This window comes from Haemorhous mexicanus, chromosome 22, assembly GCF_027477595.1.
Source record: "Haemorhous mexicanus isolate bHaeMex1 chromosome 22, bHaeMex1.pri, whole genome shotgun sequence".
NCBI lineage: Eukaryota > Metazoa > Chordata > Aves > Passeriformes > Fringillidae > Haemorhous > Haemorhous mexicanus.
In genome coordinates this window covers 6,886,234-6,950,799 of record NC_082362.1, presented here as the reverse complement: position 1 = coordinate 6,950,799, position 64,566 = coordinate 6,886,234, and the positions used below count along the sequence as shown (strand labels likewise).

General features: G+C 57.6%; 3 protein-coding genes across 3 annotated transcripts; 1 reads left to right on the top strand and 2 right to left on the bottom strand.

Moving 5' to 3' along the window:
- Positions 1–6,201: 6,201 nt before the first annotated feature.
- On the bottom strand, positions 6,202–7,103 carry OVCA2 (OVCA2 serine hydrolase domain containing). Its single transcript, XM_059865896.1, has one exon. The coding sequence runs from the start codon at positions 7,098–7,100 to the stop codon at positions 6,399–6,401; it is 702 nt and encodes a 233-aa protein (XP_059721879.1). The 5' UTR covers positions 7,101–7,103; the 3' UTR covers positions 6,202–6,398.
- A 314-nt stretch (positions 7,104–7,417) lies between these two features.
- DPH1 (diphthamide biosynthesis 1) lies at positions 7,418–25,117 on the bottom strand. The gene is made up of 12 exons (XM_059865895.1): positions 25,030–25,117; positions 24,170–24,316; positions 21,885–21,948; positions 14,332–14,453; positions 12,465–12,619; positions 11,720–11,841; positions 10,473–10,541; positions 9,609–9,765; positions 8,649–8,749; positions 8,342–8,420; positions 7,905–8,036; positions 7,418–7,557 (listed from the first exon to the last, which is right to left on the bottom strand). The coding sequence occupies exons 1-12, from the start codon at positions 25,076–25,078 to the stop codon at positions 7,483–7,485; spliced, it is 1,272 nt and encodes a 423-aa protein (XP_059721878.1). The 5' UTR covers positions 25,079–25,117; the 3' UTR covers positions 7,418–7,482.
- Positions 25,118–26,818: 1,701 nt separating this feature from the next.
- Positions 26,819–56,377, top strand: RTN4RL1 (reticulon 4 receptor like 1). Its single transcript, XM_059866091.1, has 2 exons — positions 26,819–26,907; positions 53,217–56,377. Exons 1-2 carry the CDS (start codon positions 26,895–26,897, stop codon positions 54,572–54,574), a joined length of 1,371 nt encoding a protein of 456 aa, XP_059722074.1. The 5' UTR covers positions 26,819–26,894; the 3' UTR covers positions 54,575–56,377.
- The last annotated feature ends 8,189 nt before the right edge of the window (positions 56,378–64,566 follow it).

Genomic DNA, 64,566 nt, shown 5'->3' with positions numbered 1-64,566 from the left:
GGGGGGGGAGCTCTGCGGCGGCGGGGGCGGCGCGGTGCCGCCTGGCGCAGCCCCACGTGCGGGCCGGGCGGCGGGGGCGGCGGGGCCGGGCGGCGGCGCCGGCGGGGGCGGTGCGCGGGGGCGGGCGCTGAGCGCGGGGCCGCCCCGGGGGGGAGCACGGCGGGGACCGGCCGCCCGCACCTTGCAGGGGTTGGGGGGGGGCGAGGAGAGGTGCGGAAGCGCATTCGTGTGTGGGGCCGTGCGTGTGTGTCCCGCTCCGCGGTGACACCGGCGCCCGCTGTCCCCCCTCTCCGAGCCTCCCCGCGGCCACCCCCGACGGGACCCCCCCAGCCCCATCCCGCGGTGCCGCCGTGCCAGGCAATCTCCACCGCCACCTCCCTCGGGTTCCCCCGCAGCCCCGTGTCCCCAGCCCGGGTGCTGCCGGCTCCGCAGCCCGGCGAGGGGGGGTCGATCGCCTTCACCCCGCTGCGTCTAAAGACCCCGTCGAGGAGAGCCCGAGTCAGAGCGTCGGCACCTTGGCTCTAGACTGCTTACTGCTGCGTAGGGACAGGACAGTAACAGTCTACAGTCATGGCTACTGAAGCATGACCCACCGCCGGCACCGGCCCCGGCCCGCACCGGCCCCGGCCCCGCCGCAGCGCCGGGGGGGCGGGCGCTGTCCGTGGTGCTGAGCCGTCGGGGAGCGCGCCCCGACGGGGGCGGGGGGAAGGCGGGAAGGGGCGGGGATGGGGGGGGTGTCCCGGTGCCCGCCTGACCCCGCTCTCTTTTTCCCCCCCCGCAGACACCGACCCCCCCACGGCGGACGCCCCCCCCCCGCCTTCCCGCTGCAGCCCAGGTACGGGGGGACTCCCGGCGGGGCGGACACGCGTGGGAGGGCAGGGGGCGGGGAGGGGGGTGGGCGGATGCTACCGATGCTGCCCATGCTACCGACACTCCCCCCCTCCCAAGCACCGGGAGTCCCCCCCCGCGCCGCCGGTGGGGGTCGGGCGCACTCGCTGCGGTGGCGGGGACGCCTCCTCGCCGTCGCCAAGGCACCGGCTGCCCCCTCCCAACCCGCCCTCCCGGCCCCCCCCACTCCGACGCCGCCCGGGCGACCGTGGCTTTAGATTGTTACTGTGCCGCTGGGGGGGTAACAGTCTACAGCCATGGTCGCCGGGACAGGCGGACTCGCACCGCGGGCAGCACCGGCTCCCCACACTCGCCCATCCCCGGGGGTCCCCGAGGCAGCGGAGGCGGGGCGGCGGGGGTCCCGTCGGGGGCGGCCCGCCTCCCGGGGCAGTAGGAGCTCACATGCAGGATGCAGCTCACCGCACATCAACTCTTACTGTTCGGGGGGGCGGGTGCCGAGCGGCTCCTCCTCGGGCAGCGGGAACGATGGAGACCCCCTCCTCGGATCCCCCATCCTGTCCCCGCCCCGCAGCCCCTCACCTGCCCTCCCGGCGGGGACCCGGAGCCCCTCGGGGACCGTCCCCGCCGGGCTCGTCCCGCCGCATCTGTCCGCTCGGCAGCCGGGGTCCCGTCCCCCCGTCCCGTGTCCCCCCGCCTCGCCGCCGGTGCGCGGGGGGACCGCGGGCCGTTCGCGGAGCGGGGCTGGCGGCGGGGCCGGCGCGGCGGGGACTGAGCGCGGCCGGCGGGGCCGGGGCGGGGGCGGCCGGGGGCGGTCGCAGGTTGCACAACCCGCCCGGCGCGGCCAGGAGATTCCTGAGCGGCGAAGTCAGAGCGGCCCGGCCTGCCCCGGCACCGGGCACCGGGCCTTCAGCAGCCGGCGGCGACCGGTGCTGGCCGGGCAGGGCTCCTCGTGGGGGGCACCGGGGACTCACAGCCCTGGAGACAGAGAGAGGGGGCTGGAAGGGCTGTAGAGACCACACAGACCCGGAGGGGAGGGAGGTCACTGCCATGGGGACACCGGGGATGTAGGGTCAGGCCCAAGTAGGTGAGGGTGGCAGCGGCAAGAGGAACAGGAAGAGTCCCTGAACCAGAACCTTCAGTCCTGGGATCCTGCAGCACAGGGCTCCCTTGGGTGTCCCATCTAGACTTAGTAGGGGTCACACAGGGTCTCCTGCCCACACTCTCCCTCTCCAAAGCAGCTCCATTAGGATCCCTCACCCATCCATGGGGTCATGCACCTGGCAGCTCTGTCCTCACCCAGACAGGCATGGTCACCACCAGGTCCCCAAGGGCCAGCAGGGCCACACTGGGACATGGGAGGATCAGAGGTAAAAGGTCCTTGCTGTGCCCTGCTGTGTCTCTTGCTTGTTCCCTTTGACTCCTGCTTTTCCCATCACTGCTGTTGGTGACGGGACAAGCACCTCACAACCCCAGGACAGGGATTTTTGGGCAGTCCCACCAGCGCTCAGGTAAAACCACAGCTACATCCAGCACATCCATGCTGCAAAGTTGCCACTGCCACAAAACCCACCCTCCATCCCCTGGGAAACACCTCCTTGTTTACACCCCATCAACAGCATCACAGTGAGGTCCAGGCCATGGTGACACCAGTGTCCCTTCCAGGGTACCCCTGGGTGAGGGGACATGATCTGTGGGCAGCACTGTGGCCCCTTGTACCCCACGCTCCAGCCCGGGAACGTTCCAGCTGCACTGTTGTTTTGAAGGCCAAGTCTCTCCTGCTGACACCCTGGAATCAGTTTTTCTTCCAGAGTCCTTAAAAATATCCTGGATTCCTGACACCAGGACTTGTCTTCCAACGGCGCTTCCAAGCCGCTGGGCCTGGGGCCAGCCGCCGGCGCCAGGGGACAGAGGCTGTCCAGCTCCCGTGCTCCTCCTCAGCACAGAGACCGCAGCGGTGCCGGGAAGGAATGTGGTGCCAAGGAGGATCACAGCCCCTGCCACGGCCTCCTCCATGGTGGATTGGTGCTCAGCAGGGCACAGGCATGGCACAAACCGTGCCTGACCTCGGCAATGCACCCAGCGGCTTCAGAGCGTGTCCCTGTGCACGGCCAGGAGGGTGGGAAAAGTCTTCCTGGCACCTCCAAGCCATGACCCTACAGAGCCTGGCAGCTGAGGACAGGGGTGGACACTGCCTCAGCGAAGGTCCCAAGGGACTCTCCTGGATGGGATTTCCCTGAGCATCCCTGGGAAAGCACGTGGCCCCAGAAAACTTCTAGACAAAACCTGTCACCCGCTCCTGGCTTTTCCAAGTGGCATCTCGGCACCGTAGGAATTTAGGGTGGGCCTGGAGGGGCTGAGCCAGCAAAGTTGGTAGGGGCTGCAGGAAGAGGTGCTGCTGCTGCTCCCCCAAAGGCCAGGCAGGTGCCCACTGGCCCCACACGCTGTTGCTGCCATCTGACAGCTCTTGGCGAAACGGCCTTTTGTGATTCAGCCGTGTTTATCCCAGCCTGCAGCCCGGCCCAGCGTGGGTTTCCATGGAAAACTTCCATCCAAAACAAGGAGAGAGAAGGAGCTACAGCAGGAGTGACTCAGCCACAACTGGAAGCTTCTGCGAGTGAAGCAGAGAAGGGGGGGCTGTTCCCTACGGCTTGGTCCTGCTCCAGCAGCGGGGCCCAGGCACGGTCCCGGCTGTCCCCTGCCCGTGCCACCACCACTTCGCAGGCAGGACCTTGGCAGGTTTGGGAAAAGCCTCGCTATAAAACCATCTGGGAAACACATCACCCTCCTGGAGCGCCCCCTCCCCACGCCTCTGGCAGGTCCTGCCGGCGAGGACAGAGGAGGAAGAGCGTGAGATGAGTAAGGCTCAAACCCTGGCATGAGCCGCACCCAATGCCAGGCTCGGCGGGACGTCGCTTTTTCCAGTGCTGCCCACAGGAACCCCTACCCGTGCCTGGTGTGCCCCAAGTGGGTGGCTGGCAGGGTGGGCAGCGGCAGTGACCTCGAGGTGGCAGTGGCACAGGGGGAAGGGGTGCGGGGAGCTGGGGAGAGGTGGGAAAACAGCTGGGAGTTTGCAGGGAAGCGGCAGCATTGGCAGCACTGGCAGCACCGGGAGCACTGGTGGCATCTCTGCTCATGCCAGGCTCCTCCTGCCCTCCCCGGGACACTGGGACAGGGCTGGGGGCTCTGCTCACCCAGGGAAGGGGCAGCAAAGCTCTCCCTGGACTCCATGCCCACAGCAGGCTCCTCACAAGCAGGGCCACAGCCAGGGTCCTTCCTGTCCTTGAGGCCACACAGGTGGCTCCAATGACTGCACTGGGGTATGGAAAGGCACATCTGGGGACAGGGGTGACATCCCCCTGCCAAAACACCCAGGCTCCCGCTGCTGCTGCTAACACTGGTGATTGTCCCCAGGGCCCTCTTGTGCCAGGCAAGTGGCACAGCTGCCACCCAGATCCCGGACTCACACCATCACCCCTCTGTTCAGCAACTGGGCCACGGTGTTTTGGGGGAAAAACCAACTCCCCTGGGCCACACTGGGTGATGGAAAAGAGAACTCCCCAGCATGAAGCTGTGTGAGGGGTGGGAGGACATCAGCCAGTCTTGTCTCCAGGCTCACCTCTGAGAGCAGCCAAGTTCTGTGGCTGCATCCCAAGAACAGACCTGGATCTGCGAGAGAGGCAGGGGCCAGCCCGAGGGCATCTGGCCAGGAAAGGAGGGAGAGGGCAGGATTCCCACGGCAAACCCCTCCGAGCCGCTTCCCTCCTCCCACCACACCGGGACCAAGCAGGACCTCCCTGCGCAGCTCACACAGGCACGTCCTGCGGACAAAGGTCGCGTTTATCTGTTTTAATAATTTATTTAAACCGCTACAGCAGACACCCGGCAGGAGCCATCTTTATGCAAACCCCGGGAAAGGGGCAGGAACCGCAGCACCCTAGTTCGGTTCACCCATCCCTCCCCGACCCACCCGAGGGAGCCGCCTGCAGAGCTGGGGCCGTGCTGCTCACTCACCGCACCCTGAGCTTCTTCCCCTTCCTTCCTTCCCTCTTGCCAGGAGCTGCCGGGGCTGCGGGGCCGCAGTGCGGGCGGGCGGCCATGGCTGCGGTGCCTCCCCCGCGCCGGGAAAGCACCGAGAGCGAGCTCGGCGACAACCAAACACCTCCCGGGGCTGCGAGCGCGGCCGCTGCCGTCCCTGCCCGGCGGCGGGGGGAGAGCGGGGACAAAGGCTCCGGAGCGTTGTCACAGCTGGTCGCTGTGCTCGGCCACAGCTGCAGCCGGGCGTGCAGCCCCAAAAACCCTGCCCGTGGTGTCACCAAGGGGTGCAGACACCCGACGCCGTCACAGCAGATGTGACACAGCCCACGTGAAGTGGCACAGACGAGTTCCCCCAGCCCCACAGGGCAACAGCAGAGCGGGGTTGGGCTGCGGGGAAACAGCCACATGCTCCTGCCAGCATCACCACTGTGCTGCAAACCGGGGCAAAACGCGATGGGGCTGAGAGCTGCTCACTCCTGCAGCGCTGCTCTGGGGCTGAGAGATGCTCACTCCTGCAGCGCTGCTCTGAGGCTGAGAGCTGCTCACTCCTGCAGCGCTGCTCTGGGGCTGAGAGCTGCTCACCCCTCCTGTGCTGCTTTAACCCTCGGCACTGCCAGGCCCGTTCCCAGCTCAGTGAGCACAGGAAGGGTTTCAGCAGCACAGTGTCCTGTGGCTTCACAGAGCTGACACTGAGCTGACAGGGGGAAAATTCACTTTTGTCACCTAATTTCCTTCTTTTACCAGCTCTACACCCCCAAGGAAAGCCATGGTTAGAGAAGCTCTGCTAGCTCTCCTTTCCTGAGACTGGTGCCCAGTGCTGAGCTGGGCAGAAGCTGAGCAGGACACCTGCAACTGTTACAGCAATAAAGATTTTCCTGTGCTTCTGGATCATACAGAGCCACAAACAGCAACAAGCTTTTTTCTTGTTCATGGAGGCACTTTGTGCAAGGAAGATTCAACACATGCACACCGAGCCAGGAGGCATTTCATTCCTATAACAACACCAGCCCTGGCACTGCCAAGGATGAGAGGGTTTTCCAGGCCCAGACCAGCTGGAAGCTTGGCTTAACAGATATTAAAAACCACGAGGTTTTGGGATGTAAAACTATAAGAGCTCTGTGCTCTGCAGATACTTCCTGTGGCTGAGCGGAGGAACTCTCCTTTTGAGCAGGTGTTGGGAGTCTCTGAAAGCACCTTGCCCACAGAGCAGTGTCACCCTCCTGCCCTCAACCCCCTCACTGTCACACGTGTTACATGTCATACATGTTATACACGTTAATATATAACTTTATATACATATATATATATAGCCATATATATACACATATATGTTTTATATTGATGTATACAACAAAGCTGGAAAAAAGGGAGATAAAGAACCATTTAGCCTGGCCTGGGTGAACACTGAAGAGCAGAATGTGCAGTGAGCTGTTCTCTCGTCCCTCTGGAGGCATGGAAACAGCGATGTTTCACAGGATGGGTGGCTGCACATGGCTCACCAGAGCCCTTCTTTATTACAGAGCCCGTTCTCGAGCCTCCCCAGCCTTTGGGCACTCGGCCTGGCCCTGCCCGGGGCAGAAGCGTTCCAAGAACTCCAGGTAGGCTTTCTTCTGCGCCGCAGCCGCAGGGATGAAGTGCCCGCCGGGGTGCGAGAGCACGACAGGCTCCACGAAGCACTGGGCCAGCTCCCTGCTCAGGGGCGCTGCGATCACGGCGTCCGTGTCGCCCACGACGTGCAGCGTGGGCAGGGCGATGGGCTCCCGGTAGAAGTGTCCGTGTGCCGGGGCGCGACTGGCGAACGCGGCCACCAGCACGGCGAAGGCCACCGGGAAGCGCGGGTCGCCGCGGGCCCGCAGGGCGCACACCATGGCGGCCAGCGCCGCGCCCTGGCTGAAGCCCAGCAGCCCGTCGAAAGGCCCGTGCTCCGCCAGTGCCGCCGCCACGGCCGACAGAGACTCCTCCAGCCCCGCCGGAGCCGCGGCCGCTTCGCCCGCCTCGAACGTGCCGGGCCCGGAGAACCACCAGCCGCGGGGGGGGTCATCCCCGTCGGGGTCGTCCTCAGCGCCGGCGGGCAAGCGGTGCGGCGCGTCGATGGCCACCAGCTCGGCGCGGCCGCGCAGGGCCTTGCGGAGCGCGCCGGTGCGCTGGCGGAGGCGGCGGGCGCTCTGCCGGTACCCGTGCAGCGCCAGCAGCCGCAGCGGCCGCATCTCCGCCATGGCCGCGCCCCGGCAGCGCCACTTCCGCCTTCCCGCCGAAACGCGGCGCGCTGATTGGGCGAACAGAGGAGAGCGAGCGGAGCGCCTCCGCCGAGGTGACGCGCGCCCCCTAGGGGCGGGAGGTCGCCGAGGGGGTGAGGACGGGGCAGCCCCGGCAGGGCGGGCGGGACGCGACCCCCGGTGCCACCTCGGGCAGGGCCGCAGCACGGCCCGGTCCTGCAAGGGGCAATTCCCCGCGTACAGCCGGGGTCCGTCCTTGCGGGCAGTGGTGGTATCGAGTTACGGGGTGCGACCCCATCCATTGCAGTAGGGGGGGTCCCGGTGGTGCTCACATCAGCGGTGCCCCTGCCAGGTCCCGGAGCGCGGCAGCTGCGGGCGACACTTACGAAGCTGCGAGGTCCCCGGTGCTTGGCTGCTCCCCACCCTCGGGCGGGGCGGGAGGCGCGGGTGGCTTCCCCTGCAAGGAGAGGGAGGGTCAGGGATGTCCCAGCCCCAGCCGGAGCTGCGATGAGCCGGTCCCTGCCCAGCCCGCAGCACCCCCGGGGGGAACCCCTCCATTCCCGGGGAGCCGCGGGGCTCGGCTGGCGCTCACCCCGACAGGGCTGGGGAGAGCCGCGTGTTCCTCCCCCGGGCCGGGCTGGCATTGTCCCCGTTACTGTTCGGTGGCAACGACACCACGGGGTGGCGCTTTCGGTACGCGGCACCGGGCACCGAACACGGAGCGGCACCGCGTGCTCAGCCCGTCCCGGTGCTCTCACCGGCCCGAGGGACCGAGCGGGGACCCGGTGTCCCCCCGCTGCCCACCTGTGCCGACCGCCCGCGGCGCGGGGGCTGTGTGCCACCGTGGTTCACCGTCCACGGCCCCAGGGACTGGCTGGCATAGAAGTCCATGGGATAAGGCTGCTGCCACTCGATGTCCTGGAGAGCCACTGCTGCCTGCAGAGAGGACCAGGGATGAGTCCCCGAGCAGTGCCCTCACAGGGGGAGCTGGTGGTGCTGGGAGAGGTCCCAGCATCCAGCTTGGTGTGCCGAGGAGGGCACTCCTGGGGCAAAGCTGGAGGCACTGGGAATCCCAACAGTTTCACAAAAGATTGGCTATCCCAGCAGCATGCCTGGACTGTGCACAGAGCACAGATGCAGAGAGGAGGGGACACTGTCTGGGTGCAGGGACATCCCCAGGTCTGCTCTGATGCACCACCCCAAGCCAGGACTGTCCCCCCAAAAGAGAGAGGGGTGCTCACCTCATAGGGTGTCAGCAGTGGCTTGCTGAAGGCTTCTCCCCAGTCAATGGAGAGCCGGGGACAGGCTACCTGCACCCACCTGGAAGGGAAATGTCAGTGGGGATGAGCATTTTGGGAAGAACAAGGCACAGCGAAGCCCCTCAGCAGAACCCCAGAAGGTCCTTACTGTGCCAGCACCACGCTGCTAAGGACAGCACTGCCCCTTCCCTGCACAGTGACAGCAGGACAGAAGTGTCAGGGACAGCTTCAAGCTAGAACTGCACAGGGATGGGGCACCCTGGGGCTGGAGGGGGTCAGCAGCACTCACACATCCACCTCTGGGAAGAGCTTTAACTTGCTGGGGAAGATCTCAGACAGCAGCACCCGCACGTAGGGCCGGCCCAGGGCACGGAGACGTGACTCCAGATGCTGCAGGGGAAAAAGCCACCTGGCAGGGTTAGGGTCTCCCAGCAAAGCCCTCCAAGCCCTGCTCACAGCCCCTTCCTGGCCACCAGACCCTCTGTGGGTCCCAGCTCTGCCCCACGTGTCCCCTTGGCAGTCATAGGCCAGACTGTGGCCATGGCTCCGGCTTGTGCCCAGCTCTCCCCAGCACGTGCCTCAGCCTAATGAAGTAATTACTGCTCAATGACAACAATCTGTTCTCGTTAGCGGCTGCCTGCCCTGGGACACCCGCCTGTCACGGGCTGGCTGCAGCCAGGGCTTAAAGGAGGAGGAGAGGGGCCAGAGATGTCCTTGTCCTCCAGAGCCGGCACTAATCGCCCCCTGCCCAGCCAGCCCTGGCCATGCCCGTGCCCTGCCCACTGTGGAAGAGCAGCTGCTGGGACCTTGCTGCCCTGCCTCAAATCTCACCCCAGCATTTCTGGGTGTGAGCAGGGCCACCATGCTCAGAGGGCAGAACTCTGCTGTCCTGCTCCCCTCTCCCAGCCGGGGTGCAGAAAGCACCAGCACGGCAGCTGAGCAGGGATGCTGAACCTGATCGGAAGTTCATCCAATTAAAACAAACCCAGCCAATTAATTGCCGAGCTGTCTGGGCGAGGGGGGGTTCTCCGAGACTGGCCGGCTCTCCCCAGGAATGGGTTTAATGAGCCCTTGTCCAGCCTCCCTCATCTGCTGCTAATTGCCCACGCAGACTGGGGCCAGTGGCCACTGAGTTGCCAGTGGTGCCACATCCACCCTGGCAGCAATGGTGCTGTCGCTCGCCACTCCTTCCCCCCACCCAACAGTAATGCCTGGTGCTCGGTGGGGACATTGGGGAGTGGGCTGGTACCTGTAGGATCCTGGGGGAGCCCTGACGTCCCAGGGTGCCCAGGATGAGGCCCCAGCAGCGGGCAGTGCTGGCAGTGCTGATGGCGTCCTGCCGGGCGCGGTGCATGCGCTCGTGGCTGTAGTGCTCCTGTGAGAACACTTTGCTGTAGGGATCGTACCTGCAAAGCACAGCCAGGCTCACACGGGCTCCATCACCTGCCCTCCTCCCAGTGATGCCCGTCCCTCATTAGCACTAATTGCCTCCCACAGCATCTGTCCTCCTGGCTGATGTAGGACCCAGCCAGCTCATTAGGGGACAAGGACAGGGATAGGGACAAGTGTCCCACCACAGCACCCCAACACTCAGTAGAGCCTCAGCTCCGTGCTCAGCTTCACACTCAGCTCCCCCCATCCTGGCTCATCAATTATGAAGAATTCTTTGATTTGTTGCTTTGTTTGACGAGGAGAATTTTAATCAAATCCCACTCGGGTTTCGGCAGCTTCACCAGCGCCATAAACCTGACGTGCGCCTCCCGTTTGTAACAAACGACCTACTAGGAAATTCAGATTCCTCCAAATGGGCCCAGCCTTTCACTCCTGATATTTCATCTGCTTTCAGCAGCCTCATCATCGCGCTTTATGGCCTCTGCCTGCAGCAGCCGGGCTTTAATGGCTGCACCTCCACGCGCTTTCACAGGTACTTGTCAAAATGTTTTTATTCAGCCGGAGTAAATGGCTGGTGTTCATCTCCCCCAAGCACCTCCTCACCCACCCCGTGGCCTCTCACCTGCCCATGCCTGCTGCTGGCAGCTGCCTGCCCAGCCCTGGGGGGCACATGGGGACAGATGGGGTGGTCCCCACCATGGGATTGGAGCGGGTGCTGTACCTGTATGCAGGTATCCCTGGGTTGGCAATCATGATGGACTCCAGGTGGAAGCGCCCGTCGCCCAAATACCTGCCGAGAGGGGAGGGAGAGCTATGGCACTGGGAAACAGCAGCAGCCCATCCACGTGTTCACTGGTTTTCCAAACTGCAGCACAGCGGAGATGCCAGGAATCCAAGCTCCTGTGCTGGGACCCAGGGGCAGCAGGCACAGCCAGGGTTCCCTGGCATGGCAGGGCTGGAGAGGCAGCCATGCTCGGAGCAAGGAGGGGTGCTCACACCAGCACGGGGTGGCTGGGAGCTGCTCCATCTCAATGGCAGGTTCTAGACATTGCTGCTTCCATTTCTAATCGGATTTCCAGTCAGCAATTACATTTCAAAGCCTTTCATTCAGCTGCCCTAATGGAGTGAGGGCCTGGAAAATGAATTCAGACGTAAAACTTGACTAGATTTTGCCCTTAATTGGAGAATGACATTTTGGGAGATCAAAGCTAATTTGTCTGCAAAAGTTAGCCCCAGAGACGGTGCAAAGAAGAAAATAATAATGCAGGGAGGACGCAGGTAAGGCCGAGTGCACCTGCGCAGGTTGGTACCGCACCGCCGCTCCTCTGCCAGCTGCAAGGACCCGCTCTCACCAATGCAGCGCCAGCCTGGCTGCCCCTGCCGTCCTTGGAGAGACAGAAAGTGGCTCAAGATGAATCCAGAGCTCTCACCACCCCTGTGTCCAGCAATCTCCCTGTATGGCCGTGCTTGGAAAGGCACTGGTGATGTTGGCTCCCAGCAGCGTGGGCAAGAAGGAGCTCAGCAGGGCCCAAACCCACACCTGGGCTCCCCGGCTCCCCCCAAGGGTGGGGTCCTTGTATTTATTTATTCTGCAGCACACTGTATTCACAGTACATTAAGCATTTCTATTACCTAAAATAATTAGGTGATAGGAAGCGAAGTGCTCCCTCTAATTTGCTGTCCTTAAATAAAATTAATGTTGCTGTGATGTTGGGCCCCGGCCATTTGTCTTTTCCAATTATCCACCCGCCCTTCCATCTATTATCTATTCTGATATACGACTCAATTATTTCTTCCGTGCTACAAGCACACGCCACTTAAAGCAGCGTGAGGAGCTGAAGGGGGCCCATCCCAGCCTGTGGATAGCCCTAACCATCCCCTAAAATTGCACAAAACCAGGCAGGGGGTGCAGGAAGGATGGCAAGTCTGGGCCAGGCAGGAGGGTGCTGAAGGACCCTGGGTACTTACACAATGGCATCTGTGTCCTGAGCGAGCCGGGGTGACGTACAGCCCAGGATCTCTCCCGGGGACAGTGGCTTACACTGGGGCACACACACCTTGTACTGGGAGCGCAGCTCCTGGGACACTGCCTGTGGGAGACTGGGGATCAGCAGGGACAGGCATTGCACAGAGTGGCTGAGGACCCTTGGGGACACCCCAACCCTGGCAGTCCCAGCTGCTGTGACCTGGTGGAGGGGAACCAGCCTGCTTGGGGTAGCACCAGGAACAGCCCCGCGCAGCCGGGGATGCTCAGCGAGGCTCAACCAAGGTATCAATTAAAAGACAAGGGAAAAGGCTTAACGCTTGGATAGCCCCGTGTTTTGATAGACACGGCTCAAGAGGCTCATTCATCTCCTCCCCTCCTGCCCAGCCGGCCGTTCAGGGGCAGACAGACAGAGCCGCCGGAGCTTCCCCGGCCGCTGCCGGCACTGCATCAAAATGCCAAGTGCTCCACCGCCTGCCCTGACATTTCCAGAGCAGCTCCCGGGGGAGCTGGGGAGGGGTGCTGCCATGAAACATTGATCAGAGTTATTATAAAGTACTTGATCAACGTTATGGCAGCACCACATTATTGCAGCGACTCGTCAGAGGGGAACCAGCTCCACCAGCACCCCGGGGCAGCCGCTCCCGCCGCGGGCTGGGACAGGGAAGGGCTGAGTTTTCCCCAGAGGAAAACTCAGGGGGAGACAAAAGCCAGGGATTTCCATCTCACCTGCACCGTGGAGACAAACTGGATGGTGCTGACCAGGGCCAGGGAGGTGCCTGCTGCAAAGTTGAAGCGAATGGTCTCAAGGAAATGGGATGCATCGATCTTTATGTCCACGAACACATAGAGCATCTTCAGCCCCTGGGTGGAGTCGATGGGAACTGATGACAGGAAGAGACAGGGTGTGAGTGTGGGGTACATCCAGGGCTCCAGCAAGCCCCAGGCTGTTGCTGCCTGCAGCTGGGGGATAAAGCATGTTGGTGGGGCTCCCTGTGCCCCAAACTGCCCTGCCACAGGCAGGCTGTGCTGTGCCACCCCCTCTGCCCGTGCTGGCACCCAGGCCAGGGGGTGCAGATGGGAGCCACAGAGAGCACCCGCTCGTTTCTCTCCAGATAATGGCAGCCTGGGGAATCAATGAACACAAATCTAATTACCCCTGGTGCTAAGAAGCCTTTGTCACCACGATTAAGTGAATAATTAAAGTACACAGAGTCCACATCGATCCACAGCTCCACGTTCACTTCCCATTTTGGTGCTCTTTGCCTGATCACAATTAAGTGCAAATTACTCCCTCCTGCGGGGCACGTGGGGCTGGGAGAGAGCAGGAAGCATCGTGTGCCTCACCACCAGCTACCCTGGTGACAGGACCACCGTGGGCAGCTTAAAAGAAGCCCAGCATCCTCACAACAGCCTATGGGTAACCCAGGGTGCCCTGTGACCCACCCAACTCTGCCCTGTGACCCACCCAACCCAGAGCAGGCAAGGGCGACAAGGCCACGGGGAGCAGATGGCAACTGGTCTGGTGACAGTCAGCCTGGCAGTGCCTGCCTGTCCCTGCAGGGAGCAGCTCCAGCTGATGTGAGTCCTATTCCCTGGAGCAGCCTGATGGATATGGCCCCTTCTTCCCCTTTCTGCTGTTCATTCATGAGCAGCAGGCTACAAACCAGGAGTTTTATACTCCCTGTTCCAGTGGTGCCCATAACCCTCCTCCCATAACAAAGCACCTAGCACACATATTTATCACCAGGAACGCTCACACCGACATGGCTTTCAGGACAGAGTTCTCAACTGGGGAGTCAGTATTTCATACAGAGCCTGATGCAATTCTTCAAACCCATTTATAGGGCCCCATAAACGTCCAGGAGGGCTGCCAGGTGCTGGGAGCGTGGCAGCAGCAGGGATGCACACACCTCCTACTCATTATGGCAATTCTGCAGATCCACCTTAAAACCCAGAGCGTCTTATTGTTATTTTTGGGCTGATTCCATCCTGGGTGGACTTCAAAGTTAGCAGCATCTGGGACAGCAGCGCAGTTTCCATGGCAACTGGATCCAGAGTACTGTCCGCCTGGGGAGCACACAGCCTCCTCCTCCTCCTCCCTTCCCCGCCCAGCCTGCACTGTACCCGCAAAGCCGCCTTTCCTGGCCCTGGGGCAAGCCGGACCCCCAGGCCCTTGCTCTCCTCTGCCATCATTCCCTTTGTCATCACTCCACAGAGGCCAGGTGGGGAGCAGGAGCAGCCTCATCCCCTGGGCCAGCAGGGTCCTGCCAAGCCATGGCCTGGCTGCTCTGCTCTCGGGGACACGGCTGGATCTGTGTGCTGCTGCAGCAGCCGAGCAGGATGAGCACGCCCTGCTGCGCCCCAGATCCTGCCCGTGAGCAGCCACCCAACCAGCCTGGCCCCATCCAAAGCCAGCAGCTGAAGCTGGAGAACAGAAAGCCCTCTGGGAAGGGATTAGCCTTTGGCACTAAGTCTCCGAGCCGGCATCCAGAGGGGTGTGGAGTTGCTCGGTGTGGCACGGTGGCAGCAGCACAGCCTCCACAGTGCCACACATGGCCACCCCAGCAGCACCCCGGGACTCAGTGTCACCTACTTAGACAACTGTGTCCATAGTGCACCAGGAAGTCAGCGCCCAGGGCCCGGGCCGTGTAGTCATCCACGCAGCAGGCGCCGTAGGTCACGTCACCCATCACCACTGCCTCTGCATCCGTGAACCTGTGGGAAGGCACAGCACTGAGGGTCACAGCCGTGTCACCACAGCCCAGGTTCTGTCCCCCAGCCCCAGTGGCATGTCACTACGGGGAGACCCCGCGCTGCCGCCGAGCCACGCGCCGAAGAGGACAAGCACTGGCTACTCTCTGAGATGTCAACATGATTAAGCTGGAGAGCGGTAATCCGCCTCTTCAATTGGGTAAAGCTGTTTGCAATTCAGCGGATTATCCACTCATCAAACAATACGCTGCCAGATTCCTAATGCTCCAGCAGGGAGAGCAGCAGAGGGAGACCCGGCACAGCGTGGTGCCACCGCTTCCACCAGCCAGCTCTAGGGACTGGAGCCACCAGGATGGGCAGAACAGCTGTCCTGGCATCGCTTGTGGTGCCAGCCAAGCCACCGCCACCCCATGGCTGTGGGCACCGTGTGAGCTGGTGAATCCAATCTGCACCTGGCCGTGTCAGCCCTGGATGCCAGTTTGGCCAAGCTGTGTGACCTCCAGAAGAGCTGGTGCTAAAGTGGCACTTGGCAAGGGAAAGCACCAAACCACCACTGGTGCTGTCCCCTACCCCCACCGCTCCAGTCCACACCCACCTTGCACCTGCCAGCCTGCAGGTGAAGGGGCACACACCAGCACCGAGCAGCAAAGCCAGGGCTCTGGCATGATTCAGAGACACCACCTTTGTGGGTATTTATTGCACCATTTTGGGGGATTATTAGCTTGGCTACCTTCCCAGGGAGCTGCCGCAGCAGGATGAGAGCAGGTATCGCGATGACAAAGCCCCGTGCCTGGAGGGGCTGCTTAAACCAGATGCTAATTCCTTATTTAATTGAGGCCTGCTGTAGCTCGGTGCCAGCGGGGTCCCCCCTGCTGCTGGCACCGGGGACGAGGGAAGGAGGGGGCCCTGGCACAGAGTCACCCCCTGCAGCACCCATCTCTGGCTGGGGGCCAGGGTCCCGCACTCCCCCCGAGCGCCAGGCAGGGAGCGTTACGTCGGCGGCAAGAATAGAAATGGTGGGCAGAGCTGGGCAGATGGCAGAAGGTGGAGAAATGGCGGAGCGTGCTGAATATTAACAGCTCCGGCCCATCCGTCAGCGCCCGGGGAGGGGGACAGGGGAGCAGCAATGCTGGAGCATCCCCAAGGAGGGGGCACAGCCATCCTCACCTCTGAGTCTGGCCTGGGCAGCACCCACTCCACAAGGGTTGGGGAACGTCACAGGATGGGCAGGATCCTGCCAGCAGCCAAATCCCGCGATTCCTCACGGCCAGTGTGGCCTGGATGGGAGGATGGCTCCTCCACTGCCCACGTGGTCACACCGTGGGGCTGGGGGCTGCCAGTGTAGGTTCGAGAAGGCTCTTCCCACCCTTTCGAGCCCCCAGCCCCCTCCTCTAATGAGAGGTGATGAGATGAACGTGAATCAGACTCCACACATCCCAGCAAAAGTGGAAAATTATTCAGCTCCTTAAGATTCAGGATGGGGAGGTCTGACTCAGAGCGGCAGCCAGCGCCGCTTAATTTTTTATAGATTAAAATGTATGCAAATTGGCCCAAACCCCAGAGAAAGTCCCTGGGGGTGAAGAGCAAGAAAGTGAAATAGCAACAGTGGAAGGAGGAGGGCAGAGGTGCCCGTGGCCCTGCCTGATGTGTGGGGCTGCAGCTGGGCAAGGAGAGACGAGGCTGAGCCCTGCGCTGGCCATGGGCAAGATTCCTCCTCTGGCTGCAGGGAGTGGAGTCACAGGCGAGCAAAGAGGTCATGGGATGGTGCCTGGTGAGGAGGGAACCCAATGGTGCTGGCAAGGCCAGGAGCCTGGTGGTGCTGCAGGAAGGGCTCCAGGATGGCACACACTGGGATCACCCGCTCCGGCTGGGCTGGACAATCGAGCGGAGCCGTAATCATCTCCAGAGACAAATCAAAGGCAGGCGCCAGGGCCTCCCCTTGATGTTTTAATCAGTTCAGTGTCGCCAGAGTCTTTCATCAAACTACAGAGGAAGGAAATGTCAATTAGCAGCCACCTGCCTCCAACACAGGCTGGGGAGCTGCTTCCCAACCAGCCTGGACCAGGACGTGGGCAAGGGGCAGCCACGGCAGCATCTTTGTCAGTGTTTTGTGTCCCTGGAAGTTGTCAGAGCCACGGATGGGTCCCAGCAGCGTGCTGGTAGTGGTGACAGGGATGTCCCCACCCAGCGCTGAGATGCTCATTACAGCTGGGAGCTCATGAATATTGAACACGTGGGGAGGTTATTCATCTTTTACGTCCCGCAAACCCCGGCTCATTCTGAAAAACCGCCTGGCCTTAGCATTTTTCTCATCTCCCCCTAATTCATTATCTGCTCCTTTAAACAGATGGCTCCCAAAATCCCATTTATAAAGAGCCATGCTCAGCACTGGCAGGATGTGCCCCAGGGCAGGCCAGGTCCCAGCCCCATCCCAGCTGGGACCCCCAGGCCCTCCCAGCCCTGTTCCCCAGTGCAGGATGGAGGCAGCAGCAATCCAGGGACAAGTTTTGGGCTGAAAACGCTGGGTCAGAGACGTGCACACATGGGGCCTGCATGTCTCCAAGCACAGGGTAGCCAACCCCTGTCACCTGAGCACAGGAACTTGGCTGGAGCAGCTCTGATTTATCCCAGCCCCTCGAAAAATGAATGAGAGCATTTGCTGCTGGCAGGAGCGCAAGGTCCCTTGGCAGTGTGTGAATGATACAGTGCTGGTCCTCAAGCCATGAGGCAGAGCTGCTCTCCCCAGCAGGGACAAGTCCTCAGCCTCTATGTGTCCACTAGCCCTTGGTGGGGAGGGGATTGAGGGGACTGGGCTGAGAGTGGCCAGTCCTGGCACCCCTGTGCTATGGGAGGATGGAGGCAGCACTGGGATGCCAGGGTGTCTGCATGTTATGCTAGGAACAGGAACACAGTGCAGACTGCCCCTTGCCTCACAGCCACCTGCCTCTCCTGCATGTGGCCCTTCAAATACCCCACAATCACCCCATAATCACCCCACAAACTCCACCCTTAGTGCCTGCCCTGTGCCCAAGCCCAGTGTGTCCCAGGACACCCGTGGGTGCTGCTGTCCTGGGCTCTGGGGGCTGAGCCCAGCCCTGGCTGAGAACAGTGCACTTAATTAGCAGAGAAGCCCATCACCAAGCCCCATTACCAGACTCCCAACTTCATTAGCACAGGAAGGCTGCACATAATTAAAATAATGAGTTTGCGATTTTATTGCAATTGGTGCTGGAAGAGCCCGGCTGCAGCTGGGCAATGATGGAGCCCCACAGAGCTTCTGCAAGTGGGGCATGATGGAGAGAGGTGGGTGTCCCCACAGCCCCCCAGGAGGAACCATCTCCACCTGGGTCCCCTCCCCTGAAGGGACTTCCCACTCTGTCCTCACTATAGGTGGCAGGGCAAACACCACCTCACAAGGGGCAAGTCCCAGGGCACCCCAGCTTTGCTGGTCCTGTAGTAGCAAAAAAACCTCAAAATAAGGCAAACCAAGGGTCAGTGCACGTTGGCTGTAAAGACACCATGACCATCCTGTGTCTGGATGGTGCCTGTCCTCTCTCCATAACACAAAGCTCTGTGGGGTACAAGGAGGTGGCATGCGGCACTGGTGGTGGGCACCACACCTGTGCTGGCACATCCCAGCCCTGGGAGGTGACAGCCCTATAGACCCCACACATTCCCCCTGCCCAATCCCCCTGCCACAGGCACCACCCGGGTAGAAGGTTCTGAACATCTCCAATGAAGTGAGAACTTCATTCCTCCTAATGATGCTGTTGTGTGGTTAATGACAGTGATTAAATTCCCCTGCACAGTGTGCACCCGCTGCCAGAGCCTCCAGGTTGTGCTGAAAAGGACGAGGGAAGAAGGGAAGGCAGAGCTGGCCAGCAGAGCCACAGCACTGTGCAGCTGAGGCCAGATCCTGATCTCTGTTAGTGTCCCAGGGTGGCCTTTTGGGACCTCCTGGTGATGCTGCCAGCTTCATCACAGCATTCAGTCCCACACTGCTCAGTGCCACATGGCAGACCTGCCTGGCCAAGGGACCTGGCACTGGGAACCTGCTGGGCACACCAGCCATGGCACTGGGAACTGTGGGGCACACTATCCATCAGGGCCTCTTTGGTCCTGGCCATAGGGGGGCATTTCAAGCTCTGCCACAGCTGTTGGGCTGTGCACACAGATGTTTAACTCTTTATTGCTCAACCAGGAGCAATAAAGAGATAAACACTCCAAAAAGTCTGTGTCTGCTCCTGAGTCACCAGGATGAGACTAGGACGGTCTGTGCACCTCCAGCACCGCCTCACATGGATCTTCGAAAGCCACTGGGAGTTGGGAGGTGTTTAAAAAGGTGTTTAAAAGCCACTGGGAGTTGGGAGGTGTTTAAAGCTATGGCAGGGCAGCCTCCACAGGCATCAGGACACCCTTGGGCCCCCCTGCCATTGCCCATACCTGCCACCAAGCCTCAGCTGATTAGCAGGAGCCTCTCACCCCGGCGTGGCACAGGAAGACAGAGGAATTAGCAGCTGCGAAGCCTGACAGCCAACTTTATTAACACGGAATCAAAAGCCCAGCTGAGAGCCCAGCTGATCCGTCTGCTCCAGCCCCGGCAGGGAGGGAAGCAGGGGTTCGCTCCTGGCTGCACAGCCCCCAGCCGCAAGCTGGTGGCGCAGGGGGACACGACTGTCACCTCCCCGGCATGACAGCAGGTGGGCTTGGGGGGCTGCCCCTCCCCGAGCTGTGGTCCGAGCTCCCCCCACGCTGCCGCCCCCCAGCACGAGTTCCACTCTGCTGAATTACATCAGCCGTGACAAATGGAGCCAATTTGGAAGGTGCCGCGGGAGTGTCGTGATGTGGCGCCGGCAGCGCGAAGACCCCGGCCCCGACGCCCCCCCCCGCAGCCCGGCCGCTCGCCCCGGCACTGCTTTGACAATGACAAACCTATTAACGGTAATTAACTGGCCTCACACCGGTCAATGCTCCGAGTGTGCTCTCGATTTCAAAGGCTCCAGGCTGAGAACCCCACCGGCCTTTCCGGCTGCGATGCTTCCGCTACATCTTCATCCCCGCAGCCCCTCGGGGCTCGGCCAGCGCCGGTGCAATGCTGGGAAGCTCAGACAGGCCCCACCTGGCCGCCCCCCTCCCCTCCTTACTCCACGGAGCTCCCCGGGGGCCTGCTCACTCCCACACGGCAGTGAGGGACGTGGTGACACTGCCATCCCACTGCACCACGGGGACAGACAGACGCACAGCGAGCAGCGTGTCCCCCTCGAGCCGCCTGTGATGCGGGGGAGTGAGCCACATCCCCGCTCTCGGCTCTCCCAGCACCACCAGGCCACGGCACAAATATTCTATTAGAAGGCAGTTCCAGCAGAAGGGATAAATATTCTGAGTGGCAGCTGACATGGCTCCAGTTCAACCGAAACACACAGGGGTGGGCACTGTCACCCCAGGGGCAGCAGCCCCGGGCATGGCTCTGCAGCCAGCAGCAGAGAATGCAGGGGAGGGGGAACTCACTCCCCAAACTCCTACCAGCAAGGACAGGGCAGGAGGCTCTGGGGATGGGCTGGGGAAAGGGGCTGCTCGCTGAGCAATGCCCCCAGTGGGCACACAGGTATTCCTGTCACGCTCAGCCCTCACATCCTCTCTGTCACCAGGAGGAAGGGGACACCAGCCCAGGGCTGATAGTACCCCAAGCCCCTGTCCCCAGCCTGGTGACAGCAGCCAGAGCACACAGCAATTCCTGTCACGTTGGAGGCTCATCCGGCTCCAGCACTGGGTGAGGAGGGCCAGTAGGAGCGGGTGCCTGAGCTTCCATTCCACATTAATGCTGGCGATGAATATTAATAGCAGAAGAGGCAGGAGCTAACGAGGCCACCTGCCGATTCACACCTCACCTCCAGCAGTGTAACTGGGTCCCCAGTGTGTCCTCGAGAGAGAGTGGACACAGGGCTGGGCTCACTCCTGCCCACAGCCACTATCCTCTGGCTGGCAGTGCTGGTACCCAGCACAGCCACATGCCCAGCCAGGGTCAGAGATGGCATCCAGTGCTCCCAGTAAGGGAGGGGCAGTGGAGTGTCTCTGGATACTGCATGGTGGCAGTGAGGGAAGGATACAGCCCTCCTGCTCAGCCTTGAAGCCATCCCACATCCAAACACCATCCCATCAGTGCCCCCACATCCCCTCCCTTGGCTGGGCACCTCCACCCATGCAGCACCCATCTCCCACCAGCACCCTTCAACAGCCCAGCAAGAATGCCAGCACCCCAGAATCCAGAGGCACCCTGGCATTCAGCACCCTGGAATCCACCATCCACCGGGAAGTGGGGCTTAAGGTTTCATTCAGATAAAAGAGCCCCTTAATCCGCTGCCTTTGAAGTCGGAGACATGAAAGCGGCTGGGTGCCAAAGCCGGAGAGGAGGCAGCTCCACTTAAAGGGACAAACCCACGCGGAGCTGCCCACACTCACACCCCTCCCCTGCCCCCCCGCCCGCCCCCCGCCCGCGCCCACCTTCCCACCCAGTGCGGGGCTGCCGCGGGGGAGGCGATGGCAGAGCGGGGACAAAGCCCGCGGGCACTGCTGCCTTCCCACCCAGCACGGCAGGCACCCAGCGAGGCTGCCGGCCTCGGCAAGGCAGCTGCTAATGAGTGCCACGACCCCGATGGCAGACAAGGCACAAAGTGCTATTAGCACTAATTCATTGTGCTAAAACAGAGAGGGGCTGCGGAGGGGGCTGTGGTGGGTGGGGAGGAAGGCAGCGGCGCTCAGCAGGAGAGAGATCACGGCCAATTTCTGCAAGGTGCCTGCATCCACTATCACTGCACAGACCAGCTCCTCTCCAGTGCCTCAGCCTCGCCTCTCAAGCGGCACGGAAAAATCAAGAGAGGAGCCGTGGTGAAGGGGTCACCCAGCAGGAGTGACCCTTTCCGTGCCATCACCGTGGCCTCAAGCCTCCCCAGCCGCAGCAGGGCTGCCCCTGCACATCTCTGTGCCGGGCAGCGTGGCTGCAGAGGCAGGATGAGGCCAGGGGGAGGAGGCTGGGTCCCTGCCGCAGCGGTGGCCCCGCTGCTGGCCCTCCCCGGCTGCGCTGCCGTGGCACCGGGCTGGCGTCAGCCGGTTGTTAACACGGCTGCTCCCGGCTCCAGCACCCCTGCGGGGCCCGGCATGCTGAGCCTGTCAGCAGCTCCCAGCACAGTGGAGAGGGGAGGAGAAGCCAAGCAGAGAGGGCTGGGCTGGCACTGAGCCGGTCCCTGTCTCCAGGGATGGCAGCAGGTCCTTGTCACCTGCCACAGGGCTGCCCAGCTGTGCCCAGCTAGGCAGAGCACCTCCTCATCCATACCCCTGGGCCTCTTCCTGCCCAGTGGCCAACCCATCCTCAGCAATAGCCCCCATCCCGTCCCCAGGCCAGCCCCAGAGCCCTGCAGGGAAAAGCCATGCTCTTACCGCTCAATGATGTCAGCGATGGTGCAGGCGAACATGAGGAGCCCTTCTGGCATCTGCAGGGCCACTGGGAAGAAACAGCCACGGGGTTAGGAGGCTGGAAGGGACATCTTGAAGCAGGGACCAGTCACAAACCACCCTCCCCAAACCAGCCAGGTGTTGGCCAAAAATCCAGGTGGCTCTGGCAGCTGGGGTGCAGACTGTCCTGCCTTGGGCTGCATCCACCCTCCCTGTGCACACACCTCATCCCTCTCTGAACCTGCTGACACTGCTGGTCTCTCCCACTTCCCACAGTAATGACTTCCAGATTATAATTATGTGCTGCACAGCAAAAGGTACTTTCTTGTGTTTATTTTAAACCTGCTCCTAATAATGTAAACGTGTGCCCCTGGTTCTCCTGGTACAAGAAAGAGTGAATAATCATCCCCTGTTCAGCCTCTCCACATCATTCACAATTCTACATCCCTATCATATCCCCTTTCGTTCACCTCTTTTCCAGCTAAAGGATCTAAACCTATTTAATCTCTCCTTATACAGAAGCTGCTCCAAACCTTTGATCATCCTCACTGCCCTTCTCCACACCTCCCTCGCAGCTTCTCTCTCCATTTCAGGAGGGTGGCCAGCAACAGCCGCAGCATTGTGCCTTGCAGGAATTTATTCAACAACAAATTATGTTTCCTCATTTGCTCCCTCCTCACAGAACAATCAGAACAATCCCTCTTCTTCCAAAGGCCAGCAAACTGCCCAGTGCCTATGGTCCAGCCAGGAGCCCCCCATGGGGTGGTGGGGAGGAGCAGGGACCATGATGAAGGAGGTAAATGGAGGAAGCCCCATTAATCCTGTTGTTGTTTCACCTCCCAATCCCACTAAGATATCCCAGCTTCCATGCTATCTATCCAAACACTCTCTCCAGATTCCCCTCCAACAAAATCCCCATGCTTCCAGGCCCAACCTGCTGGCCAGCGTGAAGCTGTGTAAAGGCCTGGCTCAAATCAGGCTGATCCCACCCTGTTCCAACCTGCAGGGCCCAAGGAAAGCTGCATGTGCTCTGCCAGCCCCTGCATGACCTGGCAGGGATGAGGTTCCACATCCCAGCATCCCCCATTGAGCCCATTTGAGACATTTTGCCCCAACCCCAGATCAGCAAACAGCAAGTTGGCAGGAGGTCGCTCTCCTGTGTCACAGCACAATGGGGAAAGGGGGTGCTCCCCAGCCCCCCCAAACCCCACAGCAGGCAGGGCACCGGCAGGGCTGGCTGCAGCTCTGTGGGAGGCTGCGTTCCCCCAGCAACGAGCCCCTGGCTGGTCTCTGCACACGCGGATTTTTAAATCCCAGCACGGCTGGCTGGCTGATGGGCTCGGCTCCCAGCTCGGAAGCCTAAATCCCAGCCGCATATTTACATTTAATTAGGAGGTGCCAAGCAGCAAAACACAGCGAGGAAAGCCAGAGCAGCCCGGCTGGGCGGCCCCGCCGGGTCCTGCTGGGACACGCCCAGCCCAGACTCCCACCCCAGAGCCGGAATGGGCCGGGCAGCCCCACACCCTCCGGCCCTTGGGCATGGCAGCCGCGAGCGGCTCAGCCTCCAGAACATCCTCGTGACGCCTGCCAGCCCTGCCAGCTCGGTGGCAGCAGGCAGAGACATTCCCATGTGGATAGAAAGCATTGCAAATCCGGCTCTGCCCCACGAGCAGCCCCTACCTGCAGGTGAAGGCAGGGTGGGGACGCTGGTGACACCCGGGGATGGGGGTGGAGGGGAGCTCCGAGCCCTGCTCCCCCTAGCTGAGCACACGCTGCTCAGTGGGATGCACAGGCTGTGCAGGGAAAGGCCTGGCACCCCTCCTGAAGCCTCCACAATCATTCCCTGCTCCTCTGGGGGTACACAACCCTCTGAGGAAGGTTCAGACCAGAGAGCAGCACAGCCCAGCTCCCTGCCAGCCCCACCTGGTGCCCGGTGTTGTGGGGCTCTCCCTTGTCAACTCCAGCAGTGTGTTAGGAAAGTGCAGGGAGAGAGGAGAGAGGCAAGAGCAGCACAGCAGGGACCTGGCCAGCATCCCAGACACATCTCCAGGCTGACAGGTCCACGCAGCTCAACCTGTCCTGTCCAATGTGATTATAATCCAGAGATACAGATCTATTAACCCCCCTTGAGAGGAGCAGAGCTCGCCAACACAGAGCCTAAACACACCGAGGGCACAGCAGCAGCTCAGCCCCAGCCTCACCTGCCCCACGGGGGGGCTCAGCAGCACAAACCAGCCCCAAAACCGCTCATCCCCCAGGGCAGCGCTCACCCTTCCTGGCCCGAGCCTGCCGGATGCGCCAGATGGTCTTGGGGATCTCGAAGTTGTAGTTGGGGGGCAGGGCCTCCGCCGCCTCCCGCAGCTCCGCGTTCCCGAGGATGTCCTCGGGGATCTGCTGGGCCACCTGCCGGGCTCGGGCTGCGGGACAAACGGGGAGGGGACCGTAAGGAGCCGTCAGAGGACAGCGCAGCCCGCAGGCCACGGGGCACTGCAGCCGCGCTGTCCTTGGGTCACTGTGCTCACATCCCTATGGGCAGTGGGGCAAAGGGCTGGGGTCCTGCCCTGCACGCTGGGGGCAGATTGCTGACGCTTTTTGGGGGAACAAGGCGGCTTTTTTTAGCCCACAAAGCACCGCAGTAACGATGCGAAACCCTGTGAGTACAGCTGGCTGTCCCCACAGCGAAGGGACAGCACGCACAGCCCCCTCAGGGCCAGCATCCCGATGACACCCTAATGCACCCCCGTTTCCCCAGCAAGGGGATCCCGTTACCCCACCAGGAAAAAGCCGCCCAGGGCCGGGTGAGCCATCCCCGGGAGCCTCATCCTGAAGCCGCCCCCCGACAGCAGCCGCCCCCCTACATCTCGGCGATGCCAGAGTGCAGCGGGGGAGTGACAGCAGGGGGATTATTCACTATTTCCAGCCCAACACCGGCACTCACGAGCCACCAAACCCTCCCCGCACGGCCCACGGGACAACCGACAAAGGGCCAGCTGGGCCGGGCCGGCGGCGGGGGTGGCCGGGACGGTGGAGGAGCCACCTCCCGCCCCCGTCCGGCCAACCCCGTCGAGGCAAGCAAAACAGCGCCCGGTAGCGGCACCGGGAGCCCCGCGCTGAGCCGGTCCTAGCCCACCTTTGGCGGGCACCGGGGCCGCGCTCCCGGCCCGCACGGGGGCCGCCATGGCTGTGCGCACGTGGGGGCGGGAAGGCAGCACTAAGCGATCCCCGCGCAAGGCCGGAGCAGTCGCCGGCCGAGAGATAGAGCTCGGGAGCGCACGGGCGGGCCCCGACGGGAGGGGCGGTGCGGCGGGGACCGAGCGCTCTCGGCACGGTCCCAGCGGGACGCCGGGAGTGCAGTGGGATGTGACAAGCGCTGCGATGGCGGAGCTGTCCGCCCTCTCCGTCGGGGACGTGGTCCCGCCGCATCCCTCGCGGTGTTGACAGTTTCAGGGTTAACGGTCCTAACGTTAACACAGGGACGGGGCGAGGGCACCGGGGACGTTGTCACGGTGATGGGTTTGTGTGTGTCCCCCTCACGCCCCTGTGAAGCATGGGGCAAGAGGGATCCGAGGGTAATGGGGACCCCCTGGAGACAACGGGGATCCCGACGGTGCAGTGAGGAGAGCGGTGCTCCCGGTGGAGTAACGGGACCCTCTTGGGGCAGCGGGGACAGCAGCTTTCCCGTGCGAATAACGCGACCCGCGGTGGGACAGAGGGAAGGAGGCAAGAGGGACCCTCGAGAGGCAGGAGGGACAGTCCGGGGTCAGCGGGGACCTCCAGGGGACGATAGAAGACCGAGGAGACAGCGGGGATCCCCCGAGGAAAGCGGCGTTCCCGGGGCGATAACGGGACCCTCTGTGGTGCACGGGGGAGGAGGCAAGAGGGACTGTCCGGGGACAGCGGGGACAACTCGGGCGCACCGGGGTGTCGGGACCGCGGCGGAGAGTGCGGGGACAGCAGGAATCGAGAGACAAAGGGGACAGCGGCGACCGGGAGGCAGAGGGGACAGCAGAGCCCCCGGTGACCCCGGTGGGACGGCAGGGAGCGGGTGGGCGGAGGGGACGAGAAGGGGCGGAAGGCACTGTAGGGAGCGGCTGGGACCGTGCCGGGGCGGCGGGGACAGCGCGGACAGCGGAAAGCCGGATCGGACAGCGACATCTCGGCAGGACGCGGCGACACGGCGGGCAGAGGGGACGATAAGGGGCCGAGGGGACGGCGGGTCCCCGGGGAGCGGCAGGGACGGTGCTGGGCAGGCGGGACAGCGGGGACAGCCGTGATCACGGCAGGCGCGGGGCGGCGCGGCGGAGCCTCGGTGCGATAACGGGGCACCGTGTGGACGACGACGGTAGAGGGGACAACGATGTGTCGGGGGTGACAGTCGGTCCCGGGGGGACCGCAGAGCTTCGGAGGGGGGCGGCGCTGGGCCATACCCCCCGGTGGGGCGGAGGGAGGGCGGCGGCGCGGGGAACGGGAGCAGCGGCACTTTCACGAACTGTCCACGGGAGGCGGGAGAGGCGGCGGCGGCAGCGGAAGGGGGGGCCCGGGGGGGGCTCGCCCAGCCCAGCCCAGCCCAGCCCAGCCCGGCCCAGCCCTGCCCGCCCCGTCGCTGCCCCGCCCCGCCCTGCCCAGCCCTGCCCGCCGCTGCAGGCAGCGCGGCACCGGCACCGGGCACCCCTTTATAGGCTCTGCCCGAGGGGGTGGGGGGCGGCGGCGGCCCCAGCCCCGAGGGGGCGGCTCCCCCCTAAAAGCCGGCGGCGGGACGCGCGGCGGGCAGAGGCGCGGCCGGCGCTCCCCGGTGCTCCGGGGCCGGCGCTCCCCGGTGCCGCTGCGGCTCGGCCCGCCATGCCCCCGCGGGGGCCGCTCGCCCGGGCTCCGGCTCCTCGTTCCCGGTACAGCAGCAGCAGCCGCCGCCGCCGCTACCGCTCGCCGCCGCCGCGCCCGAGGCTCTGAGCGCCGCCGCCGCCGCCGCCGGGAGACCGCGCCCGCCCCGGCTCCAAGATGCTCCGCCAAGGTGAGCACCGCACCGGGAGGGCACCGGGTGCCGCGGGCACCGGGGGCAGCCGCGCCGGCCCCGAAGTTTGTCTCCCCGCCGAAGTTGGGGCCGCGCCGCCGGGCGCCCCCCGCCGCCACCGTGTTACCGGCGCCGCCACCGAGGCTCGGGCACCCCCCGGGGAGCGGCACCGGCGGGAGCGCAGCGCGGCGGGGAGGCGGGAGACCGGGAGGAGCGAAGGGAGGCAGGGCAGGCGCCGGGTCCCGCAGGACCGGGGACGCGGCGGGTCCCGCGGGCACCGGGGTACGGCGGGTCCCGGAGGCAGCGGGCATGCGGCGGGCGCGGGGGGGGTCGGTGCTCGTCCCTCAGGGCGAGGGAACGGGAAACGGGGCTCACCGGGGAGTGCGGGGGGTTCGGCGGGGAAGTTGGGGCGAGCCGTCCCGTTCGGCCCCCCCCGAGGAGAATCGCTCCGCTGTGACATCACGCGATTTCCATGGCAACCGCCTGGGACATCATCGGGGAGCTTTGTGACATCACGGCGAGGGGAGCTGCCGGCCCTCCCGGGGGGTCCGGGACGGTGGGGCGGGGGGGGCAGGACCCCCGGCCCCGCTGCACCGGGGCCAGTGTCGGGGAGATGCTGGGGACAGCGGTGCCGTGCGGGGGGACCCCGGCTGGACCCCCCACTGCTGTTCCTTGCCCCAGGGAGGGGGCGGCCACACAGCCCCAGGCCCAGCCCTCGCCACCGGCAGCACATGCCCCTCTCTGACGAGGCTCGGGCAGAGGAGAAGGTGCCAACGCTGCGTGTGCAGCCCCTGGCATTGGCATGCAGACCCTCAGACAGGGCAGAGCCCCCTCTGCCACCCCAGAGAGGCTTTTTCCCGCTGGGGGAAATGTCACCTTGCGGCTCTGTGGCCTCGCACTCGGGTGCTCCTTTCTCTGGCTCCCGCCTCAGCTTTGTTTGGTGTATTAACCCAGCCTGGCTGATGACTTGAGAACAAACCCCAAGCCTTTGGAGCAGTCCTGCTTTCCAGCCTCGGTTCCCAGCCCTGGTGAAGCCGGCTGGAGGAAAAGCATCATCCAGGCCGGGAAACTGGGAGCCTGAGGTGGAGACAGGCAGAGAGGCTGCCGACAGGGTTGGATCCCACCAGGGGTAGCCTGTTAAGGTCAAGATCTACAGCTTTCATTTGTGGAGCTAGAAAAACAAAATGCAAATTGAAGAGCCTGTGGGCTAAAGCAAAACCTATTCTTAAAGTTTTTGTCTTGTTAAGCAAGGAAATAGAGTGCCAAATAGGCTTTGTTAAGTGGCAGTCTAATTAATAATTTAAAATCTTGTAGCTGTCTTTCATTAGAATTTATCTGTACATCAACCACAAAATCAGTCAAACACACTCATTTATAAGTTAATACCGTTCATGAATAATTCAACAGGCAGTTAGAGGAGGCCTCCATCCTGCCGACAGGTTCTCCCCTCCCAGCCTCACCATGGCCAGGTGTCCCTGGGCAGGGCGTCCCCATCCCCAGCATTTGCCCAAAGCGTGGTGCAGAGGGGACATCCAACATGTGAAGCAAGGGGACAAGGGGACAGCTGCTGCTGGGGTGCTGGGCTGGGGCCAAACCCCTCTGTGGGGCTCGGGGGTGGCTGATTTTGTCAAGGATGGTGGCAACGCAAGGCTGTGCTGGTGGCTGGCAGCGCGGGCTGATGGTGGCACTGCCACAGCCTTCCACGTCCCACTGCTGGGGACCAGGCTTGAGGCTGGGGCCATGGCAGGGCTTGAGGCAGCAGGAGCAGTGCTGTGGTTGACACCTCCAAGGGAGGCAGCTCCGAGGGGATGGCTTCACACGGGGTGCCACCCAGGCAAAGTCATTTGCAGCAGGATGGTGACAGCATGGCCGGGCAAGTGCTGCTATTCTTGAGGGCATTTTGGGCCTCTTGCACCCCATGAGCTTCAACTGTGGAGTCACTGGTGGGATTCAGGGTGGGTTCTGTGCAGTGGGATGTCACTGATGTGTGGCAGTGGGTGACAGTGTGGGGTGCAGCTCCATCCCGGGTGAGGGTGTCACAGCCTTGTCCGAGGTGGCCGCAGGGAGCCGCAGGCAGGAGTGCAATGCTGGCGATGCAGGAGAAGGAGATTTCCAGGTCAAGGATGACACCAAGGTCATGGGCAGCCACATCCCCGTCCCTTCCATTGCTCATGCCATCAGTGGGGTGTCCAGCCTCCATCCCTCCCTGCCAGGGCAGCAGTCAGTGGGCAGGGTGCAGGCACAGGCTGGACTGCGGTTCTTGCACCGGGGAGCCAAGAGCCCAGAAACCTTTCTGCTTATAAAAGTTTAATTTCATAAAGAGCTGATAGGAAGCCACAAGCTCTCTGTGCCCGGTGAAGCAAGGGAGGGGGTCAGGATGTGGCCCAGGCTGTCCCTGTGGTGGTGCTGGGGGGAGAGAGGAGGGCTCGGCAGACGAGACCTGCCTGGACCTGGAGCTGGGATGTGAAGGAGCCGTGGCTGCTCAGTGACCTGCACTGATGGAGCCCGGCAGGCTCAGAGCCATGGCCACTCTTGGCTGGATGTTATTCCCACCTTTTGCCTAAAATGCCACACCTGGTGCCCTGTAGTCCCATCTGGGTGCTGGAAGCTGTGGGTGACACTCCAGGTGGCCTCGAAGCGCTGCCCTAAAAACATCAGTGAACCTGCTGGGGATGTAAAAAGATGCATTTTCCAGCGTGATTTCACACCCATCTTTCCCTGAAGCACCTGGCAGCGCTGGAGCCAGTGGCACAGGCCAGCAGCAGGGGCAGTGGGGCTCCATGGTGTGCAGGATGAGGCCGTGAGTGGGATGTCATTGCCTTGGGGCCGGACAGGAGCTTGGGCTGCTGGAAACTGCTGATGGGTTTTGACAGCGAGAGCCAAAATCTTGTTTGAAGGCAAAAACCAGGCAGGGAAGTGTGGGAGCCTGGAGGGATGTGGTGGTGGCCAGGTGTGACCAGGGCTGCCTCACGCTGGGGTGTCCCCTGCTCCTGGCAGTGCCCCTGTGGGAGTGTAGGGGCAAAGCCCCCCCCTTGCAGAGGAGTGACCCAGGACATGCCACTTCAGCCCTACATCACCTGTCCCACTATGCCCCACATTGGGGCACCCCTGGGTGACACTGCCACTCATCCCCACCCCAGGGAGCTGCTCCAGTCTCCCCCAAACAGCCAAAAATTCGGGCTTTGTTTGCAAAGTGCAATTCCAGGGTTCAGCCACGATCAATAGAGAGTTGGGTTATTAAGAGCAGATTATGTTTGCAGAGCATTTTGGTGGAGCAGCAGCAGCACAGGCACCCACACCCCAGCAGTGGTGGCTGTTGTTTGGTTCCCAGAAGGTTGGGATGGGTGAGGTGCTGCCCTCATTCAGAACCCACCAAAGGCGGCTGAACTCTGATTTAAGAGCAGAGGCAACAAGTGAGAGGCTGCAGGGAGAGCTGTGAGGCCAGGAGCAAGGGGGATCCTGGTGGGAGTCAGTGAGGAGGAGCTGGGGATCCGTGTGCTGGCCCAGGGTGCAGGGCATGGCCTCAGGAGCACCACTGGGATTCAGGAGCATCCGTGTCCTCTCCAGCAAGGCTGCTCTTCCCCTGCTATTTTGGGTGATGCTGCTCAAGCCCAAGGTGGAAAGAGCTGGCTCAGCCTCAGGATCCTGTGCCAGCAGCAGGGCTGGTGCTGTCCTCGCTCCGGATGTCAACACCACGTCCCATCTCCCAAATGGAGGAAGCACCAATCCCACCGATCCCCCTGTGCCATCCCTGCGGAGCAGCATCACCATGGAAACCCACAGCCCGGCAATCAGAGGGGGGACACTTTTAGGAGTATTATTTTTACTGATGACAAATGGTGAAGGCTCGCTGCTGACAGAGGAGATGAGCCCATTCCTGGGCATCGCCTGCTTTCCCCGTGGCCGGTTTTTCTCTGCTTTTCCTGCTGGGGGCAGGTGCTGATGGGGCAGCAGTGGCTCTGCCTGGGTGTTGAGTGCGGGCAGGGCTAGCGGCAGATGCAGGACGGGAAGATGCGGGGGGCAATCTTCTTTGCACAGATTAGGATTGAGGGTTATTAAGTGGAAAATGCTCCATTTGGTGTAGAAAGCTCCTTTTCCTTTTGAACAGCATATGTGCCCGCTGGCTGCTTGCTTCCCGGTGGTGTTGGCACAGCGGCTCGGAGCCGGCACGGCAGCTTGGAGCCCGCCCAGCTTTGGTGAGCAGCTTTTAGCGATGCTCCTGCCTGGGCCGGGAGAGCCGTGACCGCTCTGGTGGCTCACAGCGCCAAAAGCTGGTTCCCGTCACGGCCGTGTCTCTCATGGCCAGCGGGATGAGGTGGCAGCGAGTTTTGGCCCTGGAGAGGTGATGGCACAGCAGGTCCGCGGAGGTCCAGCCCATCCCAACAGATCCCGTGTGTGGGGAGGGCGCGGTGCTGGAGCCGGAGGGTGTCAGAGGTGCTCCACGTGCTCCCGAGGTCCCGGCATCGCCATCACCCGGGGAGGATGCAGCCGCTGTTTACTGGGGAGGGAATTTGGCTGCCGCTGCTCTGGCAGGGCTCCTTACGGAGCAGCCCTGCAAGCGGAGGGGAGGTGCCAGCAGCTCCGCCAGCCCCGTGTGCCGCACTTGGGAACCGCTTTCTATTTTTTTTTTCCAGCTGCATTTGCACCAGCGTTTGCATTGGTTTGCTCGGGGAAACCCCATCCCCGTGACAGCGGGACCCCCACGGTGCCACCCGAGGGGTGCAAAGCCCGTCCTTGGGCACGGAGAATGTCACCCGGCTTTTTTTGGCCCGAGGTGACCTGGGTGAGGATCTTGTCCATGAGACCTTCACCCAGCTGGGTATCCATGTGCATTTGGTAGGTGCTCGCACCGGGCAGATCCCTTCTGATCCCCGCGGGGGGAAGGCAGAGGGGGACAAAAGCTGCCGGCTGCATCCGCTGCCAGCTCCTGCCTCCCTCCTTCCCTCCCCGCTGCCTGCAAATTCGGCATCCCATCGGGTGCTGGATACAGCCACCCTGCGGGAGGCACACCCGAGCCAGCAGAGGGGCCGGGATGATCCCCCCTCGGCAGGGATATGCCGGGGTGTTTGTGCTAACAAGCCCGGCGTATTATAATTTCAATGGAATTTAAAAAACAAAATAGTCCTCAGACAAACGACTCTGCAGTGCCTCTGCCAGGGCCTAAGATCTGCTGCTATCTATTTTTTAATAATTGAGGGTAATAAATATGTATTTCTTTCTCCTTTCTCTCCGTACGCCGCAGCTTGTCAGCTCCCTGCGTCTCTCCTCTGATCAGACCCCATCTTTGCCGCGCGGAAAGGAAAAGAAAGGGGAAAAAAAAGAAAGAGAGGGGAGAGAGGGAAAAAAAAAAAAAAGACTCTTTAAGCAAAAAGGATTAAAGCCTTGAAAGTAGGTCTGCCCGAGCTACTCGGCTCCTCCTGCTCCCTGCCAGCCGCATACAGGGCCAGGGACAGGAGGAGCATCCCCAGGTGGTGGAATCCGTCCCCGCGGGGTGTTTTTGGGTGCAGAGCCCGGCTGGGCAGCGGCAAATCCCCCGGGGAACGGGGCAGTGGCTGGGCAGAGCCGCCGGGTAACTTGGCACACCGCTGCTCCGAGCCAGTTCTGCTTCGGTGGCAGATATTCCCCGGCTCATTATTCCCTCTGGTTTTCAGATGGAGATGTTGGCTCGAAGATGTGGAGGGGGTTTGGCAGTGGGGCTGAGCCCGGGCCAGGCTCCGGGACTCCCCCGGCCTCGGGATGCTGGGGCGGAGGAGGCGCTGGTGTGAAGGAGGCGGCTATTTATAGCTTCCCTCGGCTTTTGTTCCTTTTCCAGTAGAGCTCCTCTCGAAATAGAAACAGTGCCGACTGCGTGGCCGCTCCCGGGGCCCAGCCTGGATGCGGGGGGCACCTCTCGGCTCGGGGTGGGGGGATACCCCGAGCTATGAGATGCTTTTACCTTGGGCATCCCCCCCATCCCGCATCCCTCGAGACGGGGCTGGTGTGGGATGGGGAGTGGAAGCTGCCCCACTGCTCTCCCCGTGTTCTGGTGATGCCCATCCCGACCCTGAAGGGGGTGAATGGCTCTGAGGGGAGCATCTCTGTAGGGTGACAGCTCTGGGTGTCCCTTGGGAGAGCAGGTGAATCCCTCGGGAAATCCCTGACAGGGTCTGTCCCCGTTTTCTAGCTCAGTCGTTTCCTCTGCTTTTCCCTCCCAGCATCCAACAGCACCCCCTTGCTCCCCCCACCCCCCCCCCCCCCACTCCATCTCTGATCAATATAGCTGGGAAAAACAAAACAAAACAAAGTAAATATTTAATACGATCCAGGGAGCCACAGCGAGCGCTCCCCCCGTCTGTCTCCTCCAGCAGCCGCTCGCAGCAGCTCCCCGGCCCTAATGAGCCTGAGTGCAACAGGGATCGATGGCAGAGGCAACCTCTGCACAGGGGTCAGCTCTGCCACATCCCCTGTGCTGCCCCGGGGCTCAGGCTTGGCCCTCTGCACCCCCCAGGGCTGCCCGCTCTCCTCATCCTCTTCCTCGTGCCCCATTTTTCCTCTCCTGCATCCCTTTTGTCATTTCCAGTTGTAGGAGGGATGAAGGCTCTGCTGCTCCATCACAGCCACAGGGGACATGAGCTGTGGCAGGCATCAGCCCTGGGCTGGGGGCCTCCTTGGGGTGTGGGATGGGGTGTGTGTAGGGCTGGATCCAACGTGGGATGAGTGGAGCAGATCCCTTATGGATGGAGGTGGGAGCCTTAGGGAGACTCCAAATAACTTTAGAGCTGGTGCTGGCTTTTTAACCAGTGCCAAGACAGTGTGTTTGTGGTGGGACCAGTTCCTCCTCCTCCTCCTCCTCTCACCCCCTCAGCTGCATCCCCTGCTGTCCTCCAGAGACCCCAGGTGCTGACAGAGTTTGGGAAGTGCCAGTGCCAGATAACTGGCAGGCTGGTCCTGGCAGAGCCAGCGGAGAACCTGCCTCATTGCACTCTTGCTCTGCATGTTTTCTGAGTCTGGATGGTCCCTGTCACCCCAACACCAATGGAGCTGCCAGATTTCCTGTCACCCTGACCCAGCTGCCCTGCACTAGATGGTCCCTGTTGTGCCCACCACCCATAGGAGAGGGACCAAGCTTTGCCCCCAGCCAGGCATTCCCTCAGCTGGACCTGTGCATCCCTGTGCAGCCTCATCCTGCCCTGGTGTCCCAGCAGGATGCAGAGGTGGCACACAGGAGGCAGAAACCAGGAGGGGCACCAGGCTCTGTTCCTCTGCCACCACAAGGCTTTGCAAATTGTTTTTCCACGGAAAAGTCAGTTGTCCTTGGTAACACCTGGGATGAACCCAGAGCTGAATTCCATCCCTGGGATGTGATGAGAGGGATGCCCACGCTGCCTGATGCCCCTCATCCTGCACTGCCAGGCCTCCAGCACTGCAAACCCTCAGCCAGGCTGTGCCCAGGGATGGGAATTGCAGTTACAGCTGGAAAACAACCCAGTGTGCCCCGAGCACAGGGCTGGGAATGTGCATCTCCTGCCTCCCAGGTGATGCTGCTGAGCATCCTCCTGCAGCTCAGGGTGTCCCAGCTGGCAGAGGGCTGCAGAGGTGCCAGGGCAGGGCTCCCCCTGGGAAGGGCAGCAGCAGGAGCAGGAGCTGGGACAGCGGTGCAGGTCCTGCGTCACAGATGCAGCTTGTGGCAAAGTGCCGAGGAAGTTTTGCAGCAGCATTAGAAAATGTTGACATGTTTTTTGAAACAATTTCAGATCTGATATCTGCGCCAGATTGAGTTTGTAACCAGCTTTATTGTTTAAGCCTGCTGGGATTTCATCAAAGGCGTCTGCTGTTTACCCAGAACCATTTCATTGGAGAAAACAGCAAACAGACCTGCATTTCTATCTGATTTCACTTTTTCCTTTTCCTCCTGAATTTAAGTGCTTGTGAAAAGCATGGCTGATAAGGCAGAGCGGTGTGGATAAATCCCGAGGACTGGCGGTGGATGCTCTACCAGCTGCTCCAGCTTTATTAATAGACTGAAGGCAGTTGCTGGACCAGCTGCTGGGTGCCAGCCTGGAGCCAGGCACCCGCCTCGGGGGCAGCTGGATGTCCCCAGATGGTTTTGGGATCTCCATCCCGGCAGGCTGAGCCGAGTCATGACTCCTCAGGATGCCCAAGGCTGGGAAGAGGATCCACGCAGAGCTTTTTTAGTGCTTTCAGTGTGAATTCAGATTTAAACTGTGAGGGAGCCAATGGCTGTCCCTCCCCAGGGAGTGACCCCAGCAGGCAATGTGCTCTGTCACTCCCTGACAAGCCAGGCCAAGGCAATGCAGCCTCGGGAAGCAGAGAAGGATGAAGGAGAAACCAAACGAGAAAGGGGCTTGGTGTAAACTGCATCAATCCTTCTCTCACATCCCCGGGGAATCCAGTGGCTGCCAGCCTGGCTCTGTCTTTTGCCCATTGCTGACCTTGGAAACACACTGGAGAGGAGGATTTGGGGCTTGAGACAGAGCCCAAGTGGCTTTTACAAGGAGCTGACCCGGGGGCTGCAGCCCCCTCTGTCACTGACTGCTTTGCTCCAGGCATCTTCCCATGGCTGCCTCCTGGTCACCCATCACCAGCATTGTTTTCTCCAGGCATCTACCTCACTTGGGGATGGCCTTGGTGGCTGTTCCCACTTTTCTTGGCTTTTGGGACAGACACACAACAGGCTGGGATTGGTGGAGTACATCCTACTGCCTTTCCTGGAGTCCCTTTGGCATCTCCCAGCTGTGCCAGATGCTGGCACTCCCTGGGCAGGTTCTGCCAGTGGCACCTTGCTGGCACTCCGAGGGCTTGTCCTGCTCATCAATCACACCTGCATAGTGACAATGTAATTTTTATCTCCAGTTGTTTATTTCTCAGACAGAACTACTTGTAAATTCTGAGAAGAATATATATCCCTGTGCATGACAGACCCAGCACATGGCGATTAATCTGCCCTCTTAAGACCTGAATACAAAAGTGTCCCAATGTCACTCCTAGATGGGGTGTCAAGCCCTGGGGCAGCACTTTGGGGATATGCAGGGACCTGGTGGCAGAACGTGCCCAGGTCCATGTGATGCTTCCCAAATACTTATTGCACTTCCTACCAGCTCCTGTGGTCCCTGACTGATATTCCAGCTCTCCAGTCTCAGGCTCCAGCTCCTCTTTTTGGAAGGTTTATGCAAATAGACCTTTTTTTTTTTTTTTTTTTTTTTTTTTTAATTCCTCGCCGCTGCTGCTCTGCTGTGCCCCAGATAGCAGAAGTGCTGAGGACAGGTGTTTGCGTCAGGTCCTGCGGCACCCGCGTCCCGCCCGGCCGAGGGGAGGAGGGACCGAGGGGATGCCCCGGGGGGAAAGGGGCAGGGAGCAGCCGGCAGAGGCCGAGGATGGAGAGGGGAATCTCCTTTAATGGCTGCACTGCGCTAGTGAGGATGGGCATTGATGGCAGTGCAGGTCTACCCAAGCCCAAGCATGGCTCTGTCCCCAGGACAGGCACTGGGGTGTCAATTTGGGCTCTGCAGCATCCCACAGCCCCACTGGCAACACCCTCTGTGTCACAAAGCCTCTTATTTACAACGTCCTGCTCGGGAGCATCTGGGAAGCGAAGCGCGTCATTTCCAGGGAGAGCAAAAAATGCTGCATATTTCAGTGTCTTTTGAATTTTTTAGGTTTCCCTGAACTGTGCTAATGGGTTGGTGGTGGCGGGGGGGAGGTGAGGGCCCAGCCCAGCTCCCGGCCTGCCTTGCTGCTCCGCCACGCGGCCATCACTGCATTGCTGCTCTTAAAATATTCAGTGCTGTTGGCCACAATTTCACAGCGGGTCAAAGCACGCCGAGCCAGCAAGAAGGAGGGAAAGTGTGACAACGAGATTAACCCCGGCCCGGCAGGCCCCGGCCGTGCTCGGCAGGCTGAGCACGATGTGCTGCAGCCACCTCGTCCCAGGGGACCAGCAGAGAGTCCAGAGGGGCCACGACACCCAAAATCCCTCTGGTTGCCCAGTCTTGCTGAGTTGGTGGCATCACCTCTGCAAAGTGGTGAAGGGACATGGAGAGCATCCAGAGTCCTGCTGGGAGCACTGAGCATCCCCTCCTCCTCCAAGCTGCTGCAAAGCAGGAGCCTGGCGATGCAGGGGGATGGAGAGCTGAGGATTCCCCCAGCTCCTGGGGATGTTGCTGAAGAGCCCTCAGTGCTTTTCACCCCAAGAGGTTGTGGTTCCCAGGCCTTGCACAGCCATCAGTCGGTGCACACAGTGGAACAGCAGATTTACAATGCAAAAGAGCAGCTGCTTGAGCCCTGTTTGCTGACAGGGATTTAGTAATCCTGTCGTCAGCCCTGAGTTTGCTCTCGGAGTCCCTGGCTGCGGCTGCCAGGCTTTTCTAAGAAAACTTCTGAGGCTGGGGGAAAGAGGTGAAGCAAAGCACATGGTCTGTGCCCACTGTGCAAGGAGCATGGTGGGTGGTGTCTGTGATTCTGTGTGGAGCCTGGGGTGGATGAGGGATTCTGCCACAGGGAGAAGGTGTATTCCAGGCTCAGTCCTGGGAGCCAAGTGTTGTTCAGAAGCTGGAGACCCCTAGGAACTGCCTCTTGCATGGGCTGGGCTGCACACCCTTGGGCTGCGGTACCCTGTGTGGCCAGGTTGGCTGAGGCTTGCTCTTGTGTCTCCTGCACTTTTCCTTGGATTCTTGGTGGCGTGCCACGACTCCAGAGCTCTCCACCAGCAGCACGGATGGCTGCGCACGCAGGCGTGGTGTCACCTGCAGGAAGTGCTGCAGCTGATGGATGCTCTCCTGGGCTTTTAAGGGCATTGTGGCTGATTTATCAGGGTGTCTCCAGGGGTCACAGTCATGCCACAGGTCTCCACGGACAAGAGGTGGCCGCTGGGTTGGGTGCTCTGGCAAGGAACTGGCAGCACTGTGACCATCCTGCTGTCCCAGGCAGTCACCTCCAACCTGAAGGCAACCAGCCCTGTGTGACAGCTCTGTCACTGCCTGATCCCCAGACACACCCACTCATCCCCAAAATCACGCTTCCCAAGGGTGCAGGGGAGTGTTGGTGTCTCTGCCAGGCTTGGGGCTGGAGCAGCAGTGCCCTCCTTGAGCCAGCCCCGTGGTCGCCCTCCCGCACCCTGTGCCGGCGGCTGGCCAAGCTCTTCTCCCTAATTCTCCTTCATCCCTGTTAATGTTCCACCAGATGTTCTCATTATCCATTTAAACATATAATCCTCCCCCGAATCCTGCTAAGCTCCTGGCCTCCCCAGTACCTCATGGCAGTGCGTTCCACAGGTTAATTATGCATTTTTAATTAATCACCAAGCAGAGAATGACCCATGAATAAGGGATATGAAGATCCTTCAGCTGGGAATAGTTGGCAAATTGTCCCCAGGCGGGGCCACGCTGGTGTCATGGTCTCCTTGAATAACAAGAGTAGCTCTAAAAATTCCCGATTTGTGGATCTGACATGACTGGAGGTTGTGACAGAGCTGTTCCTGTGTGGATGGGACCCCTCCTGTGCCTCATGTCCCCCTCCAAATGGGGAGGAACCACATCCCCACCAGAGCTGTCTGTGTCCCACCTGGAAGTGATGGAGCAAGCGCAGAGAGGAGGAGGAGTGAGGCAGGGAGGGGGAAAAAAAAATCACACGTTGTTTTAAAAAGGCATTTTTGAGTGAATGCTGAATAGGGTTTGGGAAAATTGCCTTAAAGGCCTGTTCTCTGCAGGGACGGAGCTTTTCATGGAGCAGGAGTATTCTGAAACTTAATTGCACATTTGCACGGGCTAGTGTTTTTATTTCTCTCAGGTCTCCGAGGTGGTCTTTGAAGATTGCTGTCTCTCTGTAATGGTTTTCTTTATCTCAAATAAATTCCGCACACCTGCGAGGTGGAGCTGCTTGAAAGAAATTATGTCGGAATTGGCTCTCGATTTAATAAATCTGCAAATGGAACTGGGATGCAGAGAGGCAAGGCGGTTGGTGGGGCTGGCTGCATCTCCTCCCTGCTCCCCACCCCTCCTCTCCCTTCCCTTCTCCACCAGCCTGCTCTCAGCCTCCCCGTGGGCCGGGCTGAGTGTGGGGCTGAGCAAAGGGAGTCAAGATCCTGCCTTTTCCCCCTGCCAGCCGCTGCTGGCACATCTGAGGGGGCTCCAGCTGAATGTCTGGCAGCACAGACCCCTCTAATGCCCACCTGGCTGCCTCCCCCAGGAACGTGCAACCCTGGCACGGACCCATCTGTGCTTCCAAAAGCTGCCATTAAGATCCCTAGATCTAAAGATTGAGATGATGGAGATGATACTACCAGCTGAATGCTCAAGGGGTATTCCCAAGGAATGTCCTCAGGACCCTCCTTCAAGGAAGTTTGATGCCATTATCATTCAGGCTTCACTTGGGAGCTGTGGCTTGCCCCGGCAGCTCCTCCGGCAGCCGCCCATCACATGCTGTTTCTCCTTCTCCAGGAATCAGTTCCGCGGATCCCCGGCTCACCAGGGGATGTTTAGCCAGCGCTCCATTTTGGAAGCAGCTCGAAGCACGGGAGAAAAGCCTGCGGCAGGGCTGTGTGCCGCTGCAGCAGGCAGACACAAATCCCCGGGCAGCGTGCGCCGGGCAGCCCCGGCCGTCAGGCGGAGAGGGATGGGCGGCCGCCGGAGTACACAGACAGGTTAATGGCAGCCGTGGATGCTGCACAATTGGATTTCACCTCCCCGATTCTTAAGGAATCAGCAGCTCTCCCTTGCTCAGAAATCCGGCCGTCCCCCTCCTCCCGTGAGCCTCGGGATGAGCTGTCACCCGTGGAGAGCTCACCAAGGGCCATCCCAAAGCCTCCCTGCCCTCACCGGGCTCCCCAGACACCAGGACGCCCGCAGAGGCCGTGCCACCTCCTGTGCGAGCCCCGGCTGCTCGGGCTGCAGGTGAACAAGGCGCCGGGAGGTTTTATTGCATTGCTGGATTTTGTTCCACCCTGTTATTGGCCACGATTGAATTTGCTGCCGCGGAGGCAGGAGCCGGCGCAGCCGGAGCTCCCTCGCCGCCCGCGCCGCTCCGCTGGGACCGTGACCTTGTCTGGGTGCCTCTCTCAGCCCTCGGCTCGGGAATTCGGAGCTGGGCGTTCCTCTGCCTCCCACTGAGCATCCCCGCGTGGTCCCGCTCCCCTGCCTGAGCCAAATCCTTGCTCTGCTCCACTTTCAAGCGTTTTTCCAAGCGTTGACCTTGGAAATACTTTCAGGGAAAGCATCTGCCTTCCCAGCTCTCTCCTCTCTTTCCTACCTGATTATGCCCCTCTGTCCTCATCTCCCTGGGTAGCTGCTGAGGTTTCAATGCTGTGGGCATCACCACAGTGCCTGAACCCCTGTGCAAAACATTCCCAAGTTTTAGTCACACTCGCTGGTTCATGGTGTCAGCTGGGAAACAGCATCTCACCTTCCTCCTGCCCTGCTCTTGCACTTACGTAAAAAACACCTCAGTTTCCTGAAAATGTAGTTTCGTGGCTCATTTTCTCTTCGCATGGAAAGCTGTGTGGCAGCAGAGCTGGCAACATCCCACCTTTCAGTGCAGGTGGCCTTGGATCAGAGCAATCCTGTGTGGCGGCACCGATGCCACACCAGCACAGGACCAGACCCCAGCCCTTAACAGCGACACGGAGCCATTCCCAAAGCATTGGGAAATGCAGCTGTGAGGGGTCAGTGGGCAGAGCCATCCAGGAAGGCTGTGGAAGCCTCGTTCTCTCTGTGGTGACAGCAAGAGCTCTTCTCCCCCCCCAGCTGCACCGTCGCCTGTGCCCTGTGATTGAATTAGGGGGCTGTACCCACCCCCTCCCCTCTCAGCCCCGTCCCTGCCGCGCCGGGCTCAGAGGCTGAACTCGAGAGCCATAATTGAATAAGTCTCAGGCAGACAGTGCTCCCATAGCCGTCGGGATCTCTCGCCTCTTCCCTGCCCAGCCGTGCACTGATTGATGCTCCCAGGTGGTGGCTGGGATTTTGCCTGGGATTTGTGGTCTTTTCCCAGAGCAGGAAGCTTGTGGGGTGAGCTGGGAGCAGGAGAGGGGTCATGCAGGCTGGGGGTGAGCTTGGTGCTCATGCTTCACTAGGCTGACCCTTTATGTGAGGAGGAAGGAGAGATGGGGGGCAGAGGGACCCCACTCCTTACAGCAGCTGCTGCTCTCAGGCTACCTGGGCACAAGGAGTTAAAAGTTGCAATTAGCAAAGTGCTGACGGTGGAAAGGTGGGGTGGAAGCAAGCGGCACTAAATGAATCCTGAAAGGTTATTCCAATAAGCAGCAGCACAGTTTCCAGCTGCGCTCACTTTCCTGGGAGCTGGGAACAAGGGAAGGGATCCAGGATGAGAGACACCAGGTGGGATGAGGGATGCTGCTGGAGGATGCTCAGGTGCCAGCAATGCCTGCTGGAGTGGAAAATACGGCAGGGGAATTAAAGCAGGAGGGGGAGAGGCCACCACATCCCAGAGATGCTCTCCCAGGGGTGTGGTGGGTGAGTCCTGCCCGTTCTGTGCCCCAGTGGCTTTTCCACATGGTCCAAACCCTGCCACAGGCGTGGAGCCCCGTGTGCACTGGTTTGGGAGTGGTGTGAGCCAGGCTGCTGGGGCAGGGAGTCCTTGGAGTGTGGAGAGTGGTCTGTGAGCCACGGCGGGGGCTGCAGGGAGGAGCATCCCGGGAAAGGCGTTGTTCTTCCAGCTGAGCACACAGGAGCCAGCCGTGGCCTCTCCCTGCCAGACGTGGCTGTTCCAGCTCTCTGCTGGTGCAACACCACGAGCTATTATTAGACTCCAATTTTCTGTGGGTGGCTCTGAACTCCCCAGTGCCTCCAGCAGCTCGACAGATGCCAGGATCTGCTGGCACTGGTGGGGACAAGGGTCCCTGGTGAGTTCAGAGGGGCATGGGTGGCACTGAGGGGTGGCAGAGCCCCCCCAGCACAGGGACATGGAGAGCTGAGCACCACAGCCTGGTCTGGAGCTGCAGAGCAAAAGGCAGTTAGTTGTCTAATGAGAGGTTTGGCTGATGAGGAGGGCACAGAGCCCCTGGAAACACTCCTTGGGCCAGTGGTAGGTGAGAGACATGCTGCCCCAACAGAGACGTGGTCTTCAGGGCTCTGCACCTCAAAGCACATCTGGATTTCACAGCATCACTCCAAAATGGAACCACAGCCTCCCCATCACTGCCATCCTTGGCAGGAGGCACGTGGGAGCACAAAAGGGTTGTGGCACACCCACAGGACAGCCCATCCCATGCCAGAGGAGGGCTGGGGCTGGGGTGACATGGCATCTCCTTGCTCCCACCCTCTCCCAGCCTGGTTTCCAAGCAGGAGTGTTTAAATGCCTTTTATGTTGTGACTCAAATGATGAAAGGCCTGAAAATGGGACTAACAAAGACGAGTTGTACTTCAGAATAAAAAACCCATGAAAGCAGCAGATGCTGTCATAGGAATAAATTGTATCAACAGCGATCAGATGGGAAGTGAAAAGTCAGAATGGAGTTGTTCTGTCTTTCACGCTTCCAGTGAAAATTTCTGGGTCCATGAATTTAGCCAGAATCAGGTAGGATGAAAGACTTTGTCTGACAAAGCATTTCAAAGGATCTGGGAACCTCCAGAGATGTGGCCACTTGGACAGGGAAATGGGGCCCCTCAGTTTTAATGAGCATTTCAGTTGCCTTCCTTTATCCTTCTGCCAAGATCTTATTTTTGTTTTCTTTTCTTTTCCCTTAAAACTGCCGATTTGCACTCTTTGCAATTTGTTTTGACTTTGCAAAACATGCATTTGAGCCACACAACACGAGGAGGAGGGTAGAACATCCCCATCACTCCTTCCAGCCCAACCTGTTGCTCCTCACCATAAACCCCTCCTTGCTGTGGCCAGCCCAGATGTTTCAGCACCACCAACCTTCTTCATCTTCCCAGCCCTGCAATGATTTCCCATCTCCCCATCTCCCATTTCCACAGTGACAGGATCCTACACAGGCTGTAATTAATAGAAATTAGACTGTCAGGACCTTGCAGCCCCATCCCATAATTACTTGGCCTTGCTGTGTTGGAGGCACAGGATCGGCGGCGGGCTCGAGAGCAGCCGGTGCTGGGAACATATCCCGTTATCAAGCTATTTTTATTAAGCTTTTAATGCAGGCATTTGCGTGGTGCTGGGGGATGTGCAGCATCTCCACAAAGTCCACTCCCAGAGGGATGTTCAGGGGGATATTTTGGGATGGAATACCGGCACTGGAGCTAGACAAAGCAGGATATTAGCAGAGCGCCGTGTCCTCACCACGTTCATCGCTTGCGCATTAATTCCCAGCACCCAACTGCTCCAAACATTCCGATTCCAGGGGCTGGCAAAGCGTTGCTGCTCAGTGCTCAGGTCCCCCACATCCCCACACACCCCAAGAGCTGTGTGGGAGAGTGACAATGCCCAATATCCAACTGGGCACATGGCATTTCCTACCGGCTCATTAAGCCTCCGAACGGCCCCGGATGCCGGCCAGAGGAGCGGCACAGCTCAGCTCTTCACACTGCTCTGCTTTTATCACTGCCTTTTTCATGAGCTGGTAAAAAGTTCAGTGCAAAGCACAGGAGAGGTCTCTGAAAGGCAGCCGTGCTCATGACCCAGCATGCTGGCTCCAGTGGGGATGGGGTTTTGCTGGAATCTGTAGTGTTCACTCAGCTGCTGACCCGCAGGGATGTTCACTTGGAGGGCTCGTGGCATCGCCCTGAGAGGAGACCAAGGGCACAGGGAAAGGTGCTGCTGCCCTTTTTGGGTGTGGGAGAGAGACCTGAGGCTGTGGGCTGGGCTCCAAATGACGCCAACACTTCTTTTTTGGTTGGCGGGAAGAAAATGTGACAGAGCCGGCAGCTTTGATGCCTGCCTGTCCGTCTCCTTCCCCCCTGCTGCAGGCAGAATGATGTGCTGCTGAATGAGGAAGAAGGTACACGACAGGCTCCAATTTGCCCTCTTCTCCACCAAACACAAGGACATCCAGTAAATCTCAGATGCAGAGAGGCTGAAAAGGGATGATGAAAGAGAGCCCATGAGGCACGGTACAGAATTTGCCTGTGGATCTCGGTGGCACAGGGCACTGCTGGGGTCGGGACCTTGGCAGGATCACAAGTTTATAGGACTAATGCCCTCCCTATTAGCTGTGCTTGCATGAAACCATCTTTGCCTCCCTGTGTTGGGCTGCTGCCCACTCCCAACTCCAGCCAGGTAAAGATCCATCCAGCACATCCCTGCTTTTCCACAGCCTCCAGTTTTTCCATCTCCTGTGGATGTGTGCTGGATGGGGCAGCCAAGCGTGCACTGAGAGCCCGGGCAGCTGTCACTTTGCTCTTCCATCTCATATTTGCTCAGTTTTGGCTGTATTTCTGATCCTAAAGAAACCCTCCGTAGCTCCTGGCCAGCTGCTGGCAGGGAACGGGGCTGGTGAATCTGCTTTCTCTACACATGAGCTTGTTCAGCGTTTGATACCGATCTGGCTGGTGCTCAGCTGGGGTGGGTTTTGTCATTTCATCTGCAATTGTTTTGCTGTAAAGCACCTCGAAGGGTTCACTCCCCGGCTGTTTTACAAAGGACATCGTTCTTATTACTGCTGTGAATGAACTGCTTTGCATTTCTGTGAATGGGAAGGAAAACTTGTCACCTCAGGACAAAAAGGGAGTGGAAGTATCTGATGATCCCCTGAGACGCCTCAGACAATCCACTAAGCTCGAGTCATCTTCCTGTATTTCTTTCCTCGGGGGCAATTGGAATTATTAGTCCCTTCTTAAGGACCTCGAGATCTCCCTGTCCTTTGCCAAATTCTATCCTGGCTTCACTGCAGGCTGCTGGCAAGTCCTGCCAGAGCCCTGTCCTGTGCTGGGGACCAGCCTGCTGCCTGCTGGGGGTCGGGGCAGCAGTGCCAATAGCTGGTGAAACTCCTGTCCACGCCTGGAATCCTGCTCAGGGTGTTCCCTGGTCCATGCTGTTCCCACCTGGAGAAGCAGGGGCATCCTGGTGTGCACTGACACCTCCAGCCACAGCAGGACCCAAGGATTTGACTCGTGCCTTTCCCTCCAGCATTCCTGCATTCCAAAAAGGTCCCAGTGGCTTTTGAGATGCACAGTGGGGTGAGGCACGGGGGCACAATAAACCCTGCAGCAGACCCAGGAAAAGAGGATGGTCTGTCTCCTCTGATGTCCAGGGACAGGACATGTGGGAGTGGTTGCACCGAGGGAGGTTTAGACTGGACATTAGGAAGCATTTCTTCCCTGAGAGGGTGGTCAGACCCTGGAACAGGTTTCCTGGAGAGGTGGCTGATGCCCCAAGCCTGTCAGTGTTCCAAAGACATTTGGACAGTGCCCTTAATAACAAGCTTTAGCTTTCTGGCAGATGGAGCAGATGACCATTGTAGGTCCCTTCCAACAGAAATATTCTATCCCATCCCATCCCAATGATCCCATCCCAAAGATTTGTCTCCAACTGCTACAAGCAGCAGCCCAGGCTCTGATTTCAACACTCTTCTCCCAAAGCTGAGGCACTGGGGTTGCTCCCTGTGCCTGCAGCCACAGGACCAGCAGCATCCCACTGCAGTTTTCCACCAAGGGCATCCCTGCCATGAAGGGTGTGCTCAGAACTGGGGTGAAGCAGAGCAGATTATACTGGGAAAACCCACTCTACACTCCCTCTGCTTCTGCCTGTGTTAGTCCTGAAAGAAGCATTTAAATTAAACAAGTTTCTACAGCCAAGTTTCAATCCCACAGCCACTTCCACCATTGACCTCCTTTTTTCCCCCTTTTTCTTTAGCTTGAGAGCAGGAGGAGGAGATGCAGACAGAGAGGAGTGCTAATTAAACAGGGAGTTCCACATTAGGGTACAAATCCTCTGGACTAGCACAAACCCTGCCAATTTCTGCATTTATTTATTATTTTTTCAGTACAATTGTAATTTCCAATGGTGCCTCCAGCACCAGGAGAGAGTTCAGGGGCTGCTCTTGGAGAGGATTAGCACGCTGGAAGCATTATTACTTTCCTTCACTGTGAATTCAGGAGTGATTCCCTGACGGCTGCACTCTATATAGAAGTGAATCGGTGCTAATTTGTTTTTGAGGATCACACATCCACCAACATGTGAAAGACAATCCTGCTTCTCGATGTATATTTTGAGCCAGTGCTACAGCAAACAACAGAAAATAAGCAAGCAGAGCAAGCCAGACCTCCCTCGCCCGGAAAGCCAGAGCAGGAGAAGAGCGGACTTTCATTGGTTTTTGTCTGTGTGAGTTGGTTCTGCATCTTTCCAGAAGTGTTTTGGGTTTTGGCCCTGCTGCCCATGGCAATGGAGAGCAGGGGTGTGGGCAGCTCTCACATGGAAAGCCTCAGGGACGCCGTGTTGGACGGGATGTCAGAGAGACTGAGCATAAAAGGCTCCTTATTTTTTCCTGTTCAATCATCCTCGAGTTTAACTGCAAGAGAGGAATAAATGAACTAATTGAATCTGTAACTATGGAGGGACTGGGCACCTGGCAGGGGAGCAGCAGCCCCACCACCCATGGCTCCTCTCTCTTTGTTTGTGTGATTCAGAGGGACGTGGTCTGTGGGGAGATATCAGAGCTGCCTGAAATGGAAGACAAAGCTATTGTTTCAAACAGAGTTATTGATTTTTACATTATTACACTATGAAATTTATGGTCTGGTTTCAAACTGCAATAGGAGTTAATGACCACCATCCAGAAACTTCCAGGTGACCTTGGCCTTGACTTGGGTGGGGGAAGGTGAGCAGCTCCAGTTACTAGGTCAGCAAATGTAAACTGGAGTTGCAGCACTCTAAAGGACTGGATTTTGGGGTGCTGCTGGCTCTGGGTCTCTGCCCTGAGCTTGAGCTCACAGCAAACCCCATTCTGGTTGACAGTCATGATAGAGTGGGGAAATTGGACCTTCTCAGCTCCAAACAAAAGTTGTTCCTGCTGTTAAGCCACGTTTTGCCCCCAGCCAGAAACACCATGATGTCCCCAGAGCTCCTGAGCAGGGGTCTCCATCCTCAGCTGACCTCCCAGCACAGCTTGGCTGCCCAAGAGTTTGCTCCTTTCAGTCTCAGCTGGAGAAATGCAAACCAAGGGGCTCTGGGATGGGTGAGGAGCACCCAGGGAGAGGAGGCAACACAGCCCAGAGCAGGAGAAGCCCTCTGAGAGGGGAGAGCAGAGGGCAGTGCCCAGAGCAGGCAGCTGCCTGCAAAGGCAGCCCATTCCTGATTCCAGCTCTCCCATCTCAGTCACAGGAGGAGGATTTGCTCTCAGAGTGACAAGAGGACATTTGTACCAGTTAACACACAAGATACTGGTGACACAGAAGGGTTTGCAAAGGCACTCCCCAGTCTACAGCCCTTTCCTGGCTTTCCTTTAAAAGGTACCTCCTGATGCATCTTCTGGCACCAGTCTCTTCCCAAAGCTTTCCTTAGCACTACTCCTTCCAAATTTCCTTGTATGCTTCTTCCTGTGGGAACAGTGTTTCCACTTGCCAGCCAAGGAAGGCAATTTCCAGCTGCTGGAGAAGGTTTTTTTTCCTTGTAGTGCCATCTCCCTGGAACATCCCTGATGCTGCACCCCGAGCTAAAGCCGTGTGAAGCCAGTAGCCTCCAAGCTCATCTTCTGCCTCGGAGGTCATAATTGCCATTAAATCACAGCTTGCCTAACCAAATTATGCAAAACCGAAATTATCTCCAATGATTTTTATGTTGCTGAAATGTTCCAGAACTGCCGGGGTGATGACTGGGGGATTGGGAGCAGCTGTCACTCCATCAGAAACCATAACTCCAAACAGCTGGGATCTGTCAGTTATTTATGACACCGGTCGCAAAAAAAAAAATAATAAAATGATGAAGGTGGATGGGTGGCTGCCACTCTCTGGCTGAAAAGCAGCTCGTGCAGAAAGCAAAGCCTCGTGTCCTGGTGCTGGGAGCTGCAGCTGATGTTTTGGGAGCAATCCCAGTGAGGATGCTCCTGCTGCAGGACCGTGGGGCAGCACCTAAGGGGCTTTGCACAGAGGCTGAAAGGGAGCTGCTGCTCGCTGGGGAATTTAGGCTTTGTGACAGTCAGCACGGGTGTGTTTATTTTATCCTCTGTGTTGCAAAAAAAAAAAAAAAAAAAAAAAGAAGAAGAAGAAGAATAAGAGGAAATAAACCCTGCAGCTGCTAAGCAGGGTCTGACACTGCTTTGTCGAACCGTCCCAGATCCTGAGTCTGGCTCTTGGCTCGTGCCCAGTTGCTTTTGCTACTCTGTCCTTGCCTTTCATCGTCCTTCACTTAGCTGATGAAATTGTGAGCGTTTGAGGCTGCTTTTTCTCCCTAAACAACAGTTTCTCTCTATGTGAACATCCAATTCTGAGGTCGTTCCCAAGTTTCAAAGTGTACTTTCCCCCCGGGGGTTGTAGTCATGTCTTTGTGCACCAGCTTGTTAGGGGTGGATTTTGAAAAATCCTTTGATAGATCCAGGGTGGGAACAGGACAGGAAAATCTCTGTGTAGAGCTCAGTGAGGTGCTGGTGTTAGAGCAGGTGTGAGTTTGGCCTCAAAGGAGGGTGAGTGATGAGGAAGCTTCTCCCTTTTTGATAATCCCAGCTGTGAGCAGATGCTTTGTCCCCACTTGTAGCGCACTCTGGTTAAGTATTATTATTTATATTATGTAGTAGCTATACATAGTGTTTTATGGCAGTAAAGATACATAAATCAGCAACCAGAAGACGAGGGCTTTGCTCTAAAGAGCTTATAAATCTAACAGCTTGAGCAGCCCCAGTAATGGACACAGTAAGCAGGCAGTCAAGTTGCATGTAGACATGAGCTAAGATGGGTCTCCCAAAGCAGATGGTGGGTTTAGGAGAGATTTGGAAGAGAAGCAACCTGCTCCATCCTCGAGAGCGGATTCTCCTGCTGGAGAATTAGACAGGCTCTGACCCACATAAGCTTGTCCGGGTGGAGAGGTGAAAATATCCATCTGGGAGAAGCAGCTCACCAAGAGGGGGTGCTGGGGTTTGTGGCAGGGCTGTCTTTTGGGGTTGTCCTGCAGGTGCATCCCCCACCAGGGACAAACCCATCCTTGTCCTAAGTCATGTCTTGGCCTCGAGTCTGAGCCTCCTAATGAAATTAAGTGGCATCATGTTCTAAAGAAACCGAGCCCCTGCCTGGCTCAGAGGTACAGTAAAGTGTTCTAAACCTTAAAAGCAAGAAAACTGCTGGGGCAGGTACACCTGGCTCTCTGGAGCAAGTGGCACTGCAGAGTCAAGAGTCCCTGCCGTGGGGGCAGAGAAGTGCTCCAACCCTTCAAACCATCTGTCTTTGATCCTGGGTATCAAACCAGGGGTTTTTGGTGGTTTTTTTTTCGAATTTCTTCCTGTGCTGGCACCGGCCTGGGAGGAACCTGGTCTGGGCTGGAGAGGGATGTGCAGTGTCTGGCTGATCATGCTGGCTCCGGGTGTCTGCATTCTTCTGGCTGCCTTCAGCTCCTGCACAAATTGAGGCTTCACGCTAAATGCATTACACTGTATAACAATTAATCCCGTGCTACATATAGAAAGTCCTTACTCATCAATAATGCATGTGGGAGGAGTGATTTTCACTCTCAGTAATAAGGCCAAGACAATGGAAACAAGCAGGTAATGGAGAACATTTATAAAGATGTTAATCTAATAATGAGTCTAATGCTGTTAAAAGTAAGACTGCAAACTGGACGCATCCAAAGATAAATTATTTCAAGCATTCATTAACTGATGCCTAATTAATGCCCAATTAGAGGGATGTTACATGGGAAATGGTTTGGACAGTCAGACGAATTCATTCCAATCACTGAAACCTCAGTCAGAGGCAGGAGGCAGCAGAAGGACTCGAGCAGAGGCCGGGTGACACAGCACATCAGTGGGAGAAAGGCAGCAGATAAACACCCCTTTGCTGGTTTTATCCATGTCAGCGGGGATTTGGTTTTACTCACTTCACCAGCAGGTTCCTGGAGGATTTTTCTGTGCTGCTTTTGAAGCTCTCCCTCCCCGGTGAGCTCTGACACTCGGGCTGGTGACCCTCCATGTGCCTCACAACCTCTACAAGATGAAGTTGAAAGGGCTGAGTCAGGAATAACAAGTTAGACAGGGTCATACTCTCAGGAGAGCTGGGCTGGGGCCTCTCGGGGGCTCCCATGGTGTTTTCCAGTCTGGGAAGCCCAATGAGACCCAAGTGCTCCTGGCTGTCACACCCCTGTGGGATTTAGCTGCTGGATATCCCAGTGCTGGTGTTACCAGCCTCAGGAGCTTCATGGCTCCATGACCTCTTTGCTTTTTGGGGATCTCATTCCCAGATTTAAACTGGGATCAGTCCCAGAGCATGCCAGGAGCAGCTTCTCACAGCACTAAGCAGGTTTTACAGGCTTGGAGGGAAGGCCTCCTTGATGAGACCACAGGCCTTGTGTGCATCCTCTGGGGAGTCCAGACCTTCAAGGAATCACAGATTGCTTTGGGTTGGAAGGGACCTTAAAAAACATCTAGGGCAGGGACACCTTCCACTAGGACCAAGTTGCTCCAAGCCCCATCCAGCCTGGCCTTGGACACTTCCAGGGATGGGGCAGCCACAGTTTTTCTGGTCAGCCTGTGCCAGGGCCTCACCCTGACAAGGAAAATTCCTTCATTATACCTAATGTAAAACTACTCCCTTTCCAAGTCCTGCTCCCCTCTTCACCCATTTTTTCTAAGCATCCATCCTTCTGTTTCCCCATTCTCCTTACTCCCAAGTTCCAACACGGAGAAAGACATCCTTGTCTTTTCTTCCCACCATCCTATTCTCGGGAAGCTGAGAGCCAGTAACAACCCCAGCCTATCCTCACCACCATCCCTGGCTGCAGGAATCCCATCTCTCTCTCCATAGGAGCTCCAGCCATTAACTCACAGCCTCCTGTTAATTAAGGAGATGGACTCAGTTCCCTCTGACCTTTACCTCCGGAGTTATCCCCGCAGGCAGCGAGCTGTTAAACGCTGCGTTCCCTTTCGGCAGGAGCCTCTACCTTGGCCATGCTCCAGGGAGGCCCGGGCTGCCTTGGTCCATCACCATGCATTGCTAACAGCCTCCTGTCATCACCATCCCTACACGTGAAATCCTGTATGCTCCCAGATCCCTGCCCAGCTCCACCTCCCGTCAGTAATCCCGTTAGCCTGGCAACTGTCGTGTCACGGAAGAGCGCATAAAACTGTTGTTTGGAAGCAATATGTAATCTTCCAACCTGCTGCGTGTAGCTGGGAGATGGTTTATTGATTCAGACCCTTGTGATTTGGTATTTGCAATAACAGACTCTGCATGTGGGAGATCGTCACAGCACTTGTGCCTGGCAGGGTTTTACTAATAAACATCAGACCTACGGAAGGCGCCGTGCTCCGGTGTCACCGAGGTAAGACGGGGGACGTGGAGCCGTCCCACCTTGGTGGAGCACATCCTCGAGTTAAAAAACCCAGCAGAACATATCTGCAAACACTGCTTTATCTCTCCCATCGGAGGATAATCGCAATATCCTCAGGACACCGCTGTTTCCCAGGCTGTGAGTGGCAGCCAGGGCTCCTGTTTTGGCAGGGAGCTCTGGGGAGTCAGCACGATGCTCCCACCAGCACAGCCACTCGCTCATGGTGCAGAGGCACGACAGCAAAGCCAAAATGCTACGGCAGTGACTTGGAGAATGTTCCTTTTCCTACACAGCCGTAGGAGTTGTCGCGAATTCAGCGTTCCCGACTCACCAGCCCTTTTTGGCAGTGGCGCAGGGATGAGACATCCCTCCTGGTAGCCCGTGCTTCGTTTCTGAAGGGCAGTGCCTGGAAGTCATCCCCCTCATTCCCATTCCCAGGCAAGGCTCCATCCCATGCTTTGGGCAGCGATGCTATTTTTTTCCCTATTAACCACCCAGTCAGCGATGACTGGCTCTTACTGGTGATTTATGGAGAGTCTGAATAACCCAGTTTATCTAAAATATGTGGCAACTTTGCCTCGAAAGGATGGGTCTAGATGGACGGGTCACCTGCTGTTAACTAAACAGCAATAGATCTCCATACCAGGGGAAAGGCAACAGCAACCACGCAGTTGTATTTCAAACACAATTAATAGGAATACAGTGAGGTTTTTGTGCCTCCAACTCGTATTAGACTGTAGGCACTGGAAAGAGGGACTGTCAAAGCCCAAGGGGTCCTGGCTCTTGGACTAGCTGGTGATAACGACGTGGAGTAATTAGAGATGAACTCCACTTCCACTCTCGTTTTTCAGATTAGTACAAGCTGAGTAGGACTCGTGGGCAGGATGGCACCGGCAGCTGTGTGCTGCTCCGCTGTTACTCCTTTTCCCTGCAAAGTCCAGAGGCAGAATTCATTAGACATGAGCAAATTTTGCGTGTAAGAGGAAAAAGCCAAATCTAGGAGGAAAATCTGAATGAGAAATGACAAGTCTGGTGCAATGAGTCTGAAAAGCCACTCGGCGCAGAAGGAATAGCCTGAAAGCAATCCTGGTGCGAGGAGTGGGAGAGAGACGGGAGCGGGGCGGCGAAACCCGAGCTCTGAGGAGCTGAGCAGAGGGAGGGGACGGTTCTGCCTCGTTCTCTGCTTCTCTGCTGCGAGAAAGCTCCAGTCACAGGCACATTCTGTAGCATTAGAGGATGCAATATGCTTTGCCACAGGACATCCATTTAAAAATATGCCTGAGCATCCCACTTCCAAACGGAGTTTTCGGCTCAGCCTTTTCCACCAACTGCTGACAACATATTTCCCTGTAAATCACTCGGGTTTCGGGGTGGATGGTGGTGTCTAACAACTGTAGTGAAAGGAGACGGTGGGGATGGGTCTGTGCCTTTGGGGGGAGTGGGATGCGCTGCACACGTGTAATTTTAGGTAGTTCGCTGGGAATTGCTGAATCTCTGCAGCTTTTCCTCTCCGATATGTGCAGGCGATTTAACAGATGCATTTCAAGAGGAGTGGGTACACCTGCGAGGGTTTGAATTTCCCCTGTTTGCTCTCACACCGCGGCGTTTCCTTGCCTGCAGGCAAAGGGGCTCTGCTGTCTGCTCTGCCAGCGTGAATTCTCACCGAGAAAGTTTCTCCTGCCCGTTCCGGGCTGGGAACACAACCAGGCGCCTGTTGCAGGCAGGGAGAGGAGGCAGGGAGTACTCCATACATCACGTTTTAGCTGCCGTGGGTGATGAGCCTACTCATCACAGCCGCGTGGGTAATTCATGAGCAGAGAGGAGGGCTGAGCTAATTGGGGGCGTTTTTCACCCGGAATAGTCTCCACAGCAGCGATGGGTGGGCGGGAGGTGCCCGGTTCCCGCTGACGCCGCTCTCCCCTCTCTCCGCACAGGGGGGTTTGCGGAGCTGCTGCTGGTGCTGCTGGGGCTGAAGGTGCCCGGTGCCCTGGGCTGCCCCACCGACTGCGTGTGCTACCCCTCCCCGATGACTGTCAGCTGCCAGGCTCACAACTTCGTCACCATCCCCGAGGGCATCCCCGAGGACAGCGAGAGGATCTTCCTCCAAAACAACCAGATCACCTTGCTGCTGCGGGGCCACTTCAGCCCTTCCATGGTCACCCTCTGGATCTACTCCAACAACATCACCTTCATCGACCCCAACACCTTCGACGGGTTCATCAACCTGGAAGAGCTGGACCTGGGGGACAACCGCTACTTAAGGGCTTTAGCTGCAGACACTTTCCAAGGGCTGGTGAAACTCCACGCCTTGTATCTGTACAAGTGCGGGCTGAGCTCTCTCCCCAGCGGGATTTTCGGTGGCCTCCACAACCTGCAATACCTTTACCTGCAAGACAACCACATTGAGTTCCTTCAGGATGATATTTTTGTTGACTTGGTTAACCTCAGCCATCTTTTTCTCCATGGAAACAAGCTCTGGAGCCTCCATCAGAACACGTTCAGGGGACTAATAAACCTGGATCGGCTGCTCATCCATCAAAATCAGCTGCAGTGGATTCATAGGCGGGCTTTTCATGACCTCCGAAGATTGACCACCCTTTTCCTGTTCAATAACAGCCTCTCGGAGCTGCAGGGGGACTGCCTGGCCCACCTGGGAGCCCTGGAGTTTCTCAGGCTGAACGGGAACCCATGGAGCTGCGACTGCAAAGCCCGTTCCCTCTGGGAATGGCTGCACAGGTTCAGAGGCTCCAGCTCCAGCGTCATCTGCGAGTCCCCCGAGCAGATGCACGGCAAGGACCTCAAGGTGCTAAGAGCAGAAGACTTTAGGAACTGTTCAGGGTCCGAGTCGCTCCACCAGATGAAAACACACACCTTCTCTACGGCGGACAGAGGAGCCTCCAAATCCCACCACCCTCACCATTCCTCCAAGGAGAAGGGGAAGGAGCGAGGGGCTGAGAACAGTTTGCACCAGCCCCCCGGCCCGCCCGGCTCCAGGCCGGGCTACCGCAAACCCGGCAAGAACTGCACCAGCCACAAAAGCCGCAACCGCACCTCCAAACCGGTGTCCTTGGGGCCGCGCAAACACGGGCAGGAGGTGCCAGACTATGTGCCTGATTATCAGCACAAATACAGCTTCGGGGCCATGCCCACGCTGTCCCCCAAGCGCAAGGGTAAGTGCACCCGGCGGACGCCCATCCGCCCGCCCAGCGGGGTCCAGCAGGCCGCCGGCTGCCCGGGGCTCAGGGCGTCGCTCCTGGTTTTTCTGGTGGTGTTGGCGGCCGTCATCCGCTGAGCCTCCCCAGCCCCGGCCGCGGACGGAGCGGAGCTGTACTGCCACCAATCTACAAAGGACCAGAGTTTCTTTTCTTCTTGTTTTTTTGTACGTGGCTCAGCGTTGGCCTGGCGAAGGGAAGAACGTTGTCTCGGCTTCTGAGGGTTGTCTCCGTGCCCGGCCGGACTGTGCCGAGCGCAGCGGGAGCAGATTAAAAGGCATTATCACACCTTGTCACAAACAGCCTAACCGAGCACCTACAACAATAACAACAAAAAAGCCAACCTTACAAAAAAAGCAGATAACAGGGATGGTAACCAATTCGTCGGTGACAGCACCCAGACAAATGGACTGTATCCATGCTCTTGTGAAATCCCGTTCGTTTGAGAGCGCTCCGAACGACCCCTCCAATTACCGAAAGGAACATAATTGCTGTAAAAACCATCACCGATTAAGCCTACACTGTTTCTCTCTGAAAGCGAGTGCAAGGACACTGATACCGATGTAATAAGGACATTTGGTTCTCCCACGTTTTAGCCCTTTTGGCTCCAAACCCAGAGGCCAAAGTTGGCTGGGAATCTCTTAGAAGACAATCTCAAACCCCTGAATATCTCAGGCATTACAGCAGAACAGGGCTTGCCTGCTGGGCTTGGAGTAGCCGACAACCAAAGGAAAGACTGATTAGAGGTGGAATTTAACAAAAAAAAAAAAAAAACAAACAAAAACAAAAACCAAACCCCAACAAACCCAACACGTAAAGAAATGAGGTACCTGCAGGAGGTGTGTTTTTTGTAACCATGTTCACACATCTGAGAAAAACACCCCAACAATTGCACAGGCTCCCCCTCTTCCCCTCAATTATCCATATGTATGTCTTACAATGTTTATAAACTATATGGAAACTGTATCTTCAGAACTAAGGATTGTATTATTGAATTTATAGCAGACCAGTATATGATTTTTTTTTTTTCCTTGAGAAAACAAACCGGCAGCAGTGCCTACAGATGCTGAAAGCCATCGGGCGGGCTCAGTTCATGCGGGGGAACCACAATGGACCAATGTTCTCAGCAATTCAGAGCACTAAACTTTGGGAGGGGTTGGGGGGTGGTTGTGTGTGATGCAGCAAAGTCCATACCCAGAGAGCCAAAATTCACCCTTACATCCTGATTTGTAACTGGTGGGAGAGAGAGAGAGAGAGAGAGATTAATTAGCCCAAATAAATAGAGCCATAGAGCTCTGTCTCCGGAGAGCACTCGAGGCCCCGGGGAGGAAAGGGGCTGGTTTTGGGGCTGGAGGCAGAGAGGGGCTTCCCAGCCGTGGCAGTGGCGTGAGGACCTTTATAGCTGGACTAAGGTTTTCACTGGGGCAGCAAGGAGCAGCTCCCAGGCTGCAGACAGACCTGACAGAGTCAGGAGGGGTTTTGTTTCTTAAAAGGAACAGATTCTGGAAGAGTCAGAGTAGGGGGAAGCTACAGCTTGTAGAGGGCCGGCGAGAAGCGCGGTGCCCGAGGTTTCTGGTCCATGGCAGGAGAGAGAAATCCGTGGTCCAAGAGAGCTGTACAAAGGGGGTTGTGGGGAGGTGGAGGAGAGGGAGCAGGGCACCCTGTTCCCCTCTTCCTGGGTTAAACCATGTGCTGGAGGGATGTGTTTGCTGGTCGGGGGCATGGCAGAGCCGGCAGCTCCACCGACGGCGGCCTGTGGGCTCGGGGGGTGCTGCCCAGATTCTGCAGTTGGTGTGAATTCCCTGTCAGCGTGGATGTGTGAGACCAAACAGACACTGAAGTTAATGAAACAAGGGAAATAAAAGTGATCTTGGACAAGAAAAGGCTTCTGTTCTTTGCATAACCATATCTCTGTGGTGGTGTTTCAAGCCTGTGGCTCAGGTGGGGGGCTGGAAATGGTGAAAAAAAACCAGCTGCAGTTTTCCATCAGACACACAATTGGCTCCAGGAAGGATGGGCCAGCTGGGGAAATCTGCTCTCCCAACCACTTTGGGGAAGAGGAGAGAGTATTTACTCAGTGGCAGATCCCTTGGAGGTATCTGGAAATGGAAAGGGAAACTCCCACTGAAAAGAGAAGCAGAAAATTCCCCGATGCACTTGTGTTTACAAGCAGCTGGATGCTGAGAGGGGGAAGCTGGAGGGGCACGGCCTCCTCTGTCCATCTTGCAAGCAAGGAAAGCCAGAGGCTTGGATGCTTCTCTTTTAAACACCCTTCTTGGGGAATAGCAAGAGTAATTCTGGGAGGAGAAAGGAAGAGGTTACTTCATCAAGCCCTCTGCCTTCCAGCTCCTACCCAAACTTTTCTGTCTACAGGGCTCTAAAGCTCCACTAAAGGGATGTCCAATGCAGCCAGAACAAATAATCCGTGGTCTGAAATAGCTCCCTCATGTCCTACTCTCTATAACCAATAGCAACTGAATGAGTCTGGCACTGTCCCTCAGAAGTGGAGCATGTTGTTATGTTGGTTATTTCGTTTCATACTCTGGAAATCAAAGCTCTCAGTGGGAGAATGAAGAAGAGAAGCACTTTATTAATTTTTTTTTAAGTCTGCGTGTAACTCCTGTAATATAGGAGTGAAATGTCAGCACAGGAGATGCTAATGTTTTATAAATGATTTGGGTGCAGCAGGCACGGTGGATAGTCTTTGAGATGAATTATATTAGAACAGACTACGCCTGGCTCAAAACCATAATTGTATTTTTAGTATCTTTTCCTTTAACATGTAGGAAAAATAAAGGCAACTCCACGGTGTATTACAAGCCTTGTCAATCAAGTGCTCTAACTCCTAGTGATAAAGGCAACTGTTTAAAAACCAGAAGGGAGACATGATACACTGCTAAATAGGAGAAGTCTCTTGACATGGCGTTGTGGTTTAACCTGGCAGGCAGCTGAACACCATAGGGCCGTGCTGGAATGGGGGAGAGGACTGGGAAAAATACTAGTGACATTCATGGCTTGAGATAAGGCTGGTTTAATAGGACAGAACTGGGAGGAATAATGATAGCAACAATAGAATTGGAATATGCAAGCCGAGTGATGCACAACGCAGTTGCTCACCCCCTGCTGATGCCCAGCCAGTGCCTCAGCCGTGGCCCTCAGTTTATACACTGACCATGACTCCATCTGGTTTAGGACATCCCATTGGCCAGTTGGGATCAGCTGTCCCTTCCCAGTTTATTGTGCCCCACAGCATCCTCAGAGGAGCAGAAAAGTCCTCTACTCAGGGCAAACACTGCTGAGCAACAACAAAAAAATCCACGTGTTATCAGCATTATTCTCCTCCCAAACCCAAACCACAGCTCCTCGAAAGAAAATCAACCAACCCAGCCCAAACCAGGGCACACAGGTTCCTGATATTCCTCCTGTCTCCTCCTCAGCTGCCATCCCTCCCCATTCCCATCCTTCTTCCACGACCACAGCTCTTTGAGGATAAACTAAATTTTTATGGCATGCTCTGACACTCAGGCTCGATAATGAACTTCCCAGCTGCGTGGCTCAGCTCACCACGGCCCCGGGTTCACACTCGTGTGTCTTTCCCCCAGCTCCTTCCTACAGCATGTCTTCATGCATTTTGAATGTTGCTCTGAGGCCTGGCAGAAATCCCCTCTCCTCTGCAGCAGCAGCTCTCCAGTGGAGCGGACTCAGGTATAACCCTGACTGCCAGAGATTGTCTGACTCAGGCTGGAGATAAGTTGGAGAAACTTGGGATCTCATTAGAGTTGCTCCCAGACACCCAAGGTGATCAAAGAGCTGATCCCCAAAGTGCTGGGAAGCCACTGGAGGTGATGGGCTGGAAGGATGGGCTGAGGCCAACGGGATGAGGTTCAAAGAGGCCAGGGTGGTGGCAGGTGCTGCACCTGGGTCACAACAACACCTACAGGGCTGGGGCAGTGTCTGGAGAGGTGCCCAGTGGGAAAGGACCTGGAGGTGCTGCCCAGCACTGGCTGAACTTGAGCCCAGGTGGGAAAGAAAGCCAAGGGCAGCTGGCTTGGGGTCCCCATCCCTGGAGGGATTTAACAGACCTGTGGATGTGGCACTTGGGGACATGGTTTACTGGTGGCCTTGGCTGTGCTGGGCTAGCTGTTGGACTTTATCACCACAGAGGCCTTTTCCAACCTAAATGATTCCATGATTCTATACATTCTGAACCCTTCCATGCTCCTATCACAAGCTCATCCTTTGGATGTGCTCTGATCCCCTCTCATGGTGGGGGCAGACAGGCCCTGTTGCCTGGGCAGACACTGCCAGGAGCTCCCCACTGCTCAGCTGTGAGCTCCACACCCCCCCCCCCCCACCTTGGAAAAACATCACCTGAGCCTTTATTTGCTCATCAATTTGCCTTTCCTTGAGTGCTCTCCAGTCTGTGCTGCTCTGGAAGATGAGACCAGTCCCAGTCTCTGTGGCTGCTTTCCCCTTCCCTCCATCAGCCAGCTTTAGCACTCTGACTTTGGGCTGCTCATGCAAATCCTTTCCATTAAAAAAAATAAACACCAGAGAGCCCAGAAAAGACCCCAGACTGTGCCTCTGGGAACTCACTCCCAGCGGCAGAATCCCGTTTCCTGAGTCGGAGCCAATTTTCTCTCCTTTGTAGCACTTTTCCACAGTTTCATCCCATAATTGCTAATATGGAGCTTTTCGTACATGCTTTGAAATCAGAAACCACGCAACACTGCATCTCTTTTATCCTCCCAGGCAGGATGAAAAACCAAACACCTCTTGGATACTGAGAATAAATTTTTAGTTTATCAGCCTAAACCAACACCACGAGACCACAGCTTCTCCTGTATTCCCCATCACTTCCCAGACCACTCCTGTGCCCCCCCTGCACCAATTCCAGACTATTTCCTTTGTCTCGGAAAGTTGCTTTGTGACATGCTCCTCTTCAGAGGGACAGAGCTGAACAAAAGCACCACTTCACATTTCTTGCAGCTAAATAACACTTTTTTTTTGCACTCCTTCAAGTTTATCCTTCTCTAAATCCCCTGCCTGTGTATTCTTTCCCTTTCTTAGCTTCAACCACTCCCCCAGGAGCACTTCCCAAGAGCCCATTTCCCATTACCAAGATTATTTCCCTTTTTATCATTATCTCCTTGAGGTCCTGCTGGTGGACACCAACCCCTGTGCCCCCACCCCCCCCTTAACACATCCAGCAGCCCCTGAGCTCATCCCTGCTTTGGAGAAACGTGAGATACTGACACCAGTGCTGGTGGGAACAGTGATTCCAGTGATGCTGTTGTATTCCTGACTGCGTTGGAGTTTGTGGGTTACAGATGGAAGCAAAAGCAGCTCTGGAAGCAGGACACAGGTGCTCACACTCTGCATTGTGTGGTTTTGGGGAAGGAGTCACGCTGACGAGCCAAAAACATCTCTGCCCACAAAAAAGCAGCCCCAGGAGCAGCACCCCTCCAGGGTCCCCATCCATCCCTGTCCTCCCTTTTCCCAGAGGAGCAGCCTTCAGCAGGGAGAAGGATGTGTCAGCTCAGTGACCACCTCTCTGATCCCCACTCAAAGGCAGCCGATTTGGTGAACAACACAAGTCCCTCGTTACCCAGCTCCCTGCTGGAAATAGCTGCTCAGTAAATCCAATTTTCCCCCCACCCTGTGAACACGGGTGAAATTCTCCCCACGCCCAGCCACTCTGCAGATGCAGCTTTATCTCTCTGCAGGCTCATCCCACCCCTCATCCGCACAGCCCGAGTCCTTTCTGGAGCTGCCCCTCCATCCTCTTCCTCCTTTGTGAAAACAGAATCAAAATAACTGTTTAACAAATCAGCCATTACCTTCTCTCATGTCACCAATTCCCCGCTATCATTTCGTAATTGGCCAATTTTCTCTTTTACCTTCTCTCTGCTCTGAATACGTCTCGGGGAGCTCTGATTGTGTGTTAAAATATCCTCCCTAATTCACTGCTCAATATCTCTTTCTGCTCTTCTAATTGCCCTTTTAACTTCCTTCTAATTTTTTTATAAATCTCCTAATCCTCCTCCTGCACAGGTTGTTTACATGCACCGGAGAATGTATATGTATTAGCAGATGTTCCTGGGTAAATAATGCACAAAAGAATATTACTGCTTCACACAAGCTGCAATTACTGCTTCCCTCAGAATAAGCCCTGTTTAACCCTCCTATTTAGGGCACACGCCCCTGCTCTTGCTGCACATCTCCAGGCTATTTCACTCCTGCTGCAGAACATTAACACCACCAGCTCCACCACGGCCCCCTCGCTATCTTCTGGGGGGAAAAAGAAAAGAATTCAAGAAAAGAGAGAAAGAATTGAAGAATAAAGGGAATAATGATAGAGTTATGCTCCAAAGATTTTTCTTTTTTGGGGAACACAGCTAAAAGAAACGAAACAAAATAGCCACATGAGTCAAACCCAGCAAGTAATACCCCAAGTAATAAACAAATTGGATAGTCTTGGTGCTTTTGATTTATGGACAGCTTCCTGCTCTCCCAGCTCAGGGCTGTCACAGCCCCAGTGCTGCAGGCAGGCACGGGGTCAGGCAGGCCTTGTTTGCCATCTGCTTTGTAAAACACTTCCTAACATTACTCAACACTTCCTTCCTCTTCTCCATTTCTCCTCTCCATTTGTTTGTGGTCTCCCTTTTGCCAACACGCTGCAGCACCTGCCAGAGGCTCTGGATCCTGTATTTTCCACCTGAAAGGGGGATGCTAAAGCATGGGTTTAAAGTTACGGGTCTTGTTTGGATGAAAAGAGTCGAGTTCTCCTCTCTGGGGGTCCAGGCAGAAATCAGTGTTTTGCAACCCAACCCTTGATCTTGTTGAGGGACAAAAGGCATTGCTGGAAGCTTCAGGAGGTGGGAGTTATTTTGTACTTACAGCTGACACTTACAGAGTCTCAAAATCCAAGTACCAAATCGTGAGGTGCAATAATGTCCTGGCCAAGAGAACATCTCTGGTGTCTCACACCTCCATCCTGCCAAAACTACATCCTGTGAGGCTCCAGCACCCACACTGAGCACCTCACCTGCCCAAACCTGCCTGGGGGACAGGCAATTTAAACAAATGGAGCTGGAGGAAACCCAAAATCTGATGGAAACAGTGAAAACTCTCCTGCTCTTCAGGGGCTGCTCTGCCACACATGGTCAAAAGCAAAACACTTCTATTAAAATACAGAATTGTTCATATGACAGGCTGAGGATTGCTGAGGCTGTTATGGAATAATGAAATTCTTGGCTATTTGCTGACTTGCCCAGGAAGATTTCCATTTCTCCCCCACATCCCCACACTTTGTTCAGCAGAGAAGCAGATCCCACTCCCAGCAAGGGTTGTCACCATCCCTAGAGATGGATTTTGTTTGCCTCAATCTGAGCTGCACCAGGTGATCCCCGTCCACCTGGGCAGGTACCACAGCACCCCCAGGGCAGGACTTGTCTGCACCTTCCCCATCTCTTAGATGAGATTTTACACCTCCACTTCGAGCCTTCCAGCATGACTTGGTTGTTTCTTTTTTTCCTACAGACCTTGCGAAACTTCTCTCAGGCCTGATTTCTCAATAGTGCATACAAATTGCTCTCCTTGGAAAAGGTTTTCATCATGATTCCCCCAGTCAATCCTTCTGCAGCTAAAATATCCTGTAATCAAAGGTGTTGGCTCCTCACACATCTTCTCTGAGGAAGCATTTCTGCGTGTTCTGGCTCATGAAGTGCCTTGCATGCCCTCATGTCCTCAGAAAAAGCCCTCCTGGAGCCCCTCCTGGGAATCACAGGCTATCTGTGTGATTTTCAACTCATGCCTTAGCCTCCCTCTGAAATATAAAAATGTAAAAGATAATAATTTAAGAGAAAAAGCAGCGACTATTTTGGCACCAGAGGATCCTGGGGAGGACCAAATGTGCAGAATCTGCTGGCGCACGGCGTTGGCTGCGTGCAGGGTCCTGTTCCACAGCTCTGTGTGCCCTGCTCCCAGAGAAATCCTGTCCCTTACCACTTCCTCAGGGATCCCTGATAGAAGGAGTCCCTGGGACACTTGTTCCTCTCCAGCTCCTAAAGGCACAGCTCGGGGAAGCAGCCCAGCAAAGGAGAGCAGAGCACAGAGCAGCAAAACCTCACCCTCGCTGTCACGGGAAGACTTCTCCACTCTTCCTGCATCTACTTAGCACGTAGAAAGCGAAAGGAAACAAGAGAACACACACATATGGAGCCCCTGTTAAACCTGAACTAAATATACCACGGGATGTTAACAGCCTGCCTCAACTCCCTGGCACTCCAGCTGGCACGGCAGGACCCCGGCCACCGGCTTCCTTGGGTAGCTGGAGGGGTTTTCTCTGGAGCAAAGATGGGAAACCTCCAAAATCCCCCCTCCACATGTGCTGCTGACACAGCACTGCCCTGAAACGTCGGTGCCAGCACCCAGAGAGCAGAGAGGCACAGAGCAGCCCTGCCTGCCAGCATCTCCTCCTGCCAGGCTCCATCTCCCCGTGTGCCTGCAGGATCCCCTTCCTGCAGGCAGGCGAGGAGCAGAGCTGGGACCAGCCAGGGACAGCTGCATGAGGGAGCTGCACAGCACAGCTGATCCCCAAGCCATCCACTGAGGGGATCTCTGGGAAGGAAGATGGGAATTATCGAGATTAGAGCGGGGAGAGAGAAGGGAAGGGCTCAGGAGAGGCAGGAGCAGCAGGAAGGAGGGCATACGTGCTGGCTGGAGTGGGTGTGTGCAGCCCTGCCAGGGGAAAGGTGGACATATTTGCCTTGAGAGCTGAGAAATTATTAGAGCCAATTATGTGAACAGAGTATGTGAAAAGTAATCCCAGCTGCAGGGAGCTGGGGGCGGGGTGGGGGGGGAAAGAAAATCATGATGTGATTCAAGGGGGCCCAGGAGAAAAAGCACAAGAGCAGAGATGACCTGGTTTGCAGATGGATCCATTTCTATTTCTGCTCAGATGCTGAAGCTGAGCCTCACCCAGAGCTCTCAGCTCTCCCATGGCTTGCGTGACTCCTTCCCTGCCTGGTGCAAGTGTCAGGCACATGCATGTACCACAGGGCATCTGGGAATCATATTTGCCTTAAAAGTCTGCACAAATGTAAGGGCAAGCAAGAATTCACTGTTAACAGGAGCTCTTCCTTTTCCAGCAGAACAATGTTTTTTAGTCCAATACAATACTCTGTTCCCAGGTGTCAATATTTGGGACATGGGCTGCTCACTTTATTTCTATTTTCTGTCTTTTTACAGTTTTGGAAATAAAAGCTAATTCATTGTGCAGATTCTGGTAATTCTGAGTCGTGCACTAAACACAGCATTCCCCAAGCAGATTTTTTTTTCCTTTTCCCCCACTTTGTAACTTCCCCCCAAGTAACACTGTACACAGAGAAACCAACACCAGGGAAAGAAAACCAAAAGCAGCTCCTACATCAAGGCAGATCCCAGCTCCTCAGGCTTCCAGCACATCTCAACCCAGAACTAGAGCAAAAGGGCAGATTATTTAAAGCCATTGCATGTAGGCCAATTTTCACTGCAGTTCCTTTTGGCTCTGATTTTCAGGCCCCAGTGGAGTGGTGAAGTCATGAATAAATGCAAGTAAACTGAGCTTATCCACTCTTATTTTGAGCAGTGGAGTTTACTCACCTCATGCTGCTTCAGATGGAACACCAAAGGGTAAGTTTAAAGGGAAAAAAAAATCCAGGGGGGAGCAGGGGATAATCTACTGCTGCCCTCACCTACTGGCTCAGCGAGTCCAGCATGGAGCAAAGGCAGGGCTGGGAAGCTGCAGACCCACAGAGATTCCTGCTCTGGATATTGAGCACACACAGTTATCTCCTGGTGCTCTGGGAGGGCTGGAGTTGGTCCCTGCTGTGTGATGGGCAGGGGGAAGCTCCCCGTGCCCCTGCCAAGTGGGAGCTCATCCCTGCCTCAGCCACTGCACACAGAAAGCTCCACTGGAGGAGGAGGAGGAGACACCCTCAGCTGATGTTCTCCATCAGAAAGGCAGTGTCTGGAGGAGGAGGGCTGGATTTTGACTGGAAACATGACAGCCTTCCAAACTGAAAATAAT

Excerpts from the sequence above, each read along its gene's own strand:
- OVCA2 (XM_059865896.1), bottom strand. The coding sequence starts at position 7,100 with ATGGCGGAGATGCGGCCGCTGCGGCTGCTGGCGCTGCACGGGTACCGG.
- DPH1 (XM_059865895.1), bottom strand. The coding sequence starts at position 25,078 with ATGGCGGCCCCCGTGCGGGCCGGGAGCGCGGCCCCGGTGCCCGCCAAA. Across the intron at positions 10,542-11,719 it reads CAGGACACAGATGCCATTGT|GTATTTGGGCGACGGGCGCT; the intron begins GTAAGTACCCAG and ends CCCTCTCGGCAG. Across the intron at positions 8,750-9,608 it reads GCTCCCCCAGGATCCTACAG|CATCTGGAGTCACGTCTCCG; the intron begins GTACCAGCCCAC and ends TTTCCCCTGCAG.